This window comes from Hibiscus syriacus, unplaced genomic scaffold, assembly GCF_006381635.1.
Source record: "Hibiscus syriacus cultivar Baekdansim isolate YM2019G1 unplaced genomic scaffold, ASM638163v2 tig00110159_pilon, whole genome shotgun sequence".
In the NCBI taxonomy this organism is placed as follows: domain Eukaryota; kingdom Viridiplantae; phylum Streptophyta; class Magnoliopsida; order Malvales; family Malvaceae; genus Hibiscus; species Hibiscus syriacus.
This window is the reverse complement of record NW_024062607.1, coordinates 223,904-295,992: the sequence shown is the minus strand read 5'-3', so window position 1 is coordinate 295,992 and position 72,089 is coordinate 223,904. Positions and strand designations below refer to the sequence as shown.

At 33.3% G+C, this 72,089-nt stretch overlaps 4 protein-coding genes and 2 pseudogenes across 4 annotated transcripts; 4 read left to right on the top strand and 2 right to left on the bottom strand.

The window, feature by feature from the left end:
- The first annotated feature begins 18,469 nt into the window (after positions 1–18,469).
- Positions 18,470–19,972, top strand: LOC120216276 (annotated as a pseudogene).
- A 7,458-nt stretch (positions 19,973–27,430) lies between these two features.
- On the top strand, positions 27,431–29,779 carry LOC120216159 (annotated as a pseudogene).
- A 5,349-nt stretch (positions 29,780–35,128) lies between these two features.
- On the top strand, positions 35,129–40,565 carry LOC120216213. The gene is made up of 2 exons (XM_039213702.1): positions 35,129–35,397; positions 40,511–40,565. Exon 1 carries the CDS (start codon positions 35,142–35,144, stop codon positions 35,352–35,354), a length of 213 nt encoding a protein of 70 aa, XP_039069633.1. The 5' UTR covers positions 35,129–35,141; the 3' UTR covers positions 35,355–35,397; positions 40,511–40,565.
- Positions 40,566–42,579: 2,014 nt separating this feature from the next.
- On the top strand, positions 42,580–42,924 carry LOC120216212. The gene has a single exon (XM_039213701.1). It carries the CDS (start codon positions 42,582–42,584, stop codon positions 42,837–42,839), a length of 258 nt encoding a protein of 85 aa, XP_039069632.1. The 5' UTR covers positions 42,580–42,581; the 3' UTR covers positions 42,840–42,924.
- Positions 42,925–48,997: 6,073 nt separating this feature from the next.
- Positions 48,998–50,591, bottom strand: LOC120216158. The gene is made up of 2 exons (XM_039213662.1): positions 50,565–50,591; positions 48,998–49,255 (listed from the first exon to the last, which is right to left on the bottom strand). Exons 1-2 carry the CDS (start codon positions 50,589–50,591, stop codon positions 48,998–49,000), a joined length of 285 nt encoding a protein of 94 aa, XP_039069593.1.
- Positions 50,592–55,490: 4,899 nt separating this feature from the next.
- On the bottom strand, positions 55,491–55,718 carry LOC120216201. Its single transcript, XM_039213690.1, has one exon. It carries the CDS (start codon positions 55,698–55,700, stop codon positions 55,491–55,493), a length of 210 nt encoding a protein of 69 aa, XP_039069621.1. The 5' UTR covers positions 55,701–55,718.
- Positions 55,719–72,089: the final 16,371 nt, after the last annotated feature.

Here is a 72,089-nt window from a genome sequence, read left to right as displayed (position 1 = left end):
AAAACAAAACAAAATTAAATGTCAAATCAGAAAAATAAATAAAACAATGGTTCTAGAGACTATAATGTAAAACACGCCTAAGGTTCAGGGACTAAACTGAAAATAACCCTAAAATGTATAACATGCATAAAATGGTAAAATCATAAAAGCAGTCCCTACAGGGACTAACATGCAAAAACATGGCCAAACTAGGGGGATTAAACAATAATTGGACCAAAAATTATAAAACACAAACATAAATGGTGAAACTATGAGACAAGTCCTTACAGATGACTATTTTGCAAAACACACCAAAGGTTAGGGGACTTAAGGTGAAATTTCCCCCTTTTATTTTCTATAAATATAAACCTTTTTTCTTTTTCTTTTTTTCATTTTTCATTTTTAAATAAGTTTTAGAGAGAATGAGCCTCCCTCTCTCTAGGAATCCGGTGGGTGGCCGATGGTCACCAAATTACACTGGGAGGTTCATCTTTGCCTCCTCGTCGCCGATCTGGGGTATGTTTCGTGAGAATTGACCACGTTTATCGCAAAAAGGCCAAAAAACATTCGACTTTCTTCTCTTCGATTCGACGTCGTACGCTTTTGGATCATCGCCATTTTCAAATATGTTGATCACCAACCGATTCTCCACATCTTCACTATTTGAATCGTCGAGATGAAGCCCTGGTCGTCGATGAAACTCCGGCCGAACACACGGTGAGTCTTTCTTTTTTTTTTCGTTTGTTTTTATGGATGATTTTTTTGTTGTGTTTTGTTGTGTAAGAAAGTAAAGGAAAAAAAACATTTACAAACTGTTTTTTGCTTATTTTTATTGCTGATCAAATTCCTCCATTACATTGTTGTTTGATGTGGGTTATATGCCCTTACAAAAATTTACAAAATTTGGTAATGAAATGATCGAGTATGGCTGTTGACAGGGCATGGAGGTGGCAGGGGATGGCTTTGGCAGCTGGGTTGCTGTTTTGTGGCATAGGTGAGGCTGCAGTAGGGCATGGCCTACTGTTTGGTTTAGTAAAAAAATTGGTGCGTACAGCTGCCCCTCTTTGCTGTGGAACAAGAATGGAACAAGGACATAAAGAACCAATTTTATCCAGCTTGGTCATCTGATATCTTTGAGCTCCAAGTTCTTCTCATCATAATCTGTCCACTGGAAATGATAGTCCCTCGAGTGAGGCGTCGCTGATTTGAAGTATTGTGAAAAAGGTTGAACAAGTTCTTCATTATGAATTCTCTACTGGAAATGTTGGTCTATCGAGTGAGGTGTTGTTGATTCAACTCCATATGTGATAAATCGAGTATCGAAAATGTTGAAAACACCCTGCTTGAAGGTCTTATGGATGACCCGAATGACTTATCATCTTACTCGAAAGACTTATAGATGGCCCGAAGGACTTACACATCATGCTCGAAAGACTTACCAATGTCTTGAAGGACTTACACATCATGCTCGAAAGACTTACTGATGGCCCGAATGACTTAAGTTTATTCAAAGTGTGTGAATTGAGCAGTATAAAATGTTAACCCCTTTGGTGGGGCGTTGCTGATTCGAAGTGTTGTGAATCGAGCAAAGGAAATGTTGAAAACATCCTACCTGAAGGTCTTATGGATTGCTCGAAGGACTTATCATCTTACTCGAAAGACTTATAAATGGCCCAAAGGATTTAAGCATCATGCTCGAAAGACTTACTGATGGCCAAAGGACTTACTCAACAAGAAACCCTTGAAAATCAAGCTTAGTTTCTTAATTGTCAAGGAACCCCTAAAAATTAGGCTTAGTTTCCTTTTAAAAACTCATTGAAAATCATCATCAAGAAACCCTTGAAAATCAGGCTTAGTTTCTAAAAACTCATTTGAAAACATCAAGAAATCCCTAAAAATTAGGCTTAATTTCTTTGAAATTCATTTGAAAACATTAAAAAACCCCTAAAATCAGGCTTAGATTCTTTTAAATTCATTTGAAAACATCGAGAAACCCCTGAAAATCGTGCTTAGTTTCTAAAAATCTTTTGTTTCGAATGAAACTATCTCAAGCGAGATAAAATCTTCTGTTTCAAGTGAAACAATCTCAAGCGAGATAAAATCTTCTGTTTCAAAGGAAATTGTCTCAAGGGAGACAAAATTTGTTTCAAGGGAAACTGTCTCAATTGAGACTGTCTCAAGGGAGACAAAATTTGTTTCAAGGGAAATTGTCTCAAGGGAGAACAAATTTATTTCAAGGGAAACTTTCTCAAGGGAGACTGTCTCAAGGGAGAAAAAATTTGTTTCAAGGGAGACTGTCTCAAGGGAGATAAAATTTTTTTAAAGGGAAACTGTCTCAAGAGAGACAAAAATTTGTTTGAAGGAAAATTTTCTCAAGAGGGACAAAATTTGTTTCAAGGGAGACAAAATTTGTTTCAAGGGAGATAAAATTTGTTTCAAGGGAAACTGTCTCAACGGAGACAAAATTTGTTTCAAGGGAAACTGTCTCAAGGGAGACAAAATTTATTTCAAGGGAAACTGTCTCAAGAGAGACAAAACTTTGTTTCTAGGGAAACTGTCTCAATAGAGACAAAATTCGTTTCAAGGGAAAAGATCTCAAAGATTTTTTTCAAGGGAAGTTGTATCAAGGGAGACAAAACTTATTTCAAGGGAAACAGTCTCAAGAGAGACAAAATTTGTTTCAAGGGAAACAAATTCAAAGACTTTTGTTTCGAAAAAAAACTATCTCAAGAGAGACAAAACTTTGTTTCAAGGGAGGAAAAAATCTCGAAGTTTATCAATTGTGTTTCCAGTGAAACAATTTCAGAATTTCTATTTTAAAGAAAAACTGTCTCAAGCGAGACAAAATTTGTTTTGGGAGGAAGATGTCTCAAGTGAGATAAAATTTATTTTTTAGAGAAAACAATCTCAAGTGAGAATAATTTTGTTTTGAGGAAAATTGTCTCCAGCGAGACAAAATTTGTTCTTAGGAAAACTATATCATGTGAGATCAATTTTGTTCAAAATTTTGGAAAATGTATCAAGCGAGACGAAATTTGTTTTGAGAGGAAAACGTCTCAAGTGAGACAAAATTTATTTTTAGAGAAAACAATCTCAAGTGAGATTAATTTTGTTTTAAGGAAAATTGTCTCCATCGAGACAAAATTTGTTCTAAGGAAAACTATCTCATATGAGAACAATCTTGTTCTAAATATTTCACACTTTTGGGAAAATGTCTCAAACAAGATGAAGTTCGCTTTTGGGAACTATCTCAAGTGAGACAAAATTTATTTTTAGAGAAAACAATCTCAAGTGAGATTAATTTTGTTTTAAGGAAAATTGTCTCCATCGAGACAAAATTTGTTCTAAGGAAAACTATCTCATATGAGAACAATCTTGTTCTAAATATTTCACACTTTTGGGAAAATGTCTCAAACAAGATGAAGTTCGCTTTGAGAGAGGCAAACTCAAAGGATTATAGACTGTTCACTCCTGCATGTTTGAGGAAATATCTTCAGAAGATCTGATTGTTGACTTCAGAAATTCAAAACTATGGATGGAATTGTTTTTTCAGGTTCAAGACATCTGGTCATTTCCGAGCTTTTATTTCCTGAGAGATCAAAATGATGTATTTATGACTGCCTATCTTGTATGTTTATGGGTGTCATGATGAATTTTGTATTTTATTTGATGAATTATTGAATTTATCCTCAAAAGAAGGAAAATCGAAGTCTTTATTGCACATGATGATGAATGCAAAGATGCAAATTTCATGTGTCATGTATGTATGTGTTGACGTATGTTTTCTCAATCTGTAAGGGAATGATTGCAGACCAGTCTTCACTCTATCTTTGATTCATTTTTCTTTATTTCCACCAGTGTGTATTCTTACAAACCTCGACTTGAGACAATTTGTTTTTCTTTCCCCAAAAATTTGGCTTCCCCTACCCCAACTTCGATCTTGATCTTTGAAGGGATATTCATTGAATTCCAAGATATGCTTCCAGAGTGATTATCTTGTTTGAAAAATGTTTCTCTTCTTCTTTTTATTTTTAAAATTTTGAAAAATATCGAAAAGAATTTTGAAAAAAATATTGTCTCCTTCTAAGTTTCACAATTGAAACAAATTATAAAACAGGAGTTCACTGGATATCAAAAGAATTAATTGCTCTTTTAATATTTGATAGCTGCAAATATTTAACAAATATCAAGATCGAAATGTTGGTTTTGAGGTTGGCTACCTAAATTCTAAGGTTTGTTTCCTCGATTCATCCTTTTTCATTTTCTCGGTCCTCATAAAAATTAGGACATGCCCCTCTTTCTTGGTTTCATTTTGATCAGAGGCGGATAAAATGACGCAATTAGCATAGTCAATTGCTAGACTCTTTAGAACACTTTTGTTTCAATTCTCTGAAATCTTCCATTTATTCAAGCTTTGTAAGCTCTTCTAGCAAAGGCAGTACAGAAATATTGGTCTAAAAATGAGATTTATGAGTGCTCATGCGAGTTCGACTATAACAGATGTTCCTCAACTCCCTTAGTACATATTCACCGAAACTCCTTATTTAGTAAATTAGATTTAATTTGCCATGACTGGGCTAGCTAAATTTAGCTTTATTGTATTTATATATTATAATTGTCTTGGTTTGGCTAGCTAAATGATTCATGTCATCACAGAGTCTTTGACTTGACAATCCCAGTGGAGCAAACATCAAATTTCCAAGTACCCGATCAATGTCATGGTTTGAATATAATCTATTCATAAAGTCAAATCTTTCAAGTTTCCTCTATAACCAATTGCTTTAGCGGAATAGCTCAGCTTTATTGTATATATATATATATATATATTCTGGGTAAACGGATTCTATTTCTTAAGCTTGTTAAGGAGAACCTGTTATAGTCCATATGTTTGTTGAAGGTAAAATAATCTCATTGCTAGAGTTCAATTTCCAAGAAACTGACCTAAACTAGATTCACCTACTCGACCATTTCATCTATGAAGAACATGATCATCATTGAACGCCATTAACAGAAGTAGGAACCAATTAGCTTAGCAATCTCATGTGCAAGTTGCCCCATTTTGTCAGCTCCTGACACATACCTGAATGCCAAGTCCTTTTATTGCTTCTTCATGTGAAGAGAAAACTAGCTCAGTCCCTTCAAGAGAAGAGTATGTATTGTGGTGTATTTCTGGTGTAGGATCAAGGATTCTTTTTTTTTCTGTGGTTTAATCTTGTCATTTGTCAAAGATTTACAACCTCAATTATAAAAGAGTTTTTAATTAAGATGATATTCAAAGAATTTCAAGATTAATTTTTTCTCATTGTTCATTTCCTAAGAATGAATCATTTTATTTAAAATGTTTGATCATCAAGTGACTTACAAACATTTAAATGCAGGAAAAAAATAAGTTCAAACAAGACAATATGCGATTGCATCAAAAGTTCGTAGTGGATACAATGGTTTTCCTCGTTTTGCATCAGAATGCCACGTCATTCATTGAGTGTCCATGCCCTTGAATCAATTAAATTATGAACCTTGCGCTTCAATACCCCACTATTCTCAATGATGTGCTTTGATCTTCAGATGGTGATAGCATCACGTCCATAACTCTCAAACCTTTTTTGGTACGAATGGGTGACTTCAATTTACCTCAAAAGATTCTACGTGTTACTCCCAGGATTCGTGATTAATACACATTGAGATACAATGTATATCATGCAATGTACGATGTATATAAGTTAATGCAAAGATGCACATACAAATGCAAAGATGCAAAAATGAGAATGCAAAATGCAAAATGTAATTGCAACAAAGGAATTTATCCCTTAAGTAATTGTCTTAAAACAACTTCCAAAGAACACACAATGTCTCAATACACCGAGGTAGATGGAAACTACAAATCACGTCATATTGCTCGACTTCTTCAATTTTGATCGAAAATGCAAGGAAACAATCTTCTTTTATCCTTGGCTTGATGGAAAATTTCAACGCTTCGACTTCTTTTCCAGAAATGCATTTGTTGAGTGACCATATGCGACTGACATCATCCACTGTCTCGTGTTGGCTATCATTGTTGCTTGATGACTTCAAACATATTATTTCTTTTCAGCTAGTTATATCAACATCATCGTAGCATCCTTGAAAAGTTTATTTTACTACATCATTTGAGCTTCATATATTCTAGCTTGATGTACCTCTTCAGCTGTTTCCTGGAGCACCCTTTTGGACCCTTGATGCGTTTTTTTCATTTTTATCATACTTCTTTAGTGACATTGTCGTATTGAAAGCCTTCTAATGTGACTATTAACTTGGGAATCAATACCTTCTATGACATGACATGTATGAAACATGTGTTAATTCCATGGTAATTATCCTAGAATAACTTTCAAAGAACTCACAACGTCCCAACAAGTCAAAGCAGATAAAATATTCACCCCTTCGTGCGACGCTGTTATTTCAAAAGCCTTCTAATTTTGATAAATATCTCGGATATTAACAACATGTTTATGCACAAAATAAAGCAACAGGACAAGGAAAAGATGTTAGATAAAATAATAATCAAAGAGAGGAAATGTATGTCAGTGAAATATGAAAAGATTAAATTCAACTGGTAAATGAACCATAAAATAAAGTGAATAAAACACATAGAGGAAAGTAAAACCTTAACCGCATAATTTCTAGTTCACATGAATTTATTCAAAAATAATCTATTGAATAAATTAAAAGACGAATGCTAGAGTTTATTTTTCTTTTGTGTACACTTATTTGGGTACCTACGGACAGAGTTTCAGCATGGTCTTAGATCGAGTGGGTTTCTACAGTTTACTATATGCAGAGTTTTAGTTCTAGGAGTAAAGGTACTCGAATTGACTTTGTCGGTGCCCCCTTGGGCAAGCCAGGCCCTCAATCCTCACCCATTATAGGCTTAACCGGATCGAATTCAATTCGAGAGGGCACATTTCCCTATGCCTAACACGGAGAATAAATCCTCACAAAGACATAGGGCATATAAACCCCAGAAACTATTTGCTAGGTCTGACACAGAGAATAAAGTCTCACGAAGACTTCACTTTCACTCCTACTTAAAGGGAAAAGAGCTCGAGTAGAGAGCCTATGTTATGAAATGCAAGTGTCGTGTGTGAGGAGAAATTTTCAAACCTTTGACCAACAACCACACTAAGATCGAGCTAAAACGAAACTAAAATTTCAATATCTAAAAATCAATCAAATACAAACTTTAGTATACAAGGATATAAAATAAAATAAAAAATTAAAAGAAATCAAAAGAATCGTAAATTAAATAAAATTGAATTCTTAATTTCCAACTATAGAGACAATATAGAATCGATTTAAGGCTTGACCCTCTAAAGTCCCTAGCGGAGTCGCCAAGCTGTCGACACCGTTTTTCGCCCGGGCGGGGAACAACTTAGTATGACTTGGGGTTTTCTTTTGAAAAGGTTTTGAAATGTTTTGGAGTCACCATCGACCTTTTGAGTTAGGTAGGTCGAATACCTAAAAATTTTCTTTTAAAAGCGTTTTTAAGAAAAATCATTTTAAAAGATAAATCGATATACGTGTAACCATAGATTCATTTTTTTTGTAATAAAAAAGGGTTCATCGATCGATTACATGTGGGGAAGGATAAACACCCCCACAACGCCCAAAATTGGTACCTCATCAATTATAAATTGTCTCTAATAGTAGAAATCTAAGAAATTGAATATAAATTTAAGTTACGATCCTATTATTTCAAATTCAACCATGCAATTTTTATTTAATAGGAAATTCTAAGGAGAAATAGAAAATATTCTAATATTTCCAATTGAAGAGAAAATAATCCCTAAAGTACTTTAGGACAAATATTTCTCTTTCCAACTGAAATAAAAAGAATATGATAATTTATCCCAAGAACTCGATATTAAAATAATTTGATTCGACATAATAAAAATTAATTAATCCAAATTACAGATCTAATTCAAAAAGATAAGGGATGTTCAATTATTTAAAAATATCGAGATATAATCCCTAATAAAATTAAGCGAATTGTCTCGATAAGTTTAAATAAAAGAACATTTCCTTTTTCTCTTTAATCTTGATTAAAATAAGCAAACTCTATTTTTTATGTTTTTCTAGTAGGGTATTCATTTATTTTAAAACATCGAATAAGACATCTAGTTACTTTAAGATGGTCATTTCTTAATATTTTAAAATAAATAAATACTACCTTTAATCCAATTATAAAATAAGTTGAGTTATGCTTATGAGACTTTCATATATATTTCAAATGTCTATATCTATATGTACAAACAAATTTACATGGAAAAAAACTAAAACTGAAAATAACCCTAAAAATATGCCTAAAAAAATAAAATCAAATGTCAAAATTAGAATAATAAATAAAACAAGGCTCCTAGAGACTATAATGTAAAATACGCCTAATGTTCAGTGATTAGACTGAAAATAACCCTAAAAATATATAATATGCATAAAAATGGTAAAATCATAAAAACAATCCCTACAGGGACTAACATGAAAAAACATGGATAAAACAGGGGGATTAAACAATAATTAAACTACAAATTATAAAGCACAAACGTAAATGGTGAAACTATGAAACGGGTCCCTACAGATGACTATTTTGTAAAACACGCCAAAGGTTAGGGGACTTAAGGTGAAATTTCCCCTTTCATTTTCTATAAATATAAACCTTTTTTCTTTTATTTTTTCATTTTTCATTTTTAAATAAGTTTTTGAGAGAGGGGTCTCCCTTTCTCTAGGAATCTGGTAGGTGGCCGGTGGTTACCTTCGTCGGTCGTCGTACCAGCCGCAGTCGCTGCTGGTGGACGGTGGTCACCAAATTACACTGGGAGGTCCATCTTTGCCTCCTCGTCGCCGATCTGGGGTCGGTTTCATGAGAATCGGTCCCGTTTGTCACAAAAAGGCCTAAAACCATTCGACTTTCTTCTCTCCGATCCGACGCCGTATGCCGTTGGATCGTCGCCATTTTCAAATATGTTGATCACCGACCGATTCTCCACATCTTCACCGTTCGGATCGTTGAGATGAAGCCCTGGTCATTGGCAAAACTCCGATCGAACGCACAGTGAGTATTTCCTTTATTTCGTTTGTTTTTATGGATGATTTTTTTGTTGTGTTTTGTTGCGTAAGAAAGTAAAAGAAAAAAACATCTACAAACTGTTTTTTTCTTATTTTTATTGTTGATCAAATTCCTCCATTACATTCTTGTTTGATGTGGGTTATATACCCTTACAAAAATTTACAAAATTTGGTGATGAAATGATCGGGTATGTGCTGCTAATAGGGCATGGAGGTGGCAGGGGATGGCGTTGGCAGCTGGGTGTCTGTTTGGTGGCATGGGTGAGGCAACAGCAGGGCATGGCCTTCTGTTTGGTTTGGTAAAAAAATTGGTGCGTACAACTTCTTTTTTACTTAATTACTTTAAATATTTTTAAAAGGTTAGTCTATGATTGCTTTCTATCATTTGTGATTAACATATACAAAAGTGAATTTTGACATTCAATTTTGGAAAGTAACATTTTCTTTAATTTTTAAAGTATATATTATATGGATTATTATATATAAAACTTTGATGGTAAGTTCTATCATAGTATTTTCTTACACACATGCATATTATAAGTTGATTTAGCGAGATCACATGTTAAACTTTTTTAAAAAAACATCCAGGATTCAAATTTTATCGTTAAGGATGGACCAATCAAGGTCAGCCTGAAGTGCTAGATTTCTTAAACAAACATATATAGTTTGAATCTTAACATTATGAATGAAGCAAGTAATGTTGGAAGCGCTACCCCATAAGAGGCATATACTATATCTAATCCAAAATAGTCAACAAATAAGCAAAACATCAGTAGCTATACCATATCTAATATATAAATACTAAATAATTAGATAAAAAAACTTAAGAAAGTAAATAGAAAGTTTCAAATATTTAAGGGGGCTAAATGAAAATTTTAGAGTTTTCAAATGATAATTTTCCAAAATGTAAGGAGTTCCGCCAATGAACATAAACAATTTATTTCAAAGTAGGCTTAAGTATAAAATAAGTTATGAAACTATACTATTTTTTTCCAAATAGGCGCCTAAAGTATTTTTTGGCCCATCCAAGTGCCTAATGTTACCAACGTTACCACTTTAGGTGTCTAGACCGTAACGGCTATTAAAAAAACCATTATTCATTCATTTGCTGACATGTGACCATGATTTGAATTTGACTTAAGTATAAAATAAGTGCCTAAACATGTGACCATGATTTGAATTTGACTTAAGTATAAAATAAGTGCCTAAACAATACCGTTTTTTCCAAGTAGGTGCATATAGTATTTTTCGACCCATCCAAGTGCCTAAGTTATAAACGTTACCACTTTAGGTGACTGTCATTACAAACGTTACCGCTTTAGGTGATTGTCATTACAAACGTTACCACTTTATATTCCTCAGTGTTAATGAACGTTAAGACCCCCGTTAAGTGACACGTGTCACAAAACCTAGAATTTTGAAATGTTTCTTTTTTTTAATAAAATATTATTAAAAAAACACATGCTTCCCCTCCCTGCTCTCCCTCCCGTCCTCTGCCCTCCCTCCCGTCCTCTGCCCTCCCTCCTCTCTCCTTTCGTCATTTTAATTTTCATGGCCAAACGGCCAAAATTCAAGCGGCCGACCGATCAAATGGCTAAGGGGTCGGTTTCCACAATCGATTAAACAAACGATTACCACGATCAATCAAATGAATTTAAGGGATTGGGTATTTGGGATTTTAGGGATTGAGTATTTGGGATTTTAGGGATTGAAATTTAAGGATTTGTGAATTTTAGGTTTTGAGATTATATTACAGCGAAGTCTTTCAAATATTGTAGATATTGAGATTGCGCCACATTACCGGATTTATCAGGTAATAATATCCCTCTGATCACTTGAAGAAGAAATGCTTACGTCATGAAAACAACCTCCGCCTCAGTATACTCGATAGTCACTTCGAATTTGGGCTCCAACCACGTTATTTTTTCCTTATAGCCCCTAATGATGTCGGATGATGGCCATTTTTCCAAAACTTGGTAGACCAACGTCGCGGGTCGTACATGTTTTGACTCACCACTAGGGATCCATTCACAGGAATACCTAGTTGGTAAGCAACGCCTTCCAAAGTAATCGTCGCTTCACCGCTCAAGAAATGAAACGTGTGCATCTCGAGCTGCCAACGTTCAATCAGAGCATCAATCAATGTCAGGTACAACTTGAAGCCACGTAAAAATTTGGCCGGAAATAGATTGGATTGATACAAATATGCCATCATTCGCTGATGTGGCTCTTTGATTGTCGTCCCCCGCTTACGAATATTCCATTCATCATCCGGCCCGCGTTGGTTCCGAAACATGGATGTTATCCATGCGCAACATATATTCTCATGTTGCCATTTTTCAAGATTTTGACAGAACGTATGATTTTTTACAATTTTTTTGGATTCAGGGTTTGGTGAAAAACCAAAACCCTAAATCCTTATTTATAACCTTACCTCCAACGGCTATAAACGACTAAGGTCGAACTCGTCATCTCGAGGTGACGAGTTCCAAGTGACTGTTGCGCATATGATCGTTGCCCATCTACCCGTTGACCAACAATTATATTTTTTTAATTTGAAGTAACTCGTCACCTTAACATAACGAGTTCCACCTATTTTTTCCTAAAATTTATAAATTTTATTTTTTTATTTTAAAATTTCTAAAAAAATATTTTTAATAGACTTATCAACTCGGCGTGACTAGTCATTTTAATGACAATAACATAATAATAGCCCAAGTGGGGCTCACTTCTTGGAGACCATTTAAAAATAATATTCGATCGAGGTGACGAGTTTGGGGTACACTGTAGAAAATATTGTTTCTCCAAAATAAAGTATTAATAGGCCCTATACCCTAAATAATTTACCCGCTTGGGGTATTAAGCAAAAAATAAAACCCATTTTCCTTTTATTTGTTCCAATGTTATTAAAACCGGATCGAACCGGTCGGTTCGACCGGTTGAACCGTGAACCGGTGGCCTGTCCGGTCCGGTTAACTCCCAAAACCGAATTAGCATAGAACCGGTAAAGAACCGAAAGAACCGGCTGAAAACTGAAAAAACCGGGGTGAACCGGCTGAAAACCGGCAAAACTGGTTTGGACCGCCGGTTCACTTTTTTTCTTAAAAAAAATTAAACCAAACGACATTGTTTGTTCAACGAGCCGAGTCAAATTCGAGTATTGTTGAGCTCGACTAGAACTCGAAAACTTTAAAAGTAAGCTCAACTCGACTCAAAAACTCACGAGTTAAAAATTATCAACTCGAAATATAATATTAAAACTTGAAATCGAAAAGGCTCGAACTCAAAAAAAAAATTAGAATTTCGATTGAAGCCTAAAATTTGAGCCCAATTGAAGCCTAAAATTTGAGCCCAATTGAAACCTAAAATTTGAGCTCAATTGAAGCGAAAGAATAGTTCGCTTTGTGCTCACCAAAAGGCTACATGATTTTGAATGTCTAATTACCTCTATTATTTATAGAAGTAAGTTGGGATGCTCTTCTATGTTTTTTAGCCATGTGAGATTGTTTTGTTCTCATATTTTTACTCTTTAAACTTTTGGGATACTCTTCTATGTTTCTTAGCCATGTGGGATTGTTTTTTTTAAAACAATTAAACCAAATGACATCATTTGTTATAATTTTTTTAAACCCCAATTTTATTTTTTTGATTATAGTTATATAATTATATTTATTATTTATTATTTAATATGTTTTACCTTAAATATTATGTTGTAGTTGATTTGAATCATTTTGTTTCACTTGATTTTATGGTTTTTCATTTATACATGTTATGACTTGTGATATTTTTATACCTTTTAATATTGTAAACTTAAAAAAAGTGTTACATATATATTAATATTGCTTTGAATATTATGTAAAATTAAAAAAATATATTATTTTATATAAAATCCGGTTCAACCGCGGTTGAACCCGGTTAAACCAGTGAACCAGTACCTTCACCGGTTCAATGTCCGGTCCGGTTTTGAAAACATTGGTCTTCACCTAACAATAGTTATTGGTTACATTCTTTGTTGGTTGCTGCTTTTCGGCTGCCTCTGGCCACCGTGCCGGAGTTGCAAGATTTCTCACATCCTTGTACCAACATTTCTCTAGTGTCCCGATGATGACACAAATGTTGGTCCGCACAAATTAACTTCAAGTAGCTCAAAGAGTTTCGAGAAATTGTTGAAGACAAGCTGAATGGTAATTTGTGGCTTTTGTCAATACAATAAGCAGAACAAAATAAAGTTATTAAAGACGCATTGTTCAACAGTGGTTTAAGGAATGAAGTTGGTAGTTAAAGACGCATAGGGGAAGAACCAATAAGCTTCATACAATGTAAGATTGGGTCTCCATATGATTAGTGTTCTCAAATTCTCAGGCCATGTTGGTCGTTCCAAAATTGATAAATGATTTGGGTCCCTAGTACCAGAACAGTCGAGATACTGGAAAGTCTCCTTTGGCATTAGAATCCTCCTTTTGCTTTCTGAAAGATGAGCCAAAATTATAGCAATAAAGAATGATATAAGAATCATTGGCATGGATCTATTTTGATATAATATGAACACAAAAAGAAAGTAGAATGGAAATCAGGAGTGCTTTATACTGAAAAACAAGTAAAACAAAATGCGATATTGGCACGGCTCAATCAGACTAAACAACTCAACCAGTGTTGAGAGATTTGATTTGACTGAACGGTGCCAACATCAAATTTTCGATTCAAGTATCAAGCAGATTGCAGTCAGCGGCGCACTGTCTGGACATTGATGATTAATGAAGCAGAAATTGCAGGGGGGGGGGAAAGGAACAAAAAATAGCATAACAGAAAGTGGTATGATAAAATATAAATACAAAATGGCTGGGATTCCCAAATCTTACCTTTATATAGGAAAAGAGGAGGAGGTTTTTGTAAAGAAATTTTCAAAATTTGATGCAAATATAGAAAGTTGGGTTTGCTTCTATTCACCTAATTTGTTAAAAGAACATTAGGTGGATGACCCTCATTTGATAGAGCTAATTATAATTTGCTCCGTAATCATCACAGCATGCATCATCATTGCTGATGATCTTGGTACGTTAGAAAAACAAAAGCTATTTCACCTTGCAATTTTCGGGCAGAAATTTAGGTTTCTCTTTTCGATGAAATCAGCCATATTTTGCATCCATGTTAACGTATTTCATCATTGAACTTTGCTGCTTTATTTTTCTTTGTAATAAAGATATGATAGGACGTTTCTTTCACCAATCGAGACAGAATCTAACCTAACTAATTTGTCTGGTTTTCCTTTACAGATCGGCTACGTTTTGGATTCTTCAATAAACATGATAGGCATGTTTTGCTCACTTTTTTTCAAATGAATATCTGGTGAATGAATCCTTCACCTGAGTTGCACTTTGCACCACGAACCTCTTTCCTGTTTTGCACAACACTAGCCATTTGTGTTCGGTCCTGAAAATTAACCCAATACTTACTCCACCACTCAAGAGTTCATGACAATTTTGTATTCAAATGTGATATTCCTATTGGCCTAAATTATCGGAAAATAAAATGTTTTAAATACGGTAATAATAATTTTCTTTAGATTTGTACAGGTTTCATTCAAATTTGAAAATATATGAAAAAAATACTAAAATGGGCTTGGGCCCAAGCTTGTCATTTTTTTAAAATTTTATAGTATATTGCTTTTTGTTTTCATATATATAAATTTATATCATATGAATACAGAACATGCAATACTATAATGTTTAATGTATATTACAAATAGTGTTGTAACATCCTCAATAACGGGTTAGTGACTAAATTGTAAAATTTCAGAATTTGGGGATAAAAGTAGAATAGTTGAATAGTTCAATGATTTATGTGGAGATATTTCCTGGAAGTTGTTAGTAATTATTAAAAGAATGAAAGGGCAAAAGGGTCATTTGACTTGGAAATGAAAAAAAATGATATATATGTAGGTGGGGATAAGGATGAGGAGATATTTTCTCCACTTCATCTTCTTCTTTATGTACGAGAGAAAGAGAGAGTCAAGCTTGCAAAGGTAAGTTTTCTAATTTGTTGATTTAAAGGTTGGATTTTGATCATTAGATGATAACTAAGCTTAAGTTATCTTAAAATCAAAATATGAAGAAGTTGTGAAAGATTAAAGAAAATGGGGTTTTAAGTGAAATTTTGAATAAGAAGGTTTAAATGAATTTGGAGGATGAATTTGACTTGTCATCTATGAGAATAAAAAGTTAGAAGTGTTAGAATTAAGTTTGGATAACATGAAAAATTTGGTATGATTCTTAGCCTTAAGAATTTGGATGAAATATGGGAGATTATAAAGTGTTGGAATGATAAAAATTAGTTAAAGTTGTTATAGATGAGTTTAGTAGCATAATAAAGATTTTATACATGAAAATTTGGGTGAAGTATTGATGAATTTCGGGTAAAAATAGACTATTCTGGATAGGTGCATCGATACACTATGAATGGGCACCGATGCACTAAGATAAAATTTGAAGGTGCAACGATGCATTAGGGGTGCATCGATGCATGGGAATTTCGAAGTTATTTTGGGTACCGATGCACCCATAGTGCATCGGTACACCCCTAAAGGAAAAATGGAATTTTGGTTCATTAAACTAGCTTAAGTTATTAACATCAAGTAATAAGGTTTAGGCTTCTGATAATTATCTTGAAAATTATATTTATGTAGATACAGAGCCTAAACGAGTTCCGAAACAATCAAAAAATTAGGATCGAATCAAAGCAAGGCTAAGGTGAGTGCAATTTAATTTGTGCTTATGTTATAGAACGAACATTGGCTTGCGATGAGCCAGTGACGGAGTTACCATGGTAAGAAATAACTCTTAAAATGTTATGGTATGTGATATGATTTACATGATTACATGTATATGTGATATGTTTGACATGTTGTTCTATGTGTTGTGTGATATATATATATATATATATATATATATATATATGAACATAAGTAAATAAGACATGATATATATGCTTACAGAAGAACATGAGAAATAAAATAAGCTATGTGATAAAGATATAGAGAATGAAATGAATGACATGAAAAGTATGTATGCTTGATTATATGAGTGGATATGTTATGGTAAATGCTATGTGGCTTATATAAATAAATGGAAAGGTGAGATAAAATAAGTAGTATTTACTGATAAGGTAAAAGGAGATTATATGAACAAATACTATTGATAAGGCTCATAAGACTATATGTCTATCTTTTAATGTAATAAAGTGAAATAAGTCAAATGATATTGAAGTATGTGAATATAGTATATGTGATATGAGATTATGTAACAATAAGTTATATGAAGTGAATGATATAATAAGAAGCTATGTGATAAGAAGATATGAGTTTATGTGATATAAAAGTGTATATGTGAAATAACATGATAGGTGATAAAACTGTGAGCCTATATGCATATGTGATATGAATGTGATATATGTGATGTAGATGAAGCATATTAGAACAAGAGATGATAATGATTTACATGTCATATGAACACAAGAGAAGTGTTATAAGCTAAGTGACATATGATTATGAAATCATATGAAAAGTGAAATGTGCATGTTAATATGTGAAATGATATAAATGATAATGCCCATGTTATGTGATATGAGAGCTAGTGGTATAGTTGGCATGCCAAGAGTCAGGGTTTACCTATGTCTTTCGGGACATATGGACAGATTTACCTATGTCTTTCGGGACATATGGACAATATACCTATGTTTTAAGAAATATATGGACAGTTTACCTAGGTTCTTCGGGACCTATGGACAATTGCTGAGGTTCTTTTTGACTTCTAAATAGGTCATTCGGGACATTTATACGAGTTGTGGTGGCAACATAGTGGTGCACAACCTCAATGTACTCACATACCTTAAGTTCTCAAAAGTATACATGGACTAATACATGAGCTTTAAAGAGATAATGACAAATACATTATATATGATATGTATGTTTGGTAATATGAAATATGTTATAGAAATTACATGATGATATGTTTGTTCCTTAGTGTAGTGATATATGTGTTATATGATGTGTATATGGTAAGTAAAAGGGATTAATTATAGTATTTGCAGATGTATGCATTTTGTTTATATGAAATGTTATATGGTTATATTATATGTTTTATATGCCTCACTAAGTCAATGACTTAGCATGTGATTATTTCACACGTAGGTTCCAAGAAAAGGAAGAATGATAAAAGTTAAGCAAAACATGTCAGATTCTCCTTTCCAAATATCAGATCAGAAAAGAATTAAATAGTATGTATTTTGTAATAATGATAGTGGTTGACATGTAATAGAGATTTGAATTTGATATGCTCTAAATGTACAATAGCAAAATTGTTCTACAGTGGCGTTTTGAGAGTAAACGCCACTAACTTTAAACATATAGCGGCGTTTACATTCCAAATGCCATAAAATGGTAACTTTAGTGGCATTTTTATATAAAACGTCATTATAGAGTAGTACTTTAACGGCATTTTTATACAAACGCCGCAATAGGTTCACACATAGTGGCATTTTTTCAACAAACGCCATGACAGAGTAGTACTTTAGCGGCGTTTTTATAAAAACGCCGTTATAGACATGCATTTCAGTGGCGTTTTTATACAAACGCTGTTATAGACTTGTACTTTAGTGGCGTTTTTATACAAACGCCGCTATAGACTTGTGTTTTAGTAGCTTTTTAATTACAAATGCCGTTATAGATTCGTATTTTAGTGGCATTTTTGTACAAACGCCGCTAAAGACTCGTACTTTAGTGGCGTTTTTATATAAATGCTAAAGACTAGTACTTTAGTGGTTTTTTTATAAAAACGCCGCTATAGACTCTTGTTTTAGTGGCATTTTTAATTACAAACGCCGCTATAGACACGTGTTTTAGTGGTATTTTTGTACAAACGCCACAAATTTACAGTTTTTAAATCTTACCACCCTTAAACCCATTTTTTATTTCCTTGGCATCTTCTTCGATATCGAACCATCATCCTCTCCTAAAACCCTAACAACCGTACATCCTCCATTTCCTTGAAAAGCATAACAATCTAAGATAATAACACTTAGGGGCTGTTTGTTTACTTCATAATGATTAAGCGCTGAATGATTCAAATGATGAATGATTCAGAGGCTCTGTATGAATGAGCTCTGAATGTGAAATATTGTTTGATAATGGCTCTGAATCATTCAGAATGTACTTCTGTGTTGAATCATTCAGCAATGTTTTGCTGAATCAATCAGCACTGAATCATTCAGAGGTGCAAAACAAACGCGCTGAATGTTGAACGGTTCAGCATTCAGTGCTGAATGATTCCATTAAGAGGTAAACAAACACCCCTTTAGTTGTTGGAGGGATAATGGGATTGAGGGTTTTAGGGAAAAAATGAAGGGGTTGTTCAAAACCAAACCTTGGACACCGGTCGAGATGGTGCAGTACTTGAATGAGCTTCTTCTTTTCATCCTCGGTAACACCAAGACCCGCGAAAAGAAACGAGAAAATAAGGTTTTATTTTTTGGCTGATTTCCGTTATCCGATTCTTTGTTCCGGGTAAACATTAAGATCTGTAAGAAATGTTGAATACGAATCGCTTTTCTTTAGTTCTTTTGAATTATCGAGTGGAGGATCTTGATTCGATTTGCAGGCCCGTCAAAATGTTACCCATGTGATTGTGAATCTACAAAGACAAAAGGTGAATTCAAAAGTAATTGCTTCCGACTATCTGGGAAATAACTTGGATATCATGGATACTATGTTACCTGGGTAAGATTTTTTTTCTCTTGAAATATTTGTTTTCGATGTATATTCAACATCAAAATACATGAAAAAACTTAATGATTGTATGATAAATCGAATCAAATTCCGGGTTCTAACTGATCGTGCTTGTGTGGAAATCAGTTATGAAGACTGTGATATTGCATGGACTTATGGTTCAATCTTAAGGGAGTGCATCCGTCATCATAATGTTGCTAGGTAAGAACATAAAAAATGGTTAATGTGTGATTTGTTTTCAAAGTGTTTGACAAAATGCTTCACCAAATGGTTACATTTAGTAATTAAACTGAAATGTTATATCAGAAACTTGAGCATAATTTGTGGTGACGAATATCAAACATATCAATTAGCACGATTAATTATGCTCTTCGATACTGATTTGCTGCCAATTCTTTCATAATCCATTATCTGCTAAGAATTAAAAGGATCGAACAATGTCTGACACTCATAATTGGGACAAGGCTATGTATCACAGACTATAGAATGTGAACCCATGGCTGCTTAGTTGCATATATAATTATAGTGCTCATAATTCCCTCAGTTTATTGGGGGAAAATAAGCTTAAAATTGATGATTTTGGTGGGTTGATTTTACAGGCATGTCTTGGAATCAGACCATGTGAAGAAGTTCTTTCAGTATCTGCAGAATCCAAATTTTGAAATAGCATCAGATGTTCAAGCCACTTTTAAAGTTGAGTACAATTTTTTTCTTTTTCTTTTGTGTGTGTTTTAGTTTGTGCAAAACAAAAACAAGCATGAACTCTTGAGTGACACACAAAAACATGTGCAGGAGCTTTTGACAAGGCATAAATCCACTGTGGCTGAATTCCTTTATGCAAATTATGACTGGGTAAAGTGCTCGATTACATACACATATAATTATATATCTATGTATAATCATAGTGAGTAATATAAGAACGTGTTCAGAAGTTGGAAAGAACAATTTAAATCTCTGATGAAAATGTTATGTTTCTTACAGTATAACATAAAGATGGAAAGAACCATTTAAATATATGATGAAAATGTTATATTCTTACAGTTTTTCCATGAATAGAACACCAAACTGCTACAATCGAAAAGTTACATCACCAGACGACTTGCTGTGAAGGTATAATACACTATTTTTGCTGGTGAGAAATTTAAGAACTTTGGGTTCTCAAAATAAAGTAAAATTACCAACTTTATCATCATTGGTTTTTATTCCCACTTCACAACTATCTCATGCATATGATTTTGACATCTCTATATGATGTATTTCATTAGTTTGATGTTTTTATCCTTTGATAACAATAGTGGTGGTTAAATTTTGTCTAGTTATATTCTAATAGTTAATTGCCTACAATCTCATACCCCTTTTATTTATATTTTTTCCACTCTTCTTAGTTTACATTATAATTGCTACGATTGATGAATGTATAGGGACATGCTTGTAGAGTCCATGTTTCTATAGGCTCTTAATCGAAGGTTCTTTAAAATATCTCGTGGAAAGGATCCACCATATTTCTCATGCTCTGCTGCCTATGATGATATTGTTCGCTCTTTAAAAGCTTATGTTATTAGCTCTTATTGTAAAGAAAAATGGACTTTACAGGTCCTATAATCAATGTTATTTGAGGTTTGCTATCCATTTTTCTTTTCTCTTTACTTTTATATATTATATCTTCTTGTTTCTCAATAATATCATGTTGCAGATTCGAGTCTCCAAAATGTGCTCTGTCAACTACTACGGTGTACAAAACACCAATAGGGGACTTACCTATTGATCTGGAAGGTGAAGTAATGTCCATTTACATTGAGATAAATATTGTTTTTCTTCTAATGAGAATCAGAATAGTTTTGTTGACAAGTCCATTTACGCAATTGTTGCATGCTTCTGTAGTCAGATTCAGTTCCGGTTGGTGAAGATCAGAAGCAGCATTTAGAGATGACTCGTGAGTTAGCTGAGCGTGAAGACTAAATTCTAGTGAACAATATTTTTTAATTGAAAGTGAAAGCACCTAGACTAAATTGTAGAGAACAATGTCAAACTACATTACATTTAATTTTAATGTTTATAAATTTTAAGTTATTTTGTTTTTAAGTATTTTTCTACATTACTTGTGTCTTAATTAAAATGTATGGTTATTGTTAATTATATAAAGCTACATGATATTAAATTTAGATGTTGTGGAGCAGAAATGAAATATGCAAAATCAATTAATCTTAGCCAATGAAAGGTAATTAGCGGCGTTTGTATCCAAAAACGCAACTATAGATATGACCTTTTGCGGTGTTTGTTTCAAAAATGCCGCTATAGATTTTGACCTTTTCCAGCGTTTGTCCAAAAATGCCACTATAGATATGACCTTTTGCGGCGTTTGTTCCAAAAACGCTACAATAGATCTAACCTTTTGTGGCGTTTGTATAAAAAAACGGCGCTATAAATCTGACTTTTTACGGCGCTTGTTCCAAAAACGCCGCTATAGATCTTGATTTATTGTGGCGTTTTTTGTTCTCAAACGCCGCTAAATTTAGCGGCGTTGGTATGGCCGGCGCTTCTTGCGGGGTTTTTCCTATCGCCACAAGTGTTTTTAGTGGCGCTTAAAAACGCCGCTAAAACTCTATTCTGTTGTAGTGATGGTTTGTAAAATCATATGATTGAGTTTTGTAATGTTTTAAACGTATATATGTAAATGGTAATTTTATACGGATGAAAACTTAGATTTTTATGAATTTATACGTATTTGCCGAAGTTACTATAGCAGTGCATCGATACATAATTTATATTCAAAATTTTTCACTGTTCACTGTATTGTTCATACCGTATAGTACTATTCATAAAGACATATTTTTTCCAAATTTTTATAATGAAGCATAATTTAATATTATTTATTGTATTTTCTTAATATAAGTTCAAATGTTTTGATATTTTGTAAGAATATTGTTTTAAAAAGTTAATGTGACATCTCGGACTCGTATCTGGGTCGGGTACGAGTTGAGGGTGTTACAAGTGTTAAGTTTTTTTTAACTTTAATTATTTTTTTACAGAAATTCGTTGGTTTTATTCAAAATAGAAAATATCTAGAATTACAATGAAATTTTTTAACTCTTAGTCTTCTCCAATCTCAATCTAAAAAAACACTACGCTCTTCTTTATTTTTTAATTTATTATTCAAAATCAAGTTCTATATCATAATATTCATACCCACATCCAATTTTTATTCCCTTAATTATAACACCCTAATCCGATCCAACCCGGAAACTCAGTGGATTAGAATGTCACACGGAACCACCAAAGTGGCCAACTATTTTTTTTTGAAAACTTTTTTAAACACATCCATAAATCACATTAAGATAAAATAAACAAGAATACCTAGTATAGTAGGTTTACAAAATATGGGGGAGCTCCCAACAATAGCCTCCAAAATAATAGTATTCAAATAGAGTAATGATTCGACACTACATAAAGGTCTAAGATAGTACACACCACTATAATAATCGAGACGTACTCTGGAAGATGATCAAGTCTGGAATCTTGTATCTGGCGACGAGCTCCTAGAACCAGTACCTACGAACCTGCGCATGAAAACGCATTCCATACGCTGAGCTCACAAGTTCAGTGCCACTAGGGCTGTAAATGAGACGAGACAGATCACGAGCTACTCGAGATCGACTCGGTCAAGGCTCGATAAATACTTGGATCGAATGGATTTGATTCGAGCTTGAGCTCGACTCGAATTATTAACGAGCCAAAACGAGCTACTTGATTCTCGACTCGAAAAGCTTGTGAGCAGCTCGAAAATATAATATATTAAGATTTTATTTTTAAAAAAAATAAATTATTAATAATATTAACATTTATGTGTCGATTTGTTTTAAAAAAAATACAGTAAGACTTTCATGTATTTAAGGTTCAGGTTCGAGTTTGAAGCTTCAATTTAGTTAAGTTTAAGATTTTGTTTATTTCGAGCCTTTTCGAGTTGCTCACGAGCTTTAATTCAGGATTTTGAGTTCGAGTCGAGCTTAAAAATTTTAAGCTTACAAGTTTTCGAGTCGAGTCGAGTTGCATTTCAGAGTTTTCGAGTCGAGTCGAGCTCAGCGATACTCGAGCTCAGCGATACTCGAGCTCAGCGATACTCGAGCTCGACTCGGCTTGTTTACACCCCTAAGTGCCACACAAATAACCCAACTATACTATATGCATTCAACATATGAGCATGCCACATGCATAGTTATGAATCATGCATACATTTATTACACAACGAAAGTAAGCATCATGGTGTAGCTCGGGGTAACCATAGCATCACAGAACTCGCACCCTTATTTGCCTACTAAGGGTACTTTGAGTAAGATATGGATCACTTAGCATCAGTAAATCATCCAACTAGCATTTAAAGTGCATAAGTACTAGTTTGGATATATTCAGATAATCCTCATTCTATCACGCAAACGTCATACAAAGTGACTCGGGTATCCTTATCGTTTCCTAAACATCAATCAAAGGCATAAGTTCTATGGAATCTTACCTCATCAAGATCTTATGTTATCACACAAATATTAATGTTTTCACTTGTATTCTTATTGGAGAGTTTCTCTCTCAACAAAAACCTTGCATTCTTCCTTCTACTACAAGTTAGGCTTACCGCCTAAATATTCACGATGGTACCGATGCTCCTTCTTGGGTATTGGTACTCCACTTCCTAGGGTATCGATACTTCCCCGAGTATAGGTACCAAAATTACATTCAATGTTTTGAAAAATGCTCCAATATAGATAACCCTATAGAGAGTATTGATACTCTACCCTCAGTATCGGTACTTACATTATCGATACTCATGTAAGTACCGATACTAAAATTACTTTCAATGTTTTGAAAAATACCCCGATATTGATACCCCTATTGGGAGTATCGATACTCTACCCTTGGTATTGATACTCCTATGAGTACCAATACCAAAATTGGCTACTGGAATCTGATCAAGTCCCCAAGTATTGATACTAGGCTTTTGAGTATTGATACCATATGAGCAGTATCGATACTCTCCTCACAAACCCTTTGAATTTTTCCCATTCACGACTAGCAATATCGATATTGTTAATATAATATTGATACCCTCAACCCAAAAAACTTTATTTCTCTCGTCTAAAACCTCCAAAAACACTCTTAAGGTGTCCCCAAGACCCAAAAATGGTGTTTAAAACTTATTTGAAGTTTAAAGATCATGAAAGGTTATTACTTTATGCATGGATAACAACAAATTCTTGTTTTCATGCTTTTAACCCCAAATGCACCCAAATGACTCATACACTCATACAGGCATCAAAACTACACATGTTGATCTACAAGTAGTAAAGAGAGGTTAGAAGTGTGTTACCTTACATCTAGAAGATGAGGAATCAACTCAAGGATCACCCAAACACCACTTTATCTTTTTCCTTGCTTTTGGAGCCTTCACCCACTTCTCTCACTAAAACAATCAATGGAATGAGTTATTAACTCATCTAAAGAAATTAGGGGAGGTAGAAACGAGATTATAAATATCAAAATGAGTTAGGATTAGTTTAGGGTTTTAAAACCCAAACCCCCTTACTAACCTCCTCCATAGCTACCACAACCATTTGTTGAGTTGGAGAGCTTGAAATGAAGCTCTAAAAAAGTTTCAACTTACCTTCTTTGCTTCACCAAGGAATTCCTTCCCTACAAGGCTTCCTACCAAGCTATTGGGTTTATCTAAGGTCCTCTCGGGTTAGCTCGAAACTACTAACCCGGGAATCGGGGCATTACATTAATTGTATTTAACGTATGTTCTTAACAAAATAGTGAAAATAAGGTTTGACTAAATTTAATCATTTTTCTACGATTTACTTATATAATATTAAATTAATTATTCAAAGTAATAAAATATAGTTTCGCTCTATAAGGCCTATTTTTTAGTTTTTTTTTTCAGGGCTCTAAAAATATTCAAAACGACTCAACATGAAAGGATCACAAATATAATTTTAAAGTATACACAATTAATAAAATAAATAAATAACTAAAAATCTTGCTAAGACGGACGCAAGATTTTATTTTAAAGGCATGAATTTCTAAAATTTTAGAAATAAAGGAACTTATAAAATTTTAAGAAATGAAAAAACATGTTTTCAATAAAAAATTATATAAAAATTTTAAAATATAAAGTAATTTAAAATTTTAGAAAATGATTACACCCACTCAGTCCATCCCTTGAGATGAGATGTGAATCCACAAATTTAGAGTTTCAAACAGGGTTTTGATTTTTGGTTCTCCATATTATAAAATTTATTGTTATTATTTATTTTTCTTTTCGTATTCGAAGAAGATAACAGGTGAATAAATAATGTTTAGAATTCTTTAAATTCACAAACAATAAAGTTAACCCTAAAATTCTTCTAAAGTTTTTAGAATTGACATTAAACTTTGAAAAATCACATATACACGCTTAAACTTTCTGAAATTTCTAATTTAACCCCTTGATTCCAAATTTACCATTTCAATTCTAATTTTACAGAATTAAGAAAAATTAAAGATGCAATTAAACTTGATGATAATCTTCGAATCGCAGATCCTTAGTGTATATGCTGTAGTTCCTTACTTGCTTTTTCTACAACAATAGCTACCTGCTCAACAACCTTCCAACCAGATTTTTATTTATTTATTATATTCTATCATATTAACATCCATTATGTCTATAATCATCACATGACGAAAATATTATCTTTAGAGGTCTTGAGATTGAACATGTTATTTTTAAGAGTGTTTGAACATTTATTGTCAAATAATTGAGAATATTTTGATTAGATACCACCTTAGTTTAAAAAAAATATGATATCGAGACTTGAGAATGACGATAGACTTCATACCATGGAAAATGGCCATAAAAATTCTCTAATCAAATTAACTCTGTAAATGTTCTCCCAGCTTTTGAAATTTCTAAACAGACCTACACAGATTACGTAAAAATCACAAGGAAACAATATTCCAAAGCAAAGTCTCAACTTTACACATGCAGGTGCAGCTGCTTTACAATTCATTTCCTTCTTTTGAATCTTTAATAAAAGGCAATAAAGCAATCTGAAAGAATACATGGACTAATACATGAGCTTTAAAGAGATAATGACAAATACATTATATATGATATGTATGTTTGGTAATATAAAATATGTTATAGAAATTACATGATGATATGTTTGTTCCTTAGTGTAGTGATATATGTGTTATATGATGTGTATATGGTAAGTAAAAGGGATTAATGATAGTATTTGCAGATGTATGCATTTTGTTTATATGAAATGTTATATGGTTATATTATATGTTTTATATGCCTCACTAAGTCAGTGACTTAGCATGTGATTATTTCACACGTAGGTTCCAAGAAAAGGAAGAATGATAAAAGTTAAGCAAAACATGTCAGATTCTCCTTTCCAAATATCAGATCAGAAAAGAATTAAATAGTATGTATTTTGTAATAATGATAGTGGTTGACATGTAATAGAGATTTGAATCTGATATGCTCTAAATGTACAATAGCAAAATTGTTCTACAGTGGCGTTTTGAGAGTAAACGCCACTAACTTTAAACATATAGCGGCGTTTACATTCCAAATGCCACAAAATGGTAACTTTAGTGGCATTTTTATATAAAACGTCATTATAGAGTAGTACTTTAACGGCATTTTTATACAAACGCCGCAATAGGTTCACACATAGTGGCATTTTTTCAACAAACGCCATGACAGAGTAGTACTTTAGCGGCGTTTTTATAAAAACGCCGTTATAGACATGCATTTCAGTGGCGTTTTTATACAAACGCTGTTATAGACTTGTACTTTAGTGGCATTTTTATACAAACGCCGCTATAGACTTGTGTTTTAGTAGCTTTTTAATTACAAATGCCGTTATAGATTCGTATTTTAGTGGCATTTTTGTACAAACGCCGCTAAAGACTCGTACTTTAGTGGCGTTTTTATATAAATGCTAAAGACTAGTACTTTAGTGGTTTTTTTATAAAAACGCCGCTATAGACTCTTGTTTTAGTGGCGTTTTTAATTACAAACGCCGCTATAGACACGTGTTTTAGTGGTATTTTTGTACAAACGCCACAAATTTACAGTTTTTAAATCTTACCACCCTTAAACCCATTTTTTATTTCCTTGGCATCTTCTTCGATATCGAACCATCCTCCTCTCCTAAAACCCTAACAACCGTACATCCTCCATTTCCTTGAAAAGCATAACAATCTAAGATAATAACACTTAGGGGTTGTTTGTTTACTTCATAATGATTAAGCGCTGAATGATTCAAATGATGAATGATTCAGAGGCTCTGTATGAATGAGCTCTGAATGTGAAATATTGTTTGATAATGGCTCTGAATCATTCAGAATGTACTTCTGTGTTGAATCATTCAGCAATGTTTTGCTGAATCAATCAGCACTGAATCATTCAGAGGTGCAAAACAAACGCGCTGAATGTTGAACGGTTCAGCATTCAGTGCTGAATGATTCCATTAAGAGGTAAACAAACACCCCTTTAGTTGTTGGAGGGATAATGGGATTGAGGGTTTTAGGGAAAAAATGAAGGGGTTGTTCAAAACCAAACCTTGGACACCGGTCGAGATGGTGCAGTACTTGAATGAGCTTTTTCTTTTCATCCTCGGTAACACCAAGACCCGCGAAAAGAAACGAGAAAATAAGGTTTTATTTTTTGGCTGATTTTCGTTATCCGATTCTTTGTTCCGGGTAAACATTAAGATCTGTAAGAAATGTTGAATACGAATCGCTTTTCTTTAGTTCTTTTGAATTATCGAGTGGAGGATCTTGATTCGATTTGCAGGCCCGTCAAAATATTACCCATGTGATTGTGAATATACAAAGACAAAAGGTGAATTCAAAAGTAATTGCTTCCGACTATCTGGGAAATAACTTGGATATCATGGATACTATGTTACCTGGGTAAGATTTTTTTTCTCTTGAAATATTCGTTTTCGATGTATATTCAACATCAAAATACATGAAAAAACTTAATGATTGTATGATAAATCGAATCAAATTCCGGGTTCTAACTGATCGTGCTTGTGTGGAAATCAGTTATGAAGACTGTGATATTGCATGGACTTATGGTTCAATCTTAAGGGAGTGCATCCGTCATCATAATGTTGCTAGGTAAGAACATAAAAAATGGTTAATGTGTGATTTGTTTTCAAAGTGTTTGACAAAATGCTTCACCAAATGGTTACATTTAGTAATTAAACTGAAATGTTATATCAGAAACTTGAGCATAATTTGTGGTGACGAATATCAAACATATCAATTAGCACGATTAATTATGCTCTTCGATACTGATTTACTGCCAATTCTTTCATAATCCCTTATCTGCTAAGAATTAAAAGGATCGAACAATGTCTGATACTCATAATTGGGACAAGGCTATGTATCACAGACTATAGAATGTGAACCCATGGCTGCTTAGTTGCATATATAATTATAGTGCTCATAATTCCCTCAGTTTATTGGGGGAAAATAAGCTTAAAATTGATGATTTTGGTGGGTTGATTTTACAGGCATGTCTTGGAATCAGACCATGTGAAGAAGTTCTTTCAGTATCTGCAGAATCCAAATTTTGAAATAGCATCAGATGTTCAAGCCACTTTTAAAGTTGAGTACAATTTTTTTCTTTTTCTTTTGTGTGTGTTTTAGTTTGTGCAAAACAAAAACAAGCATGAACTCCTGAGTGACACACAAAAACATGTGCAGGAGCTTTTGACAAGGCATAAATCCACTCTGGCTGAATTCCTTTATGCAAATTATGACTGGGTAAAGTGCTCGATTACATACACATATAATTATATATCTATGTATAATCATAGTGAGTAATATAAGAACGTGTTCAGAAGTTGGAAAGAACAATTTAAATCTCTGATGAAAATGTTATGTTTCTTACAGTATAACATAAAGATGGAAAGAACCATTTAAATATATGATGAAAATGTTATATTCTTATAGTTTTTCCATGAATAGAACACCAAACTGCTACAATCGAAAAGTTACATCACCAGACGACTTGCTGTGAAGGTATAATACACTATTTTTGCTGGTGAGAAATTTAAGAACTTTGGGTTCTCAAAATAAAGTAAAATTACCAACTTTATCATCATTGGTTTTTTATTCCCACTTCACAACTATCTCATGCATATGATTTTGACATCTCTATATGATGTATTTCATTAGTTCGATGTTTTTATCCTTTGATAACAATAGTGGTGGTTAAATTTTGTCTAGTTATATTCTAATAGTTAATTGCCTACAATCTCATACCCCTTTTATTTATATTTTTTCCACTCTTCTTAGTTTACATTATAATTGCTACGATTGATGAATGTATAGGGACATGCTTGTAGAGTCCATGTTTCTATAGGCTCTTAATCGAAGGTTCTTTAAAATATCTCGTGGAAAGGATCCACCATATTTCTCATGCTCTGTTGCCTATGATGCTATTGTTCGCCCTTTAAAAGCTTATGTTATTAGCTCTTATTGTAAAGAAAAATGGACTTTACAGGTCCTATAATCAATGTTATTTGAGGTTTGCTATCCATTTTTCTTTTCTCTTTACTTTTATATATATTATATCTTCTTGTTTCTCAATAATATCATGTTGCAGATTCGAGTCTCCAAAATGTGCTCTGTCAACTACTACGGTGTACAAAACACCAATAGGGGACTTACCTATTGATCTGGAAGGTGAAGTAATGTCCATTTACATTGAGATAAATATTGTTTTTCTTCTAATGAGAATCAGAATAGTTTTGTTGACAAGTCCATTTACGCAATTGTTGCATGCTTCTGTAGTCAGATTCAGTTCCGATTGGTGAAGATCAGAAGCAGCATTTAGAGTTGACTCGTGAGTTAGCTGAGCGTGAAGACTAAATTCTAGTGAACAATATTTTTTAATTGAAAGTGAAAGCACCTAGACTAAATTGTAGAGAACAATGTCAAACTACATTACATTTAATTTTAATGTTTATAAATTTTAAGTTATTTTGTTTTTAAGTATTTTTCTACATTACTTGTGTCTTAATTAAAATGTATGGTTATTGTTAATTATATAAAGCTACATGATATTAAATTTAGATGTTGTGGAGCAGAAATGAAATATGCAAAATCAATTAATCTTAGCCAATGAAAGGTAATTAGCGGCGTTTGTATCCAAAAACGCAGCTATAGATATGACCTTTTGCGGTGTTTGTTTCAAAAACGCCGCTATAGATTTTGACCTTTTCCAGCGTTTGTCCAAAAATGCCACTATAGATATGACCTTTTGCGGCGTTTGTTCCAAAAACGCTACAATAGATCTAACCTTTTGTGGCGTTTGTATAAAAAAACGGTGCTATAAATATGACTTTTTACGGCGCTTGTTCCAAAAACGCCGCTATAGATCTTGATTTATTGTGGCGTTTTTTGTTCTCAAACGACGCTAAATTTAGCGGCGTTGGTATGGCCGGCGCTTCTTGCGGGGTTTTTCCTATCGCCACAAGTGTTTTTAGTGGCGCTTAAAAACGCCGCTATAGGACTAAAAAACGTTGCTAAAACTCTATTCTGTTGTAGTGATGGTTTGTAAAATCATATGATTGAGTTTTGTAATGTTTTAAACGTGTATATGTAAATGGTAATTTTATACGGATGAAAACTTAGATTTTTATGAATTTATACGTATTTGCCGAAGTTACTATAGCAGTGCATCGATACATAATTTATATTCAAAATTTTTCACTGTTCACTGTACTGTTCATACCGTATAGTACTATTCATAAAGACATATTTTTTCCAAATTTTTATAATGAAGCATAATTTAATATTATTTATTGTATTTTCTTAATATAAGTTCAAATGTTTTGATATTTTGTAAGAATATTGTTTTAAAAAGTTAATGTGACATCTCGGACTCGTATCTGGGTCGGGTACGAGTTGAGGGTGTTACAAGTGTTAAGTTTTTTTTAACTTTAATTATTTTTTTACAGAAATTCGTTGGTTTTATTCAAAATAGAAAATATCTAGAATTACAATGAAATTTTTTAACTCTTAGTCTTCTCAATCAATCTAAAAAAACACTACGCTCTTCTTTATTTTTAATTTATTATTCAAAATCAAGTTCTATATCATAATATTCATACCCACATCCAATTTTTATTCCCTTAATTATAACACCCTAATCCGATCCAACCCGGAAACTCAGTGGATTAGAATGTCACACGGAACCACCAAAGTGGCCAACTATTTTTTTTTGAAAACTTTTTAAACACATCCATAAATCACATTAAGATAAAATAAACAAGAATACCTAGTATAGTAGGTTTACAAAATATGGGGGAGCTCCCAACAATAGCCTCCAAAATAATAGTATTCAAATAGAGTAATGATTCGACACTACATAAAGGTCTAAGATAGTACACACCACTATAATAATCGAGACGTACTCTGGAAGATGATCAAGTCTGGAATCTTGTATCTGGCGACGAGCTCCTAGAACCAGTACCTACGAACCTGCGCATGAAAACGCATTCCATACGCTGAGCTCACAAGTTCAGTGCCACTAGGGCTGTAAATGAGACGTGACAGATCACGAGCTACTCGAGATCGACTCGGTCAAGGCTCGATAAATACTTGGATCGAATGGATTTGATTCGAGCTTGAGCTCGACTCGAATTATTAACGAGCCAAAACGAGCTACTTGATTCTCGACTCGAAAAGCTTGTGAGCAACTCGAAAATATAATATATTAAGATTTTATTTTTTTTAAAAATAAATTATTAATAATATTAACATTTATGTGTCGATTTGTTTTAAAAAAAATACAGTAAGACTTTCATGTATTTAAGGTTCAGGTTCGAGTTTGAAGCTTCAATTTAGTTAAGTTTAAGATTTTGTTTATTTCGAGCCTTTTCGAGTTGCTCACGAGCTTTAATTCAGGATTTTGAGTTCGAGTCGAGCTTAAAAATTTTAAGCTTACAAGTTTTCGAGTCGAGTCGAGTTGCATTTCAGAGTTTTCGAGTCGAGTCGAGCCAGCGATACTCGAGCTCAGCGATACTCGAGCTCAACGATACTCGAGCTCGACTCGGCTTGTTTACACCCCTAAGTGCCACACAAATAACCCAACTATACTATATGCATTCAACATATGAGCATGCCACGTGCATAGTTATGAATCATGCATACATTTATTACACAACGAAAGTAAGCATCATGGTGTAGCTCGGGGTAACCATAGCATCACAGAACTCGCACCCTTATTTGCCTACTAAGGGTACTTTGAGTAAGATATGGATCACTTAGCATCAGTAAATCATCCAACTAGCATTTAAAGTGCATAAGTACTAGTTTGGATATATTCGGATAATCCTCATTCTATCACGCAAACGTCATACAAAGTGACTCGGGTATCCTTATCGTTTCCTAAACATCAATCAAAGGCATAAGTTCTATGGAATCTTACCTCATCAAGATCTTATGTTATCACACAAATATTAATGTTCACTTGTATTCTTATTGGAGAGTTTCTCTCTCAACAAAAACCTTGCATTCTTCCTTCTACTACAAGTTAGGCTTACCGCCTAAATATTCACGATGGTACCGATGCTCCTTCTTGGGTATCGGTACTCCACTTCCTAGGGTATCGATACTTCCCCGAGTATAGGTACAAAAATTACATTCAATGTTTTGAAAAATGCTCCAATATAGATAACCCTAGAGAGAGTATTGATACTCTACCCTCAGTATCGGTACTTACATTATCGATACTCATGTAAGTACCGATACTAAAATTACTTTCAATGTTTTGAAAAATACCCCGATATTGATACCCCTATTGGGAGTATCGATACTCTACCCTTGGTATTGATACTCCTATGAGTACCAATACCAAAATTGGCTACTGGAATCTGATCAAGTCCCCAAGTATTGATACTAGGCTTTTGAGTATTGATACCATATGAGCAGTATCGATAATCTCCTCACAAACCCTTTGAATTTTTCCCATTCACGACTAGCAATATCGATATTGTTAATATAATATTGATACCCTCAACCCAAAAAACTTTATTTCTCTCGTCTAAAACCTCCAAAAACACTCTTAAGGTGTCCCCAAGACCCAAAAACGGTGTTTAAAACTTATTTGAAGTTTAAAGATCATGAAAGGTTATTACTTTATGCATGGATAACAACAAATTCTTGTTTTCATGCTTTTAACCCCAAATGCACCCAAATGACTCATACACTCATACAAGCATCAAAACTACACATGTTGATCTACAAGTAGTAAAGAGAGGTTAGAAGTGTGTTACCTTACATCTAGAAGATGAGGAATCAACTCAAGGATCACCCAAACACCACTTTATCTTTTTCCTTGCTTTTGGAGCCTTCACCCACTTCTCTCACTAAAACAATCAATGGAATGAGTTATTAACTCATCTAAAGAAATTAGGGAGGTAGAAACGAGATTATAAATATCAAAATGAGTTAGGATTAGTTTAGGGTTTTAAAACCCAAACCCCCTTACTAACCTCCTCCATAGCTACCACAACCATTTGTTGAGTTGGAGAGCTTGAAATGAAGCTCTAAAAAAGTTTCAACTTACCTTCTTTGCTTCACCAAGGAATTCCTTCCCTACAAGGCTTCCTACCAAGCTATTGGGTTTATCTAAGGTCCTCTCGGGTTAGCTCGAAACTACTAACCCGGGAATCGGGGCATTACATTAATTGTATTTAACGTATGTTCTTAACAAAATAGTGAAAATAAGGTTTGACTAAATTTAATCATTTTTCTACGATTTACTTATATAATATTAAATTAATTATTCAAAGTAATAAAATATAGTTTCGCTCTATAAGGCCTATTTTTTAGTTTTTTTCCAGGGCTCTAAAAATATTCAAAACGACTCAACATGAAAGGATCACAAATATAATTTTAAAGTATACACAATTAATAAAATAAATAAATAACTAAAAATCTTGCTAAGACGGACGCAAGATTTTATTTTAAAGGCATGAATTTCTAAAATTTTAGAAATAAAGGAACTTATAAAATTTTAAGAAATGAAAAAACATGTTTTCAATAAAAAATTATATAAAAATTTTAAAATATAAAGTAATTTAAAATTTTAGAAAATGATTACACCCACTCAGTCCATCCCTTGAGATGAGATGTGAATCCACAAATTTGGAGTTTCAAACAGGGTTTTGATTTTTGGTTCTCCATATTATAAAATTTATTGTTATTATTTATTTTTCTTTTCGTATTCGAAGAAGATAACAGGTGAATAAATAATGTTTAGAATTCTTTAAATTCACAAACAATAAAGTTAACCCTAAAATTCTTCTAAAGTTTTTAGAATTGACATTAAACTTTGAAAAATCACATATACACGCTTAAACTTTCTGAAATTTCTAATTTAACCCCTTGATTCCAAATTTACCAATTCAATTCTAATTTTACAGAATTAAGAAAAATTAAAGATGCAATTAAACTTGATGATAATCTTCGAATCGCAGATCCTTAGTGTATATGCTGTAGTTCCTTACTTGCTTTTTCTACAACAATAGCTACCTGCTCAACAACCTTCCAACCAGATTTTTATTTATTTATTATATTCTATCATATTAACATCCATTATGTCTATAATCATCACATGACGAAAATATTATCTTTAGAGGTCTTGAGATTGAACATGTTATTTTTAAGAGTGTTTGAACATTTATTGTCAAATAATTGAGAATATTTTGATTAGATACCACCTTAGTTTAAAAAAAATATGATATCGAGACTTGAGAATGACGATAGACTTCATACCATGGAAAATGGCCATAAAAATTCTCTAATCAAATTAACTCTGTAAATGTTCTCCCAGCTTTTGAAATTTCTAAACAGACCTACACAGATTACGTAAAAATCACAAGGAAACAATATTCCAAAGCAAAGTCTCAACTTTACACATGCAGGTGCAGCTGCTTTACAATTCATTTCCTTCTTTTGAATCTTTAATAAAAGGCAATAAAGCAATCTGAAAGAAACCTGGATATAAAACAATGTATCAGAAGCCAATGGAAGAGAATGGCGTTCTCCATAAAGCAAACCCACTAGCGTTTCCATTCCTTACCTCCCCATTAAACTTAACCCCTTCTTTCTCACTAAGTTCAGCATACATTACATAGTAGATTGCACACCTCTCCATTCTCCCAGACATTCATAAGTTTCCCTTCGAACTAGAGAAAACAAAAGCAATAAAGAAAGAGAAGAAATGAGCGCGGATTGGGGACCGGTGATCGTTTCGGTAGTTTTGTTCATACTCTTATCACCAGGGTTGTTGTTTCAACTGCCATCGAGGACAAGGGTGATAGAGTTTGGTAATATGTGCACAAGCGGGATAGCTATCCTGGTTCATGCAGTAATATACTTTTGCATAATCACTATCTTGATCGTTGCTATTGGTGTTCACATACATATTAACTGATTCAACCAAAAAGGGTACTTTGATTTTTTCCCCTTTCATTTTGTTAAAAGTCAGCACCGAAAATGGTGCATTAATGCACAATTCGGTGCAATGGTCAAAAGGAGCACACAATTGTTGAAATTGCTAAATGGTATAAGCATAATTTAGTCATTGTAATTTAGGGTATTTACAAGTTAGTCTTTAAAGCTTCAACTATAAATACCTAGCTCATTTAGCTTCAAAATCATCCCAAAGCATTCTAGCTTTCTTCCAATACTAGAGAGAATTTAGAGAGTTTCTTGAGAGTTGTTTTCTCCTTTTTTATCGAGAGAGAATTATCATTGTTTTCTCCTTGGTAGATCGAGAGAGGTTGTAATTCCTATTTTCTCATAGTGAAATTCTTCTACTGTTGCCCGTGGTTTTTACCCTATTTTATTTAGGGGTTTTCCACGTAAATTTTGTGTCTCTTTTTATCTTCATTTTTATTTTCTCAAATTATCAGTTGCGATTTTGCTCTATCCGATAGCCGTCTTCCGCAACAATTGGTATCCGAGCTAGATTAGAGTGTGTAATATCTGCTTATTGTCTTTGTGGTTGCCACCAAAAGGTGGATCCTCCAACATAAGAAAGTAAGAAGGTATTACCCATTCTTTGAAGGTTCCAGAGAACTATTCACGATAGTGAAATAGTGGGAGCTATCCGTAATAGAAGCTATGTCAACGAAATTTGAAATTAAAAATTTAATGGGAGAAATTTCTCATTGTGGAAATTGAAGATGAAGGCCATCCTGAGGAAAGACGGATGTCTAGCAGCTATTAGTGAAAGGCTGGTAGATTTTACAGATGACAACAAATGGATCGAAATGGACGGGAATGCTATGGCAAACTTTCATCTAGCATTAGCAGATGAAGTATTGTCAAGCATCGAGGAAAAGAAGACAGCTAAGGAGATATGAGATCATCTCACCAAATTGTACGAGGCCACATCGTTGCACAATAAAATTTTCCTTAAGAGGAAATTGTACACTCTCCGTATGCCAGAATCTACTTCAGTGACGGAGCACTTAAACACACTGAACACATTATTTTCTCAGCTTACATCCTTAAGATGTACAATAGGAGAACAAGAACGTGCTGAACTTCTACTTCAAAGTCTACTTGATTCGTATGATCAACTCATCATCAACTTGACAAACAGTAATGTCATCAGTCTAGTCTTCGATGACGTTGCATCTGTTGTTCTCCAAGAAGAAAATCGACGCAAGAACAAGGAAGACAGACAAGTAAATCTGCAACAAGCAGAAGCATTGACAACGATGAGAGGGAGATCAACAGAACGTGGCCAAAGCAGCAGTCACAAACATGGTAGATCGAAGTCGAGGAGCAAAAAGAATTTAAAGTACTACAACTGTGGAAAGAAGGGTCACTTGAAGAAGGATTGTTGGAGTCTAAATAAAAAATTCAATCCACAAGGCAATACCGCAAACACTTCAGATGATGGAGATGTTCTATGTTGTGAAGCGTCAACCACCGTGGAAGGTAGAAAGAGATATGCAGATATATGGCTCATTGATTCGGGAGCAACATATCACATGACCTCAAGAAGAGAATGGTTCCATCATTATGAACCAGTCTCAGGAGGATCTGTGTATAGTTGCAATGATCATGCCTTAGAAATCATTGGCGTGGGAACCATCAAATTAAAGATGTATGATGGAACAATTAAAGTTGTTCGAGATCTGCGGCACGTGAAAGGCCTGAAGAAAAATTTATTATCCTACGTATTATTGGATAATAATGCAAGCAAGATTAAAACACGGAAAGGAACCATGAAGGTGTTCCGTGGAGCGCTTGTGGTGCTGAAAGGTGAAAAGATAGCTGTAAACTTGTACATGCTGAAGGGAGAGACTTTGGTAGAAGCAGAAGCCTCTGTTGCCTCATGTAGTTCAGATTCGACAATGTTATGGCATCAGAAACTTGGACACATGTCAGAACAAGGAATGAAAGTCCTTGTGGAGAAGAAGATCCTTCCAGGCTTAACAAATGTATCACTTCCTTTGTGTGAGCATTGCATAACAAGTAAGCAGCACCGGTTGAAATTCAACACATCAAATTATAGGGGCAAAAGTGTTCTAGAATTGGTTCACTCTGATGTATGGCAAGCACCAGTAACGTCCCTAGGTGGAGCAAAATACTTTGTCTCATTTATTGATGACTACTCCAGGAGATGTTGGGTGCACCCTATTAAGAAGAAGTCATACGTGTTTTCAACTTTCAAAAACTTCAAAGCGCGGGTGGAACTTGATTCTGGAAATAAGATCAAGTGTTTCAGAACAGATAATGGAGGAGAATACACAAGCGAAGAATTTGATGACTTTTGCAAGAAAGAAGGCATCAAAAGACAGTTCACAGTGGCGAATACTCCTCAACAAAATGGAGTGGCAGAGCGGATGAACAGAACCTTGTTAGAAAGAACAAGAGCAATGTTGAGGGACGCATGCCTAGAAAAATCATTTTGGGCAGAAGCAGTCAATACCGCCTATTATTTGGTGAATCGAGGTCCATCAACTGCAATAGAGCTGAAGACACCAATGGAGATGTGGACTGGTAAACCAGCTGATTATTCAAACCTCCATGTATTTGAAAGTATTGTGTACGTGATGTACAACGCCCAAGAAATTTCAAAGCTAGATCCAAAATCCAGGAAATGTAAATTCTTGGGGTATGCTAATGGAGTAAAGGGGTATCGCTTGTGGGATCCCACTGCCCACAAAGTGATCATTAGCAGGGATGTTATCTTTGTAGAAGATAAACTACAAAGAAAAGAAGACGATGATAGCGCTGAAAAGTCAGAGACTACTCAGATACATGTGGAAAAAGAGTTTGAAGAATGAGATTCTTCTGAAGCAGAACCAGTACATGATGAACAAGAACCAGAGAGTTCTAAAGCTCCAACAACTCGTCAATCAGATCGTGTGAGAAGACGTCCCAATTGGCACTCAGATTATGTTATAGAAGGTAATATTGCATACTGCCTTTTAACAGAGGACGGTGAGCCATCAACATACCAGGAGGCAATAAACAGCTCAGATGCTTCACTGTGGATGATGGCGATGCAAGAAGAAATCGAAGCCCTTCATAAAAATAATACATGGGACCTTGTGCCACTACCACAAGGAAGGAAGCCAATTGGTAACAAATGGGTTTTCAAAATCAAGCGAAATGGTGACGATCAAGTGGAGATGTATCGTGCAAGACTGGTGGTCAAAGGATATGCTCAGAAAGAAGGTATTGATTTCAATGAAATTTTTTCTCCTGTGGTTCGACTAACAATAGTTCGAGTAGTCTTGGCAATGTGTGCTACATTGAATTTACATTTGGAACAGCTAGATGTTAAAACAACTTTTCTTCATGGAAATCTTGAAGAAGAGATTTATATGCTCCAGCCTGAAGGTTTTGAAGAAAAAGAAAAGAAGAACTTGGTTTGCAGGTTGAACAAATCTCTATACGGTCTAAAGCAGGCGTCGAGGTGTTGGTATAAGAGATTTGATTCATTCATTATGTGCCTTGGATACAACAGACTTAATGCAGACCCTTGTGCTTATTTCAAGAGGTCTGGTGATAACGATTTTGTTATATTGATGTTGTATGTGGATGACATGTTGGTTGCAGGACCCAACAAATATCATATTGAAGAATTGAAGGCACAACTGGCTAGGGAATTTGAAATGAAGGACTTGGGATCAGCAAACAAGATTATAGGGATGCAAATTCACCGAGACAGAAGTAATAGGAATATTTGGCTTTCACAAAAGAATTACTTAAAGAAAATCTTGTCACGATTTAGCATGCAAGATTGTAAGCCAATTTTTAACCCTCTTCCTATTAACTTCAAATTATCCTCCAGTATGAGTCCTAGCAGTGAAGAAGAGAGGATGGAGATGTCTCGAGTACCGTATGCATCAGCAGTGGGAAGTTTAATGTTCGCTATGATATGCACAAGACCAGACATTGCACAAGCAGTGGGACTGGTTAGTCGATACATGGCGAATCCAGGCAAAGAGCATTGGAATATTGTAAAGAGGATCCTAAGATACATCAAAGGGACCTCAAATGTTGCATTATGTTACGGAGGATCAAACTTACTTATAAATGGGTATGTCGATTCTGACTATGCAGGGGATTTGGATAAAAGTAAATCTACTACAGGATATGTGTTCAAAGTTGCTGGTGGAGCTGTAAGCTGGGTTTCAAAATTGCAGTCAGTTGTGGCTACATCTACAACAAAGGCAAAATATGTAGCAGCTACACAAGCCAGTAAAGAAGCAATTTGGTTGAAGATGCTATTGGAGGAGCTTGGGCACAATCAAGAGTTTGTCTCTCTGTTTTGTGACAGTCAAAGCGCCTTGCATCTAGCAAGGAATCCATCATTTCATTCAAGGACAAAACACATACGAGTTCAATACCATTTCATTCGTGAAAAGGTGGAAGAAGGGACGGTAGATATGTAGAAGATCCATACCAAAGACAATATAACAGATTTCATGACGAAGGCAATCAATGCTGATAAATTTACTTGGTGTCGATCCTCTTGTGGCCTGTCAGAAATGTAAGTAACATGATGGTATAAGGTAGAAAGAATGGTGTGAAGATATGATTGTTCCAATCAAATCTTCAAGTGGGAGATTGTTAAAAGTCAGCACCGAAAACAGTGCATTAATGCACAATTCGGTGCAATAGTCAAAAGGATCACACAATTGTTAAAATTGTTAAATGGTATAAGCATAATTTAGTCATTGTAATTTAGGGTATTTACAAGTTAGTCCTTAAAGCTTCAACTATAAATACCCTAGCTCATTTAGCTTCAAAATCATCCCAAAGCATTCTAGCTTTCTTCCAATACTAGAGAGAATTTAGAGAGTTTCTTGAGAGTTGTTTTCTCCTTTTTTATCGAAAGAGAATTATCATTGTTTTCTCATTGATAGATCGAGAGAGGTTGTAATTCCTATTTTCTCATAGTGAAATTCTTCTACCGTTGCCCGTGGTTTTTACCCTATTTTATTTAGGGGTTTTCCACGTAAATTTTGTGTTTCTTTTTATCTTCATTTTTATTTTCTCAAATTATCAGTTACGATTTTACTCTATCCGATAGCCGTCTTCCGCAACACGTTTTAATATGCTCTCATTTGTTTTTTACTTGGATGAAGTTCATGTTCTAGTTTCTTTCATCTTGGCAAGTGAAATCTTGACCAGATTTAGTAATGAATGCTATTTCATGACAAGGTGGTTCAATTTGTACTATGAAATTTACTCAGGCTACAGATCATTGATAATTTCAACTTTGACTAAATCCAGTATTTTCGTTTTACTTTTCAGTTCTTAGCAAAACTAAAGCTCAATTATCTATGAATTATCATACTATCAAAGCAAAATAAAACAATGCAAGGGCCACTAGATTCGTCTTTGACAGTGGTGTATAGTTTACTGATAACTTCACAAACAACAGAAAATGACTGAATTCCAGCACCCAAAATACAAAGCTTAACATAATATAGCACAACGAAGATGATGCAACAACGACATACAGATCGCCGGCGTTCAATTTATTCAGATGGTGAAGGTTAAGATATTGGGCAAATATAAATAAATTCCAATACAAAAAGCCCTTCTGTTTAAAGAGGGGAAAAAGTTCTTTTGTGGGTGTTCTTAATAGTAAAAAAGTAAACTTTGGCCATTAAAGATATGCTTGCCACAAACTTAATTGGGTCCAAAACTGAAAGAAGCTAATACACAGATTGATAAATAAAATAAAACCCAACACAGATCTTGAATCGCACCGGCATCCGGCGGGGGGGGGGAGTCAGCCAGTGTAGATATGGAGGTGGAGGGCCATGATCAAAACAGCATAGATGGCGAAGAAAAGAAGAGTGTGGATAGCAATGGCCTTTCCATTAGTCTTCATGCTCCCAAACTCCAGCTGCTTGTTGTTCCCTGGGAATGAAAACAAAAGCCCTGGTGATAGCAACACAAATAGCACCACCCCGATTACTACAGATGCCCAATCTGCCATTACAAGAGACTTCCTTCACATAAAATCTAAACGCAACTAGGCCTGAAGAGAGGTTGTGGAATTATGGAGAGAGAAGTGAAGAAGATGAGTTGCTTTAAATGTTGAAAGTGACGGCAGGGGGGTAAGCACAACAAAGACTTGGGTTTTGGGTCGGTGCTGACCATGTCATGTGAATCTAATTGTAGCCATTAGATTAAGTTTTGTCAATTCTTTTATTAATGGAAAATGGGATTGGGATTAGGATTATCATGTCTTTAATTTACTAAAATATATCCTAATAAAAAATTAATTTCTATTACTTAAGGAGAAAATGTTCATTGTGAGAAGTGTGTTCCTTATGTGGCATTCGAGTCAATAAAGGCACTTCCTACACTGAACCCATTTGCCCTCCGTGGAAAAACAATTTCTACACAAGGTGCCGCCTTAAGATTTTAATTCTCGACCTCTCCCTTCGGCCTTCCCAGCCTTTTCTCATCCCTTCCCCTCTTCCTTCCCCTCTTCCCCTCTTCCCCTCGTCCTTCCCTTTACATCACACCAAAATCATTCAAAGGAATACACTCCTTTAAAAAATTCTATTCACTTCTTATTTTCTACAAACGTTTGAGGTATGATTCAGAATTGAGGTCATTTTCTATAATTTTTTTAGTTGACGTTAGTTAATAATTATCATTTTTTAATTTTTTACAGTAAAAAAAATAGATGATATATTATGATTGGGTGAAAATTATATTGTGACTCATCAATAAATATGATAAAAAAAATTTTGTTTAATAACAATTTTGTTATTATATTGTGACTCAACATTCCAGATTATGGCCTCATAGCCAGTCTCGACGCTTATCTTTGATTTATTGGCTAATCCCATCTCTACTTTCTTTCTTTTATACATATAAAAGGTCGTAATTTTATCAACCCTGGGACTTTAATAAATAGTTTATTGGGCCTCTTGGATTGACATCAACACAAATTTATGCCCTCCCTTGTCTAACAAAAGCTAGAGAATTAAATAACATCATAGAGGAAAATAGTTTATAAATTTCCTTAGCTTTATGTGATTCTCATTCCCTCTACAATCGACTTAAAGTCACCGTGAAAGAGGAGAAGTACCCAAACCCTTTTTCATCTTATTTGATTCTTCAATCACCTCTGGAAGTTTGAGGAGCTTTCATTCATATAGAAATGAATGATTGGGGTGCTCCACTCGTAGCAGCAGCGTTGTTTGCGTTTCTTTCACCGGGTTTACTGCTGCAAATCCCAGGGAAGCATCACCCCATTGATTTCATGAACATGAAGACAAGTGCCACCGCCATTTTCGTGCACGCCGTACTCTATGCTTTGTTCCTCATCTTGTTTCTCTTTGTTCTTCATGTCCGCCTCTCTGAAACAACCCAACAGGCTTTCTCGGGATGTAATTTTCATGTTGTTTGTAAGTTGTAGTATGATGGCATGAAAAATCTTGAGAATTTGTAACTTTCAAGATTTTTCTTTATTAGTTGGTTATCTTTCCAGATTTTCTGTTAACAATATTCTTTAAACAGTAGCAGTAAGCTTAATCGTCTCACAACTTCCGGTAAATTGCATGTTAAGTGACAACCAGCTATGTAATATATTGCTCTCAAGTCATTCTTAGATTTGTGTTTCCAGATTGTGGTATTCGACAAACAGTTGATGAAATCTTCCAGGAATAGACATGCAAATAGCCTAATTAACATTGAGAAATGTTTTACTCAATCTTGAAGAATATTGCTAATTATTACAACGAAATGTCCTGTTTTGAGCCTAATAAGCAAGTGAACAATGAAAGAAAGCTACATAAACCTACTCAGGGCCTGTCTTGACATTTTAAGGGTCCTAGGTAAAATAAGAGATAAGGACCCTTAAAAAAATAACTTAAAATTCAAGAATAAATTCTGGTAAACGCCAAACAAATTTTTTCATTAAAAATTATATGAGTAGATTCTATTAAATTAACCAACATTATTTTACCAAATATATAAAGAGACATCACAATTTTTCACTCAATTTACTCATATTATGTCTTCAATTATCTCTTAGAATCGTTTCTCTCAATCGAAAATTGAAGCCTCTCACTTACAAAACAACATACACAAATTCTCATAAGAAACGGTTTCTTCTAACATTTTGAGATGCAAAATCATTGATAATAACATCAACATCAATGTTTCTTATCATCTCCTTCTCAATAGCTAATGTTGCTAAACCATTCAACATTTCTTGTGACATTGATGACCTCAAGTACATTTTTATTAATTTAAGCTTTGAGAAACTTCTTTCGGCTGAAGCTACGGTCACAGACACAGTTAATAAAATCCTATAAGCAATTGAAGCATTCGTAGAACAATCTACAGATTTGACAAACTTAAGAATTTCAGTGGCGGATAACAATTCTGTTGGCAAAGTCATTTGTAAGACTTTCAATTCAGAGAAAAGATCATCTAAGTCAACATCCGATGAATTGCCATGAGAAAAGGTAGAATGAAAATGAGCACAACATTCTTTCAACTCATTATCATCTAATGACTTTAACTTATTTGAATCATATAAAAATCCAAAAATACTTTCAAATGTCTTCAATTGCTTAAATCTATTCTTCAAAGAAGTAATTGCCATATCTACCACAACCAAAAAATAATTGACTCTAAATGACTCTTCAGGTGATTCAACTTCGTTATCCTCATTATTCTATCTAAAAAAATTCTTCCTAATCACATGACGTTTTGTGGGAAAGATAGGCTCCACATCCATTTCAAGTGCAAGACTTTTAGCTACATTCATACTACTTGTAAAGCCTTCATCTCTATATTTTTCAAAGTAGAACATCGCACCTTCTAATTGCCTTATGGTAGTATCAATGCACATAGACTTAGATTGTAATTTCTTGCTTACCATATTAACATCAAATAAAATGTCATACCAAATCACAACACCAAGCAAAAACTCAAAACTTGAGAGTGCATTCACTAAACTTTCAGCTTCACTTTTTGACTTCGCATCATTTTCACAAGATTCATATAATTCACACAAAGCCAATCTTATTTGGGGACATTGAAATCTAATAGCTTTGACACTTTTAATTCAACTCTCCCATCGAGTATTTGATAAATATTTCATAGTTAATCTAGGAATATTATCAAGTAAAATTTTCCATCTCTTTGTAGAACCCGAAAACAATGCATATATGCGTTGAACAACTCCAAAAAAAAAGAAATAGCTTTAACACAAGAATGTACCATATCACCAAGAGTGAGATTTAGACTATGACAAGCACAAGGCATGTATAATGCTTTTGGATTAATTTCAAGAAATCGTTTTTGAACACCTTGGTGCCTTCCTTTCATATTAGAACCGTTATCATAACCTTTTCCCCTCACATCATCAACATTAAGATCAAGAGACTTCAAAACATTTTGTAGTTCATTAAAGAGTCCTAATCCAGATGTATCATCCACTTTTAGAAACTCTAAAAAGAACTCCTCAATTTTAACTTTGTTATTTAATATATTAACACATTGAACTATGAGGGTCATTTGTTCTTGATGGCTCACATCAGACGTACAATCAAGAATTATGGAAAAGTATTTAGCCTCTTTAATGATCTTAATGATAGAATTTCTCACACTTAGAGACAAAATGGAAATGAACTCATTTTGAATTTTATGTCCAAGATAATGATAATGAATTTCACGATCCTGAATGCGTCTAACATGATCTTGCATAATCACATCAAACTCTGCAATCATTTCAATCAATCCCAGAAAGTTACCATTGTTATCTTGATATAGTTTTTCATTGGATCCTCGAAATGCAAGATTATGTTTAGCAAGACATTTCACAACTGAGAATATTCTTTGTAACACTTGTCTCCAACGCTCTTTCTCTTTCATAATCTCTTCTTGCAAATTTTTATCGATTGCTTGCTTTTTATCCAATCTTACTCTCAATTCATTCCAAGTATTCATATTAGTCATATGTTCAACACTATTTTCATGTTGTTTAAGCCTTTGGCTAATATGTTTCCAATCACTTAAGCCATCATTTGCTAACAAACTTACATTACTAATCGATTTAAACAACTTGCAACAAAAACAATATATTTTGTCAACATTTTTGGAATAAACTAACCATTTTCTATCACTAGTCTCACCATTGCTCAACTTTCTAGAATAACATGCATATGAGAAATGTCTAAAATATTTATCAACAGGAAATTCAATATTCATTTCTCTTATGGGCCCTTTTTCAACTAATATATCTCTCGCATTACTGTCAAGATTCTCCCAATTTATAGGATCATATATATTCAAATGAGGAAGTGTTTCTTCACCAATGCCTAAATTTTCAACATTTTCATCAATTGACACGTCATTAAAGTCAATTGGATCATTCACTTCATCATTCACATTTTCAGAATTTCCAGGATTTTCAGTATGTAAATTTTCAGTTGATTGATTCAAAGTTTCATGAGAATCAGCCTTTTTAAACACAAATTTATCAAGAGCACCTTTTTGTGACTTCTTTAACTCCTCATCTCGCTTCCTTTTTTTTCCTTTTTTCACTTACAGACAAATGTTTTTTAGGCAACATCTTATCAAAGAGTCAAAAACAAACCAATTCTAATAAATAAGTATAAGAAAAGAACAATTGCACCTGGATTCTTCAATTAAAATTGTAATCCATTGGAGTAAGATAAAATCTCAAATTCCCAATTTGATAATTGACGCTGTTGACATAAATATTAATAGTTATAACATGAACATCAAAATAAAAATATCAAAAAACATCAAGCAAACAGAGCCTTAGCAAATTGTATCAATCATCATTTTAAAACATTTAAGTTATAACAAAATTTTACTACACAAGACAAATCATAATTTAAAACCAGAAATATATGTCAAAACTTTACTACACACAAAACAAATCATAATTTATTTCTTTTTCCTCTCCATTCAAGAGAAATTAGAGAATACCAAACATTTTCTTTAATTTCTTGAAGCAACGCACAAACCAGAGAATCAATACAAGTTTTTATCCATTCGTTTTATATTTTGAATACAACAAGAATAAAAACAATAATTTATAAAGCAAAATAGAGTCAAGGAGAAAGGGGAAAGCATTACTTGTGAGTCATCGGAGTTTCCCAATTCCCATCGAAGTCAGGTTCGTCGGAGCAAATAGAAACCAAAGTTGTGGTCTCGGTTTAAGGGCGTTTTAGCCTTATTTATGCGATTTTCAGTTTTGATTTGGATTAAGGTAAATAGATCGTAGTGTTTAGGATGTTTTAGGCTGTGAGTTGCATAGAGAAATAGGAAGAGTGAAACGGCTCAGAGTTTTTTTTTAAATAAGGTTATAAAATGGGTAAAACCAATAAGAGTAACATTTATAAATTATAATTAAGTTGTAAGGAAAAATGGTATGTACAGTGGTTTGGTCCCGATTTCCGAGAATAATGACAATAACCATTTCAAATTGAAATGGGATTTTGGCGTGATTATTAAGCAAACAGGAACAACATGTGTAGGCTTTATGGGATTCATCAAAACGGATGAAAAATCAAACCACAATTTGATTTTTATATATATACACTATGGACCGTTTTACATATCTTTTACTTTTTTAATAGTTAAATTATTATTACTTTTAAAAATAGGCCCCTATCCCATCAAAACATAACTAACAAATAAGAGATGAATGAAAAGTCAAACCACAAATTTATTTTTATATATATACACTATGAAACGTTTTACATATCTTCTATTTTCTAATAGTTAAATTATTATTATTTTAAAAAATAGGCCTCCTTAAAATTTGGGCTCTAGGCTGTATTTCTCTATGCCTGGGTTCAGAGTCGGCCCTGGATAGTAATAAATTAGCTGATTAATATATTTAGAAATAAAAAAACTAATTTTAATTCTTAAACTTAACTTTTTTAAAATTTTTATTATTAAATTATTTTGTTCACGTATTAATCTTTGAACTTTAATTTTATATTGTTATGATACTTTAAAATTTAACATATATAACACAATATTAAAGTCGCACGTCATTAAGTAATAAAATAAATAAATTCATAAACTAATATGGAAAAAATGAAAAATCAAATTTAAAGAACAAAATGTTACTTTTATCCCCCCCCCCCCAAAACAAAGTTATATCATCTTGCCCCAATGAGCCACTTGCTTAATCATAAAAATATTCAAATATAAGGGAGTATTAATTAATAAAAAAAAGGGTGATATATATATATATATATATATATATATATATATATATATAGTCAAAAGTACACAAATGGTCCCCCAACTTTAGGTGTTATTTTGTTGAGTCTTCCGACTATTAAAAGTTATAAAATGGTCATCTAACTATAGGATGTTACTTTGTTGAGTCTCCTGACTATTAAAAGTTACAAAATGATCACCTAGCTATTCATTATGTTCCAAATTCATCATTTTTTGTTAAATTATTGATGATAATCTAAGTTTGATGATAATTTGTTGTCTGAGATATGATAAAATCTTATTCTAGAATCTCAAACGATTATCATATCTAAGACAACATATTAACATCCAACTCAGGTTGTCATCAATTTTTAATGAAAAATGAAATCTTTGGAACATAATAAATAGTCAGGTGACTATTTTGTAACTTTTAATTGTCGAGGGACTCAAAAAAAGCAACATCCTATAATCAAAGGACCATTTTATAACATTTAATAGCCGTGAGATTCAACAAAGAGGTATCCTATAGTTGGGGGACCATTTGTGTACTTTACGCATATATATTTTTAAAAACTTTTATATATATGTTCAACTTTAAAGGATTATACATGCTAAAGAAATATTTAAAGATGCTTAAAAAACAAATAATTCAAAAAAAATAAAAATTTAAATATATATTTATCTTAATTCCCATTATTAAATAAAAATTGAACCTTAAAACATTATTTGATTAGGTGGAAAAGAGGAACGATGGAAAGAAAGAGTGTAAACGTAAAAGAAAATAAATTTTGAGTATTTTTTGGTAAGAAAGAAAATTGAGAGAAAAGAAAATGAGAAGTACTGAAGCATGGTTATTTTTTATTCTCGTGAGTAAAATAAAATTATTTTAACCTGAAAAGAAAAAAGAGAAAATATAAGAGATATGTAAACTAAATTAAACATATTCATTTTAAAGCTTGATTTTCTTTTATCTCATTTTTTTCAATTCTATTACAATAAATAAAAATAAAATATTATTCAAATTTTCCATCATTCCCACCAAGCACACCAATAAAAGAAAAAAAAATTATATTTTCATACGTCCATTTTTCTATCTCTTGAATTTTTAATCATTCTAATTTTAGTTTACCCTAACCAAAAAAAAGCTTGAAAGAATTTTATATCAACTAAGCATGCAGTAAGTCATAAGTATATCCACAAAAAGAGAAGAACAAAAATCACATGACAAGCAAAACTATCTATGTAATGGTTTTGGTCCATAAACAGAGAGAAAAAAACAGACTAAATTGACATATTGCATACCAAATATTCCACAAATTTGGAAACTGTCTTTACGAGTTAGCTAGAATAGACGGATGCTTAACCGAGATACAAGTGAATACCAATAGCTAAGAGCAAGATGCAAATGAGTGCAAAGTAAATTATTGCATGCACCAAAATGGATAGTCCACTGGTTTGAAAGTTGCCGGACTCAATGAACCGTGATCTTCCCGGAACCTGTACCAGCAGCCCCGGCGTTAGCAGTATGAACAGAACCACCGCCACGAAAATCGGCCCCAGTCGGACATCTTTACTCACCCTCTCGGCGATTCTGGAAAACCTTGTTGCGTTGATCACCTGGAATTGGTGGCATGATCTGATCTATGATGAATATATAAGGAGTTGCGATGGAAATGGAAAAGAAAAAAGATGGTTTATGATGGAATGGTGTGTTGGTTTAGGAAGAAGGGACAAAGGGTTTATGACTCGGAAAGTGAAGATTAGCGAATCAAGCCATTAGGGTTCACATTTTTCTTGGTTTTTATCGCGATCACTTTGTTTAAAAGGAAACTTCGCTGTAACACTCAATTGCTGTAGCACAAACTTGTGCATTCAATGGTAAATTTTTGTGTTTCGGTTTATATCTTTATCTTGGTTTCTCTCGATTGTGTTTCCCAAAATTTAACTTTGGTGTACAGATCATTCCATCCGATCTACAAGTTCATACAAGTACTTGCTTGATGCTACATAATACGTCTTATAAAGGGACAAATACTACTTTGAAAGAACTTAACACCGACTGCTTTCTTATATGAATTAATTTGATTTATAATGCATGTGGTTCAGTTTCAATTTAATCAAGGGTTCTAATTAGTAATTAGTTTATATTATTGTATTATTATATAAACTAAAAGGATTTTATAGTAATTAAATTTATTTAAAAAATATTTATTTATGTTAAATAGTTTTATTAAATTAATAAAAAATTGATGATTAAGTAATAATCTTTTTATAAATATATATATAATAATTCTATAAAGTATTGAGTTAATGAGAGGAACTGCATTTATTTAGGGGTTGAGTTTAATGTTTGTTCATGGGGCTATTTTTGTTAAAAGTCAAATAAAATTAGGCATCGAATGGTGCATAGTCAAAGTAAAAAATTAGGCACCTAATTTTTATTGAAATTGGGTAATGGTAAAATCTCAATTTTAGTCATTGTACTTTAGGGTATTTACAAGATTAGTTCTTAAGCTTCAATTATAAATACCCTAACCTATTTAGCTTCAAAACCATCTCAAATCATTCTAGCTTTCTCCCTATACTAAAGAATTTAGAGAGTTTTCTTGAGAGTTGTTTTCTCCTTTTTATCAAGAGAGAATTGTCATTGTTTTCTCCTTGTTAGATCGAGAGAAGTTGTAATTCCTATTTTCTCATAGTGAAATTCTTCTACCGTTGCTCGTGATTTTCACCCTATATTATTTAGGGGTTTTTCACGTAAAATTTATGTCTTCTTTATCTTCATTTTTATTTTCTCAAATTATCAGTTGCGATTTTGCTCTATCCGATAACCGTATTCCGCAACAATTGGCATCAGAGCCAGATTAGAGTGTGTAATATCTACTTATTTCCTTTGTGGTTGCCACCAAAAGGTGAATCCTCTAACATTAGAAAGTAAGAAGGTATTACCCATTCTTTGAAGGTTCCAGAGAACTATTCACGATAGTCAAATAGTGGGAGCTATCCGTAATAGAAGTTATGGCAATGAAATTTGATATTGAAAAATTCAATGGGATAAATTTCTCATTATGGAAATTTGTGGAAATTGAAGATGAAGGCCATCCTGAGGAAAGATGGTTGTTTAACAGCTTTCAGTGAAAGGCCGGTGGATTTCACAGATGACAACAAATTGATCGAAATGGACGGGAATGTTATGGAAAACTTTCATCTAGCATTAGCAGATGAAGTATTGTCAAGCATCGAGGAGAAGAAAACAACTAAGGATATATGAGATCATCTCACCAAATTGTACGAGACCACATTATTGCACAATAAAATTTTCCTTAAGAGGAAATTGTACACTCTCCGGATGCCAAAATCTACTTCAATGACGGAGCACTTAAACACACTGAACACGTTATTTTCTCAGCTTACATCCTTAAGATGTAGAATAGGAGAACAAGAACGTGTTGAACTTCTACTTTAAAGTCTATCTGATTCGTATGATCAACTCATCATTAACTTGACAAACAGTAATGTCACCAGTCTAGTCTTCGATGACGTTGCAGCTGCTGTTCTACAAGAAGAAAATCGACGCAAGAACAAGGAAGACAGACAAGTAAATCTGCAACAAGCAGAAGCGTTGACAATGATGAGAGGGAGATCAACATAACGTGACCAAAGCAACAGTCACAAACATGGTAGATCAAAGTCGAGGAGCAAGAAGAATTTAAAGTGCCATAACTTTGGAACGAAGGGTCACTTGAAGAAGGATTGTTGGAGTCTAAATAAAAACTCCAATCCACAAGGCAATACTGCAAACACTTTAGATGATGGAGATGTTCTATGCTGTGAAGCATCAACCACTGTGGAAGGTAGAAAAATATTTGTAGATATATGGCTCATTGATTCGGGAGCAACATATCACATGACCTCAAGAAGAGAATGGTTTCATCATTATGAATCTGTCTCAGGAGGATCTGTGTATAGTTACAATGATCATGCCTTAGAGATCGTTGGCGTAGGAACCATCAAATTGAAGATGTATGATGGAACAATTAAAGTTGTTCGAGATGTACAGCACGTGAAAGGCCTGAAGAAAAATTTATTATCCTATGGACTGTTGGATAATAATGCAAGCAAGATTGAAACACAAAAAGGAATCATAAAGGTGTTCCGTGGAGCACTTGTGGTGATGAAAGGAGAAAATATAGCAGCAAACTTGTACATGCTGAAGGGAGAGACTTTGCTAGAAGCAAAAACCTCTATTGCCTCATGTAGATCAGATTCTGCAATGCTATGGCATCAGAAACTTGGACACATGTCAGAACAAGGAATGAAAGTCCTTGTGGAGCAAAAGCTACTTCCAGGCTTAACAAATGTATCACTTACTTTGTGTGAGCATTGCATAACAAGTAAACAGCACCAGTTGAAATTCAACACGTCAAATTCTAGAGGAAAAAGTGTTCTAGAATTGGTTCATTATGACGTATGGAAAGAACCAGTTACATCCCTAGGTGGAGCAAAATACTTTGTCTCATTTATTGATAATTACTCTAGGAGATGTTGGGTGTACCCTATTAAGAAAAAGTCAGATGTGTTTTAAACTTTCAAAAACTTCAAAGCGCGGGTGGAACTTGATTTTGGAAATAAGATCAAGTGTTTTAGAACAGATAATGGAGGATAATACACAAATGAAGAATTTGATGACTTTTGCAGGAAAGAAGGCATCAAAAGATAGTTCACAGTGGCGAATACTCCTCAACAAAATGGAGTAGTAGAGTGGATGAACAGAACCTTGTTAAAAAGAACAAGAGCAATGTTGAGAGCTGAAGACCTAGAAAAATCATTTTGGGCAGAAGCAGTCAATATTACCTGTTATTTGGTGAATCGAGCTCCATTAACTGCAATAGAGCTGAAGACACCAATGGAGATGTGGACTGGTAAACCAGCTGATTATTCAAACCTCCATGTATTTGGAAGTATTGTGTACGTGATGTACAACTCCCAAGAAATCTCAGAGATAGATCCAAAATCCAGGAAATGCAAATTCTTGGGATATACTAATGGAGTAAAGGGGTATCTCTTGTGGGATCCCACTGCCCGCAAAGTGATAATTAGTAGGGATGTTATCTTTGTAGAAGATAAACTACAAAAAAAAGAAGACGATGATAGCGCTGAAAAGTCAGAGACTACACAGATACATGTGGACAATGAGGATTTGGCTAGGGAATTTGAAATGAATGACTTGGGATCAGCAAACAAGATTCTAGGGATGCAAATTCACTAAGATAGAAGTAATAGGAAGATTTGGCTTTCACAAAAGAATTACTTGAAGAAGATCTTGTCACGATTCAACATGCAACATTGTAAGCCAATTTCTACCCCTATTCCTATTAACTTCAAATTATCCTCCAGTATGAGTCCTAGCAGTGAAGAAGAGATGATAGAGATGTCTCGAGTACCGTATGCATCAGCAGTGGAAAGTTTAATGTTCGCTATGATATGCACAAGACCAGACATTGCACAAGCAGTGGGAGTGGTTAGTCGATACATGGCGCATCCAGGCAAAGAGCATTGGAATACAGTAAAGAGGGTTTTAAGATACATCAAAATGACCTCAAATGTTACATTATGTTACAGAGGATCAAATTTACTTATCAATGGGTATGTTGATTTGACTATGCAAGGGATTTGGATAAAAGCAAATCTACTACAGGATATGTGTTCAAAGTTGTTGGTGGAGCTGTAAGCTAGGTTTCAAAATTATAGTCAGGTGTGGCTACATCCACAACAGAAGCAGAATATGTAGCAGCTACACAAGCCAGTAAAGAAGCAAGTTGGTTGAAGATGCTATTGGAGGAGCTTGGGCACAATCAAGAGTATGTCTCTCTGTTATGTGACAGTCAAAGCGCCTTGCATCTAGCAAGGAATCCAGCATTTCATTCAAGAACAAAACACATACGAGTTCAGTACCACTTCATTCGTGAAAAGGTGGAAGAAGGGATGGTAGATATGCAGAAGATCCATACCAAAGACAATATAGTAGATTTCATAACGAATGCGATCAATGTTGATAAATTTACCTGGTATCGATCCTCTTGTGGCCTGTCAGAAACGTAAGCAACATGAAAGTACGAGGTAGAAAGAATGGTGTGAAGATATGATTATTCCAATCAAATCTTCAAGTGGGAGATTGTTAAAAGTCAAATAAAATTAGGCACCAAATTAGGCACCGAATGATGCATAGTCAAAGTAAAAAATTAGGCACCTAATTTTTGTTGAAATTGGGTAATGGTAAAATCTCAATTTTAGTCATTGTACTTTAGTTTATTTACAAGATTAGTCCTTAAGCTTCAACTATAAATACCAGAACCCATTTAGCTTCAAAACCATCCTAAATCATTATAGCTTTCTCCCAATACTAGAGAATTTAGAGAGTTTTCTTGAGAGTTGTTTTCTCCTTTTTATCAAGAGAGAATTGTCATTGTTTTCTCCTTGTTAGATCGAGAGAAGTTGTAATTCCTATTTTCTCATAGTGAAATTTTCTACCGTTACTCATGGTTTTTACCCTATATTATTTAGGGGTTTTCAACATAAAATTTATGTCTTCTTTATCTTCATTTTTATTTCCTCAAATTATCAGTTGCGATTTTGCTCTATCCGATAGCCGTATTTCGCAACAAATGGTTGTCCCTTGTTCCCATATGTAATGGGGTAAGGGGGAGGTAAGATAGTAGGCTGCCCTCAACACTAGGTTGAGAGCAGCTTCCATATTCCGCAACAATTTTAACTTAATTGGATTAACTTTTTTTGGTACTAATTAAAAACATAGATAATAACTTGATAGAGAAGCGAAAGCGGATGAATAGATGTTGCTCTCGTTGAGGAATCAAACCTAGAAAACTCTAGACTTAATGAAGAAAGAGGAAGAATTTGAATGGAATAAGAAGATAATGGAGTTGTGGAAGATGGATATAGATGAATAATTGTCACATCGAACCCTCCTAGTCGCAATGAAAAAGTAAACTCGATAAATGAGTCTAACCAGCCCTTCTATTCACAATGAAGAGGCAAATCGGAGTGCAAAGATCTCTCTCTCAAATATCTTGAAAAAAAATCAAAGAAAAGAAGTTTCAAAGGCACAAGTAATCAACATGTTGCAAAGAAAACTTAGCCAAAATTAAGGTTTAGGTTGCTTCTCTTCCACTCTTATTTTTTAAGGCTTGGTCACGTGAATCAATTGGAAGCGTTAGTCTATCTTCTTTTTATATGAGCCTTGTGATGTATATATCATAACTAGTTAAGTTTAGTTAATATTATTGTCCACACATTATATAAGAAAACGTGAGATTAAACATATTTAATTATTTAAATAATTGTTTTAATATCAATATCAGAGATGATTTTAATTGATATTAGATTCTAAATTTTATTTCTAACAATTTTTTATTTTTTTCTTATCAAATAAAGAGTTGAAGACCTTCAGCATACAAATTTCATTGTAGGTCCACAATTCTGTAAATTTGCCATTTTATTTGGATTGGCTACTTGTACGTGGTCTTATACTTCATACATAATAAAGGAGAATGAAATAAAGGTCATTTAAGCCTATAAAGGAATTCGGAGAAAAGCAATAATTGAGAGTCATCCGAAGAAAAACAAAAGAAGATTAGAATGAGTGGAGAGCAAATAAGCAAAACTCTAACGCCAACAACCTCTTCATTCTTCATATATCAAGAAGTAGAGCATTTTCAATTCCAACTTACAAGATTCTATTCATTTTAATTCCAACATGTCCCCATTTTGTCTCTCAAAAAAATATCTTATAGGATTGAGGGTGTTACCCGACAAAATCATAAACATTAGAAAACTAGCCAAGGTGAATCTTCACCCGAACAACTAACAAGGAGATGCAAATGAATGCAAAGTAGATAATCGAATGCACCAGAATGGAGGCTCCACTGGTTTGATAGTTGCCAAACTCAACGAATCGGGATTTTGCCGGAATCTGAAAAAGCAGCCCCGGCGATAGCACTATAAAGAGCAGCACCGCCACAAAAACTGGCCCCCAATCCGACATATTCTCCAACACACAAAACACTTCACAAAGAATGACAAGGATTTAAGGATTCCCAAACCTTCATCATGTGATTGCTCTAAAACACTGTACTTCTGAGTGGAAACTTCCCGGAACCCTTCGGTGGGGTAGAAAATTCTTGCATCAAATGTTTTTTTGTGCGCACCACATTACTTTTTCTTCTTGATTTTTGGTAATATCAAAGCTAGTTTTTCCACCTTTCATGTCTTTATTAAGTTAGAAAAAAATAGAAAATTCTAGTAAATGCTTTATCTACACTTTAGTTCCAAGATGAAGTTTCACTAATTTTGAATATAATTTAGATTTATTTTTTTATTGTCCTTATGGTGTCAAAGTTTTGCCTTGACTAATCCGGATCGACTCGTGTTGCACACCTGGCTTCAGTGGGTGAGTCTCCCAGCAAGGATTTTCTGCATACACAAGAACTCAAACTTGAGGCCTTGCTTGAGCATAATCAAGTTGCTTACCACTTGAATCAACCCCTGTCGGTTAATCTAGATTTATTTTGATAACTAATTTCAAAAAAAACTTCCTAAAATGCAGTGTTTTGTTTCTTCTGTTACACAATGATGAGTGAGTGATAGAAAAGTAAAATTTGAAAGTTGAGTAATAAAAACAAAGTTTTTAAAATTACGTGACCAAATAAGAAATACAGTAAAAAACTGAGTGTTTGTTTAAATATATGAAAAAATTGTATGGATTTTACCTAAAATCGAGCCCGCTTAAGTCGGTATTTGATTTTAAGAGAATATTCACCCAATAGAATTGGATCGGGTTAAGAGAATACAACCCATTAGAGAAACCGTAATGGCCAAAACCCATAACCCTAGGGTTTTCCTAGCCCATTAGGCCAGGCACCAAAGTTAATTAGCCGAATAGGCCATCTTGTTTTTTATTTTGCAAACTACAATAAAAGTTAGAGCCCAACAAACTCATCTGGTAGACATGACGAATTTACCTAAAAAACATTTTTTTGATGATTTCAGGTAAGTGAGCCCCATGTGGGTTAATATTATAATATATTTTTAAGAAAGCGTCACATCGACGTGGCGAGTCTGATGAAAAATATTTTTTAATTCACTAATTGATATAAAAATTATAAAAAAATAAAAAAAAACTTTAAAATTTGTCACATCGAGGTGACGAGTTCTTTTAAAATTTAAAACTCCACTAGTCATTGGCTAACAGCATCTTTTGAATTTAAAAAAAATTATAATCGTTGAAACTCATCACGGTTGATGAGTTTTGTCAAATTTTAATTTTAAAAATAATTTAATACAAAATAATAATAAAATTTATTACAAACTAATATAATCCATAAAATAATTTACTTATATTTTGTAATTTTTTACGATGCCAAGGAGTGGTCAAATGATAATGACGTGAGGCTCATCGATTTCTTCTATGTAACATCCCAATCATCGAGTCAGTGACCAAAATGTAAGGATTTAAAACTTAGAGATTGGATTAGAATTTTTTGGAAAGTTATTGATTTAATTGTGGAAATATTTTGTCAGGACTTGATATTAAATTTGGATTAGTGGAAGGGCATTATGGTATTTTTCACCTGAAAGATTTTATCTTCTCTCTTTTTAAGGAAGGTAACACGTGGAATAGGGGAAAAGTCTGGAACATTTCTCTCTTCTTTATCCTTGTCGTGGAATGCCATTGCAAAGGTAAGTTTTTATAAATTTGATGGTTTCTTCAATTTTTGGGTTGATATTGGAAGCTTGGGTGTTAAATAAGTTTAAGGAAAAGCTTCAATAGGATTAAAACAACAAGATGAGTGAAATTGAAAGGATTTTATAAAATGGTTTTGAAATGAAATTTTGATATGGAGTAGTTTTTGAAGTTTTAATAAGATATTGACTTGTTAATGAGCTAACTAATGAGTTTGGAGGATTAGAAGTGATTAATAACATGTTTGAAATCTTGGTATGATTTTGAGATTAAGTGTTTAGACAAGATTTTTGGATAATTAAGAGTATTAAATGAGGACAAGTTGGTTTGGATATATAAGGGTAATTTAAAGGCTGAATAAGGGATGACATAAGAGATTTGAGAGGATTTTTGGGTGATTTTCGAAGTGAAAATGGCAATTTTGTGCTTCGAGTATCGTTAGTGTGAGAACAGTACCGATACCTCAAGGGAAAAAATCTGTGAAATTATTAAGGGTAGTATCGATACATGTTGAAGGGGTATCGATACTGTAAAGGGTAGTATCAATACCCAAGAATGGTATCGATACCATTTTTAAGATGCAAACATCGAATGCCAAATCGATATCGGTACCTTGAGGAGGTACAGATACCCTTGAAGAGAAGTATCGGTACTGGAGGGATAGTACTGATACTTCTAGGCATGAAATGGTAATTGAGTGTTTCTTGCATCACAAGTTATTTTTATTAGATATAAGTGATTCGAAGAATGATATTGATTTTTGATTTGTTTTGTGTAGTGGTTGAACGTAATCAACTTACGGTCAGCTCGACATTATGAGTTTCGATCTAAAGCAATAAGAGCTTCGTTTAGAACTCAATGAGGTAAAGGTGAGTGCTATTTATATAAATTATTGATATTTGAAGGAAGGCTTGGGATGAGCCAACCTAAACTGTTTGGAATAAAATGGAATGATATGATTATATATGAAGATTTCCTATATATTTATGTTTCATACAAGTAAATGAATATTTTGAATAATGATATGTGATATGAAATAATTATGTATATCAATATGAAATTATGATATATGTGATTAAATGAAAAATAATGAGTAATGCTTCGTGAAACAAGAGACCATGAATAAATGTTTGAATGTGAATAAATAATAACATTTGATAACGCTATGTGACAAAGATGTATGTGAAAGATGATCTGAATATGTGTTAAGTGGATATGTTCTATAGAACATAAATGATAAGTGAAAAATGTGAACTTTGAACAAGTAAGGTAAAAAGACTTTATGTGAGAGTAACTATGTGAATAAGAAACACTTCGAATAATGATTGAGATAATTATGTGATTATTAACCCAAAATATATGTATGAGAATTAGAGGTATAGTTGGCATGCCAAGAGTCCAGGGTTTTATGTGGTCTTCCGAGACAATTATGTGGTCCTTTGGGACAAATATATGGCACTCCGGTGCAAACTTATGTGGCACTTCGGTGCAAAACTATGTGGTATTTCGGGATAATTATGTGGCACTTCGGTGCAAATTACGAGTTATGGTGACAACATTAGTGCACAACCTCAACGTACTCAAATACCTAGAGTTCTCAGTATTATACGTTAGGCCAAGTAAACAAATAGATATGAATTGAAAAATGTGTCAGTTTTATGTAGTTTTTATGAGATTAAAAGTCTATATAAGTATGACTTGAAGATATAACCAAGAATGCAATAAATATAAACTTTTCAATGAATAATAAGAGAGGTTATAAGTTATTATACTGATGATATTTTGTTTATAAATGTATACAAATGTTTTATTGTTTAATAGTACTCATATTGCCTCACTAAGTTATCGACTTTGCGTGTGAGTATTTTCATATTTAGGTTCAAAGATATGTAAGGAGTAATGCAGGTAAGCAAGGGGTAGGGCATCATATATTTGAAGATTATCAGATCAGAGATATTTAAATTGTATGTGATTGTGTTTGAAAATGTAGTTGGCATGTACTGTAAATATAAGATTTATATGCTCTTATATGTATTTTAACTATGATTTATTAAGTTTTGTTTTCACTATCAAAGTTAAATCGTATAATTTTTAAGAGTCAAAGTATTTTAAAAGTCAATGTGATACATCAGATTTGTATCCGGGTGGATAAGAGTTAGAGGTGTTACAATTAATGGTATCAGAGCTTAGGTTAAGTCAAGTTTCCGAAATAGACCGGTGTCATATTTGTTTTGTCTATACATGCCAACGATATAACAAAAATCTCTGATTTGATAGTGTAAGGAGTATGTTATCCTTGCTGGTATAGTTAAATGATTATAGTTTAAGAGATGTAAGACTAAGAAGTTCTCCAAAGTGAAATGGGAAATATAGTTGATAAGAGAGGTAGTAACTCAATAAAGTGAATAGTAGAAGTCTTAGGGAGTATTTTTTCTGGACGATGGACGTTATTATGAAGTGTTTTCAATAATCTACTTCCTCGTATTATTAGAATAAATGTTTTATAGAGTTAAAAAGGTTTAAAAGTACCCAAGTTTAAAGATTTTAGTTAAAGAATGTCTTGTTTATGTGGATTTTAGTAAATGACGAGAAAATTTCGTGGGATGATCTCTATTGTTTTGAAATGTAAAAGTTGGAGGAAGTAATTTCACTGTTAAGAGGTCAAGTATGTGTATAATGGATTAAGTGTGATACAAAGAGTAAACATGTTCCCATCTGGGATTCTTGGAACTAGCTCTTATCAAGATATTGACATAAGGTTGATAAGACCAGAGATTTACATGACTAAGTGTGTTATCTGAAAAGTATTAGGGTTATTGTGAAAAGAAAGATGAGTTATAAATTTGGGATGAATTATCTTCCATTAAGTAAAGTAACATAGAAGAATAAGTATCCTCTTATGTGGATTTATAATCTTTTGATCAGCTAAAAGAGTTAGTGATGTGCTAAATTTTCCTTAGGTTGGAAAAAGGAATGTTCTGCCATTGGATAAAGAGTAAATTGAAACGAGTCTATAGTCCACTCAATTGGAAAACAAGAATATCAAAATGGAGTAATGGTTAAATATTAAGAGCGATAAGGGAGATGATAAATACCATATAAGTCGTTATCAAGGTTTTAAATTAATTTTGATTGCGGATTAGATATTGTCGTTGTTAAGCTCGAATAGATTGCTTGAAATAAAGTAAGGATATGAAGTAGAATTTTTATTAAGGGTTTAAAATTTCTGAAATAAGTTAATGGTGAATGGTTGAAAGTGTAATTGATGTACGAGATGTGATGGAGTGAAAGTCGAAAAAGTTATTATGAATTCAAAATCTATTAGACTTAGATGATTATTAAAAAGATTCATCAAGGAATTTTCTAAGACCCCTCTTTACTAAGTAAGTTATTAGTAATGAGACAATAGTTATTTGGATTAGTAAGAAACAATGAAATACAAGGTATGTCTTATCAATTGGAAATTGATAGTTGAGGAAAATAAGTCGGACAAATAAGTGCAGTGTAGCAAAGTATATTTGGAAATGATTCTCAAGTAGTAAAGTAAATAAGCAAGTGGACTTCGTTGAAAGTAAGAGAAATTTATTTTGAAAATTGAATAAGGAGTTCATAATTTTTAGTTTATATGAATTCAATAATTAGAATAACAAGTTCGGTCTAAGTGTAAATGTGGTAACTTGGAATTGAAAACTCGTTAGAAATTATACAAGTTAAGGTGAAAGAAGTATTTTAAATGGTTAAGTAAGTATGTGAATCTAGTCCTCGATGAATCAAGAGGAGAAAATTTCGTATAAGCAATGATAAAGAATAAGGTTCTATGCAAGTATTGTTGGCTATTAAAGTTGTGAGTATAAGTAGTTTGATGATGCTTCTCATACTGATATGAAAATGAGGTTTCAATTTATGAAGGAGTAAAGAACTCAGGAATTTAAGTGAATGAGTTTCAAGAATCAAGTATGATCAGGGTTGTCATGAGGTGCATATTATAAGTTGGTATGGAAGTATACAATTTTCAGTTCTCTGTAGAATTGAAAAAAAAAGTTACGATGTAATTTGTAATTGGGTTATCTTTGAATATCGAATTGAGAAGTATTCAACAAAGATTGTGTATTTCATTCATGTTCCAAATAATTGTTCATTGGATAAGTATGGGGAAGTAGACATTAAGGAGATAGTTATACTATATGGAATGTCAGTTTTGATTGTATCTGATGGAATCTAAAATTTACTTAAAGGTTTTGGAATTATTTGAGTAAGGCCTTCAGAACTCGATTTATATTTAATTGGGTGGTCTGATTAGGTTATTCAGATTTTAAAAGTTATGTTAAGGCATGTGTGATTGAGTTTAAAAGACCAGGAGAAAATTTGTATGCTATATGGCTAAGCATAAGTGTGGATTTGCTAAATTTGTATTCATTTGCCATGTAGATCCAGCTAATAGGATAAGAATATAATCAATAATTATGTTTCTGTGACCAAGTTGTTGAGGATATATATAATACTTCTTTGGATTGTTAAGGGTCAAGAAATGTTATGGTGTTACGAATAATATCGACATAAGTTTCAAGGTTGATATGAATAGAATCTGGAAAGGAATATGTTTTGGTATAAGAGGAAAGTTTCTTGTTTGCTACAAAATAATTAGAGAATTAAGTAAGACAAAGCTAAAAGGTAATATCTATTTTGGAAAGTGTTGATTTCGTGATCATTTAAAAAAAAATTAAATTATCATCGAGTTGGTTTTTTTAGTGAGTGCCATGTTAGCAAGTTTAAGAAAGGTATCAATATATTTTATGTAAAGTTTTACGTAAAAGGAAATGTTGGATGCCATTAAGTTGGCTTGAATTGAAAAATTTAGACTTACCGCAACTAGACTTAATAAAAGAAATTGAGTTCAAGTAGGTGACAAAGTGTTTCTACAAGTATCAACTTGGAAAAAAGTAATTCGTTTTGGGCATAAAGGAAGATTCAGTCTTAGGTTTTTTGTACCTTATGAAGTTCTGGAAAGAGTTGGACCAATGGCATATCAGTTAGCGTTGCCGCTAGAGGTGGAAAAGATTCACAATGTCTTTCATGTATCTATGCATCGGCAATATCAATCAAATCCTGCACACATTATAGCTCCAGATGAAAGAAAAGTTGAACCTGACCTAGTTTTCGAGGAGAACCGGTCAAATTTTAACATATGAATCAAGCAATTAAGGAATAAGATGATTTTGCTAGTTAAGATTCTTTGGAGAAATCATAGAGTGGATGAAGCTACTTGGTAAAATATTTGAGGAAGTAATATTCCCACCTCTTTGTTTAGTGAAAATACGAGGATGGATTTTCTTAAGGGGGAGATTTGTAACATCCCAATTATCGGGTCAGTGACCAAAATGTAAGGTTTAAAACTTAGTGGTTGGATTAGAATTTTTTGGAAAGTTATGGATTTAATTATGGAAATTTTCGGTCAGGACTTGATATTAAATTTGGATTAGTGGAAGGGCATTATGGTATTTTCACCTGAAAGATTTTATCTTCTATCTTTTTAAGGAAGGTAACACGTGGAATAGGGGAAAAGTCTGGAACATTTCTCTCTTCTTTCTACTTTCCTTGGAATACCATTGCAAAGGTAAGTTTTTATAAATTTGATGGGTTTTTCAAGTTTTGGGTTGATATTGGAAGCCTGGGTGTTAAATAAGTTTAAGGGAAAGCTTGAATAGGATTAAAACAAGAAGATGAGTGAAATTGAAAGGATTTTATAAAATTGGTTTTGAAATGAAATTTTGATATGGAGTAGTTTTTGAAGTTTAATAAGATATTTGACTTGTCAATGAGCTAACTAAAGAGTTAGGAGGATTATAAGTGATTAATAACATGTTTGAAATCTTGGTATGATTTTGAGATTCAATTGTTTAGACAAGATTTTAGGATAATTAAAAGTATTAAATGAGGGCAAGTTGGTTTGGATATAAAAGAGTGAGTTTAAAGGATGAATGAGGGATGATATAAGAGATTTGAGAGGATTTTTGGGTGATTTTCGAAGTGAAAATGACAATTCAGGGCTTTGAGTATCGGTACCGTTAAAACAGTACCGATACCTCAAGGAAAAAATCTGTAAAATTATTAAGGGTAGTATAGCTACCTATTGAAGAGGTATCGATACTGTAAAGGGTAGTATCAATACCCAAAGAATGGTATCGATACCATTTTTAAGATGCAAAAAGGGTAGTATCGATACCCAAAGAATGGTATTGATACCATTTTTAAGATGCAAACATCGAATGCCAAATCGGTACCGGTACCTTGAAGAGAAGTATCGGTACTAGAGGGATAGTACCAATACTTCTATGCATGAAATGGAAATTGAGTGTTTCTTGCATCACAAGATATTTTTATTAGATATAAGAGATTCGAAGAACATATTGATTTTTGATTTGGTTTGTGTAGTGGTTGAACGTAAGCAACTTCTTGTCAGCTCGACATTATGAGTTTCGATCTAAAGCATTAAGAGCTTTGTTTAGAACTCAGTGAGGCAAAGGTGAGTTCTATTTATATAAATTATTGATGTTTAAAAGAAGGCTTGTGATGAGCCAACCTAAACTGTTTGGAATAAAATGAAATGATATGATTATATATGAAGATTTCCTATATGTTTATGTTTTATTCAAGTAAATGAATATTTTGAATAATGATATGTGATATGAAAATATGATATATGTGATTAAATGAAAAATAATGAGTAATGCTTTGTGAAACAAGAGACCATGAATAAATGTTTGAATGTGAATAAATAATAACATTTGATAACGCTATGTGACAAAGATGTATGTGAAAGATGATCTGAATATGTGTTAAGTGAATATGTTCTACGGAACATAAATGATAAGTGAAAATGTGAACTTTGAACAAGTGGAGGTAAAAAGACTTTATGTGAGAGTAACTATGTGAATAAGAAACACTTCGAATAATGATTGAGATAATTATGTGATTAATAGCACAAAGTATATGTATGAGAATTAAAGGTATAGTTGGCATGCCAAGAGTCGAGGGTTTTATGTGGTATTCCGGGACAATTATGTGGTCATTTAAGACAAATATGTGGTCCTTTGAGACAAATATGTGGCACTCCGGTGCAAACTTATGTGGCACTTCGATGCAAAAACTATGTGGTCCTTCGGGACAATTATGTGGCACTTCAGTGCAAATTACGAGCTATAGTGACAACATTAGTGCACAACCTCAACGTACTCAAATACCTAGAGTTCTCAGTATTATACGTTGGGCCAATTAAACAAATGGATATAAAATGAAAAATGTATCAGTTCTATGTAGTTTTTATGAGATTAAAAGTCTATATAAGTATGACTTGAAGATATAACCAAGAATGCAATAAATATAAACTTTTCAGTGAATAATAAGAGAGGTTATAAGTTATTATACTGATGATATTTTGTTTATAAATATATACAATGTTTTATTGTTTAATAGTACTCATATTGCCTCACTAAGTCATCGACTTAGCGTGTGAGTGTTTTCACACGTAGGTTCAAAGATATGCAAGGAGTAATGCAGGTAACCAAGGGGCAGGACATCATACCTTTGAAGATTATCGATTAGAGATATTTAAATTGTATGTGATTGTGTTTGGAAATCTAGTTGGCATACTGTAAATATACGATTTAGATGCTCTGATATGTATTTTAACTATGATTTATTATGTTTTTTTTCACTATCAAAGTTAAATCGTATTATTTTTAAGAGTCAAAGTGTTTTAAAAGTCAATGTGACGCCTCAGATTCGTATCTGGGTCGGATACGGGTTAGGGGTGTTATAGTCTAGGTCGTCCACATTGATCGTCTTCATCTCCATTTACTTCTTCAACAGGAGTTGTACTGAACATCACTCTGATATCCACATTCGAAATACGGTGATGAACTACTTAAGGTATTTGACGCCATCATTGCTTTCATTGACTCAAATTGGCCACCAAAATATGTACCTTGTTGACCGTATATAATATGATCCTATTCACCCTGCATGTTCTGTTAAATATGCTTGAGCGCTTTGCATTGCATCCCATGAACCTTCAACCCAATTCGGCCAACTCTCAATTTAATCATGATATGGAGGATAAAAAGTTAAAAACCATAACTGGTCTGAAATTCAAAATATTTGAGAGAAACAGAAGCAGAAGCGAAGATACTGATAATGATGATTTCTTGTCCTTTGCGTATTTAACATTCATTTCTTCCAATTATCCCCTCTCTTCCAGTGTTGTTAAATATGATTTTTCATTTACTTCATAATTCCGAAGATATGGAGAAATGTCGAAATAAAGGTCATCAATTGTAATCTCGAAACGCATAGGGACAGATAATTGTTGCTCATTCCATTGTTGAATGTATACAACATGCTTCTTTAATCAATTCTCTTTATGCTTCCCACGCATATTAATTCTATGAAGCGCGTCCATATCAAATATTTACGTATGAATTGGTTGATGAGATGCAAACTGGCACAACACTCCATTTGCGGCGTGCATCTTAATAATTGCAAAATGAAGCAAAGGCGTAACAACACACCATAACTTCGAGCCTTCAAAAAATCTTGGTAATAGTAACCGGTAGATCTCATCGTCACAATACAAAATTCAACTAAACTATAAACATTAATTAAATTATAAAAGTTAGTATAAATAAATAAAAATTTAAGTTATTTACTAAAATAATATTTACTGCAAATCGACCAGCGATATTGATCCTCACTAGTGTCGCACTATTAATTGGAATACCGAGTTGGTAAGTGACATCTTCTAATGTAATCATCGATTCATCACTCCGAAAAATGAAAAGTATGAGTTTCGGGCCTCCAAAGTTATATCAGCGTCGAAATCAATGCCGATTTCACCTTAAAACCACGAAGAAATGTGGTTGGATACAACCCGAATTGTTGTAGATATGTAATAATCTGCCAATTCGAATCTTTAAGTGTCATTCTTGGTTGATGAATGCCTTGTTCTTCTTCCGAAGTGAGTTCAAGCGAAGAAATATAGACAACAGCAAGGCGTAAAATTTCATCTCGGGTATACATTTTTAGGAATTCTTCAAAAAAAATACAATTTTTCCTCAATTTTTCTTAACAATACACAATAAAAACCATAAACCTCATACCCCTATTTATAACCCCAAACCCAACTACCATAAACAATTATTTTTTTCAAAAATCCCCTAGAACACGTGACAAGTTCTAATTTGCCCATTACTTCTGACTGTTGCTGCAACCCATTAACCAATGATTATACATAATTATTTTATTTTAAATTTCAAACGAACTCCTCACCTACGTGACGAGTTCCAAAGTTTTTTTAAATTTTAAATAATTTTTAAATTAATTACTGAATTTAAAAAAAATTACTGGACTCATCACGTCGATATGACAAGCTCGTAGAAATATATTATAAGAAACCAAAAAGCATAATCATTCAGAAAATACCCTATCCTTGTTATCTTGGTTGTTAATATTCAAAGTTCAAATAAGCGATTGCCCTTCTCTTTATTTCTTTTCGCTCTTTATTTAAGCCATTTTAAGTCTTGGAAAAACAATTTTATCTCAAATCACATACTTACTGTCATTTTTGTTACATAAATAACAATATAAGAAATATATTTTATTATTTTATAAATTTTAAAATAATTTGTTATAATATGAAAAAGCGTTTATACAAATCTATACTTAAAAGCAAATAAACACTATTTTAGGCATCAAGTTGGGTTCTGGTGAGCCTCATATTGCGTGCTTTCCCAGACATACTCTTCGCTTCCGTTTGATTCATTAAATAACAATGATCCACGTTGTTTACCAATTGACGACTTAATTATTGTCATTATTTAAAGCCCAAACACAGTGTCTTTTGACAGATTAAAAGTCAGTAAACAAACATAAAACAACACATTATTGCATATAGCATATGGCTCCATAGGATACCTTTAAATATTTTCGGATTTTCATCAGTATTCAATTTTAAAGGCCACAATCAAATCGTGAGAATATAATTCTCGATATAAGCAATTTTGAATGTATTATTGTAACTTTATTTATTATCAGTAGAAATATTAGTGTAACATAAAAGGTTAGTAGTGATGATAACAAAAATTGCAGTAGATGAACAAAACATCGTTGTACCATATAAAATTATTATTTTATAAGTTATTTTACTTTAATCAGTGTAGTAAAAAATGAGTGTTTCTTTGTATATATTTTTTTTTTGATTATGAGTATCACAAAAATTTACACCAAATTTCTCTATAATTCTTTTTGAATAAAAGGCCTAAGCCCTGGAATTAAATACTGATTGTTTTATAGTAGAGAGGACCTATCACATCACGATGGATAATATTCTAAAGGGACGATTACATTCTCATACGATAAAGGTGAGCTTAGCTTAATAATTCTATCAGCGATCATATTAGTTTCTTTGTATAATTATTTTTGGTTATGTGTCTTGTCTTATAGCTCTTAAGTCTTAATAGAACTATATAGTCTATTTTTTTGCCTTAAGACTCATTTATTATTAATAAAATTAAGATATTTAGGCATTCTACTAATTCATATGTATAATTAGATATAATATAGTCCAATTTATTATCAATACCAACTTTTTAAAACTAGTATCAATTTTATAGTTTCATCACAAATTTTTGAATTTCACCTATAAAAAATAGAAAATAACCTCAGTGACAAAAAATGCCTTATAATATACGATTTTAACCAACTTTTTTTGGATTTGCCAAAATGATCAACTAAATCGCAATGCGATCGATAATTCGCAACGCGATCTCCGGTATCACAAATCAGTTTCCAGATTCGCAACGCGAACTTCGACTATCGCATTGCGATAGTCGAAGTTCGCGTTGCGATTTTCCAAATTCGTTGCGATAGTCGAAGTTCTCGTTGCGATAGTCCAAGTTCGCGTTGCGATTTATTCCAAGTTCGTTGCGATAGTCGAAGTTAGCGTTGCGATTTATTCCAAGTTCGTTGCGATAGTCGAAGTTCGCGTTGCGATTTATTCCAAATTCGTTGCGATAGTCAAAGTTCGCGTTGCGATTTATTCCAAGTTCGTTGCGATAGTCGAAGTTCGCATTGCGATTTATTCCAAATTCGTTGCGATAGTCCAAAATCGCAACGACTGGTGGTATTGCATTTGTTTCTTAAGAATTTTCTCTAAAAAGATAGTATTCGCGCGGACGTGTCGAAGACACATATTACCACGACCACGACCACGACCACGAGACGAGACGAGATGAGACAGACGGTGGCGGCGCGCGAGAGTCCCCCTTATTCTCTATCACTCAACAAGGAAGTGGGAAAGCCAAGCCTTAAATACCATTCCCAATAGTGTTTCCAATACTATGTGGGATTGAGCATTACCAATACTTGTTCCTAATACTATGTGGGATTGAGGCTTAAATAGTGATATTATTTTTGAATGTTTTGCTTAAAATTGCAATAATCGCGATTGATTGTAGATTGACTTTTAATTATGACATATTTAACATTATAATACTAATGCAATTGGTTGCTGATTCAGTTGTTTTAAGGTGCATGATTGTTAATTATTTCCTGAATAATCACATTGTATTGGAAACAAATGTTGGTAATGCTCAATCCCACATAGTATTGGAAACACTATTGGGAATGGTATTTAAGGCTTGGCTTTCCCACTTCCTTGTTGAGTGATAGAGAACAAGGGGGACTCTCGCGCGCCGCCGCCGTCCATCTCGTCTCGTCTCGGGTCGTGGTCGTGGTCATGGTAATACGTGTCGTGGTCGTGGTAATACGTGTCTTCAACACGTCCGCGCGAATACTATCTTTTTAGAGAAAAATCTTAAGAAACAAATGCAATACCACCAGTCGTTGCGATTTTGGAATAAATCGCAACGCAAACTTCGACTATCGCAACGAATTTGGAATAAATCACAACGCAAACTTCGACTATCGCAACGAATTTGAAATAAATCGCAACGCGAACTTTGACTATCGCAACGAATTTAGAAAATTGCAATGCGAACTTCGACTATCGCAACGAATTTGGAAAATCTCAACGAGAACTTCGACTATCGCAACGAATTTGGAATAAATCGCAACGCGAACTTCGGCTATCGCAACGAATTTGGAAAATCGCAACGTGAACTTCGACTATCGCAACGAATTTGGAAAATCGCAACGCGAACTTCAACTATCGTAACGAATTTGGAAGATCGCGTTGCGAATTATCGATCGCATTGCGATTTAGTTGGTCATTTTGGTAAATCCAAAAAAATTTGGTTAAAATCGTATATTATAAGGCATTTTTGGTCACTAAGGTTATTTTCTCATAAAAAAATAGATGAGCAACATGGTCACAGACTAAATCTAAATGACCCATTTCGATTATAAAGATAGTAAGAAAATCATGGTCAAAACTAGTTATTATTTTTGTATATTACTTCTAGTTCAACATCATTTTGAATGCTCCTAGCACGTATAATAGAAGAGAATGATACATGCTCATCTCATGAAAAACCATGAATCAAACCCAATTTGTTTAAAAGGAGATGTAACACCCATTTCCCGTATACATCCCCGTACTCGAGTCACAGATGTCATATGTTTTTTAAAACATTTTCGTACTTTAAAACCAGTAAAATTTTATTTCTTTAAATAAATGGTTTAATAATATAGTTTATAAAACGTTCTTCAACCACTAATATATAAAATAGCATTTAAAAACCATCAAACAATAGTTTAAGTTCAAACGCAATATAATACTACAACCAAATAACAAGTATCTTATTAGAGCATCATAACATATCTAAGTACATGCCAACTAGTAATATCAAAATAAACATCTAGAGATGTCATACTATTACTGATGAGGCAACCTTTGACAGATGATATTAGCTTCACTCCTCACTCCTATTCGTACACTAAACCTATGATAAGATGCATATTAGACATATATTCTATGATATTTTCCTCATATTTGAATAACTAAAATTGCTTAAATCATGGATTTTGATTATATTTCGTATTTTGTGGATTAGGTTGAATATTTGGATAAAACAAGTTCAAAATCTAATGATTAGCATGATCTTCACAAAATCCCCAAATTAAGGAGGAAAAATCAAAATTCAAGAAGTTGGCAAGACCAGAAGAGGTTTTCGCATAAGGCGTGGGCACGGCTTATTCATCTTGAACTACCGCAGAAGAAGTCTTCAGTTAAGGCGTGGGCGCGCCTTACTAGTCCGTGTAACCCTAAATTAGGGCTATAAATTTACAAAGGAAAAAGAGTTTAATGACGGCTGGAAGACTCTTTTGATTTATTCTTATCTTTAGAAAAAGATGAGGGCATTTAAAACTCCTATTTTTGTGGGATTTTCTTTAAGGGAAACTTCCTTATCTATAATAGGAAAATTCTTATAAAAGGGGAGCTAGGACTTTCATTAGTGGATCATCAAGTTTTACATCAGTTTTCATCTTTATTTTCTTTTAGTTTTCTTTCAATTATGAGTAGCTAAATACTTTTGTTCCAACTGAAGGATAATTGAAGTTTTGGTTCTTCAAGGATTGTGAGATCTAAATAATTTTCATTGTTCCTTTACTTCTTTACTATTTATATCTTCTATTTTTATTAAGAATTATTGTCTTGATTGATTGTGCAAAGGATCCGTTGTTCAATTATCAGGTTGATAAATTGCCATTTAGAACTTTAAATCCATAATTGTTTAAATGTACTAATATTAGTGGTAAAGTAACATGGTTGATTATGATTATGTTATGAAGGTATATAATCTAGTCTAAATGAATCGAGCTTGCGTATTTGTTGGCTAGAATTGGTGGTCCCTCTAGTGATTAATGTTGTTAGTGGATTAAATCTTAAGAGCTTATCTAGGGTTGTTCATTAACTAGGGAAATAATCAAAGAGCTTCTCTTGATTATCGAGAAACTAAGGAGAGACATGTTGTTAGAGCTTCTCAATAACCATAACCAATTTAGTGAAAAGTAAAAGATTTTATCATTGCATCTATGATCAATTCTCTGAATCAATTCTGAAATTATACCTTTAGTTGGATATTTCCTTAATATTAATTTCTCTAAATTCTTAGTTTATTATAATTGCTTTTTGTCTTTATTTTCATCAATTTCAAAACTTCATTTTCTTTGCTTTAATTTTCATTAGAATAAGTCTACCCAATCCCTGTGGATTCGACCTTGCTTATCATTACTACAATTTATATTTCTAAAAAGCAAGTATTATTATTTGTTGGATTCGACACCCACCAAATTTTTGGCGCCGTTGTCGGGGATTAGTGTTATTTAGATTTATTTTGATTCCCCGTTCTTCTCGTGCAGGTGAACTCCAATATGATCCTGAAATCGAGAAGACCGCTCGCAGGTTAAGAAAAGAAACTAACTTGCACAACAAACAAGCTTCTTATTCTTCATCCCCTGAATCGAAATCTGGTATATTCAAATATGAGACCGCAAGGAGTGATCGAAGAGCAGGTAAAAACTGCGCGTTTTTCCGTTCTCGCTAACTGATAGAGCTAAAGATTGGCTCTTCTATTTACCCCCTGGTTCTGTAACTACTTGGGCCGAGATGGTGAGGATGTTCCTTGATAAATTTTTCCCTGCTTCGAGAGCCGCTGGCATTCGAAGGGAGATATG

What these genes read in the sequence shown, in the direction of transcription:
- LOC120216213 (XM_039213702.1), top strand. Translation starts at nt 35,142, where the DNA reads ATGAGCGCGGATTGGGGACCGGTGATCGTTTCGGTAGTTTTGTTCATA.
- LOC120216212 (XM_039213701.1), top strand. Translation starts at nt 42,582, where the DNA reads ATGAATGATTGGGGTGCTCCACTCGTAGCAGCAGCGTTGTTTGCGTTT.
- LOC120216158 (XM_039213662.1), bottom strand. Translation starts at nt 50,591, where the DNA reads ATGGGTAATACCTTCTTACTTTCTAAT. An exon ending in ATACCTTCTTACTTTCTAAT is followed by an intron (nt 49,256 to 50,564) that starts GTTAGAGGATTC and finishes CACCAATTCCAG; the next exon opens with GTGATCAACGCAACAAGGTT.
- LOC120216201 (XM_039213690.1), bottom strand. Translation starts at nt 55,700, where the DNA reads ATGTCGGATTGGGGGCCAGTTTTTGTGGCGGTGCTGCTCTTTATAGTG.